This window comes from Nomascus leucogenys, chromosome 19, assembly GCF_006542625.1.
Source record: "Nomascus leucogenys isolate Asia chromosome 19, Asia_NLE_v1, whole genome shotgun sequence".
Lineage (NCBI taxonomy): Eukaryota > Metazoa > Chordata > Mammalia > Primates > Hylobatidae > Nomascus > Nomascus leucogenys.
In genome coordinates, this window is record NC_044399.1 from 47,008,517 (window position 1) to 47,074,403 (window position 65,887).

At 39.1% G+C, this 65,887-nt stretch overlaps 1 protein-coding gene across 4 annotated transcripts; it reads left to right on the top strand.

The window, feature by feature from the left end:
- The first annotated feature begins 4,283 nt into the window (after nucleotides 1-4,283).
- Nucleotides 4,284-47,824, top strand: THUMPD2 (THUMP domain containing 2). 4 transcript variants are annotated; one of them, XM_030799986.1, is made up of 11 exons: nucleotides 4,284-4,446; nucleotides 11,838-11,973; nucleotides 13,357-13,766; nucleotides 14,384-14,576; nucleotides 14,971-15,048; nucleotides 16,887-16,939; nucleotides 21,604-21,691; nucleotides 27,048-27,119; nucleotides 27,606-27,720; nucleotides 39,702-39,810; nucleotides 47,068-47,824. In XM_030799986.1, the coding sequence occupies exons 5-11, from the start codon at nucleotides 15,001-15,003 to the stop codon at nucleotides 47,390-47,392; spliced, it is 810 nt and encodes a 269-aa protein (XP_030655846.1). In that variant the 5' UTR covers nucleotides 4,284-4,446; nucleotides 11,838-11,973; nucleotides 13,357-13,766; nucleotides 14,384-14,576; nucleotides 14,971-15,000; the 3' UTR covers nucleotides 47,393-47,824. The 4 variants fall into 4 exon arrangements, with proteins under 4 accessions (XP_030655846.1, XP_030655847.1, XP_030655845.1 ...); XM_030799987.1 differs by having other exon boundaries at nucleotides 11,838-11,963; XM_030799985.1 differs by lacking the exon at nucleotides 14,384-14,576 and having other exon boundaries at nucleotides 11,838-11,963.
- Nucleotides 47,825-65,887: the final 18,063 nt, after the last annotated feature.

Below are 65,887 nucleotides of genomic sequence, written 5' to 3' on the forward strand. Positions count from 1 at the left end.
CTCCTGTCCCCATGAATGTAAGTTTCCTGAGGCCTCCCTAGCCATGCTTCCTGTTGAGCCTGCGGAACAGTGGGCCAATTAAACCTCTTTTCTTTATAAATTACCCAGTCTCAGGCATTTCTTTATAGCAGTACAAGAATGGGCTAATATGGTGCTCAAAGGGAGATAAGAAACCAAAAACATGACAAAGGCTTACTCAGCTTCAGAATAAGCTCATTTATTCAACTTCATTAAGTGGCTACCATTGCTGGGCCCAGTTGCTTTAATTTTATTCCCATGTATGACACTGTATTGTCATCCTTTATATGCCCTGTCAGCAATTCAGCCCTGTCACCATTACCTCCCATTGATTCGAAAGTTTCTCAAAGGCTGGAACATTTAACTGGCACATTTGCCACAAACTCAACAAATATTTATGAATGAATAAATGAATGATAAAGGTATAAAATATTGCATAAGTAAAAGGGTACAAGAAAGGCAGGAAAGTGCACCATAGAAGATGTGGCATTCTAGCTTATCCTCAAAGAAAAAGAAAGAAAGGAAGAGAAGAGTGCTCTAGCCAAAGGGAACCATATAAGCAAAGGCCGGGGAGAAGGGAAGTAGTGGGCATTTTGAAGAAGTCAGCACTTGAATTACTTGGCATCTAGCAACGATTCTTCATCTCATGGAGAGAAGAGGCCAAGGCTTGTCACCAACCCTACTCAACTGTACTGGAATACAGGAGAGTGGGGTGGCAAGCTTGACACTGGTGACTTCTCAGGTAATTCTGAGGAGTATTCCTGGGTAAGAAACATTATTTATAAAGTGTATAGGGAGGAAGAGGAGATAGTGAGGAAGAGAGGAAGTAGCAAGCAAAGTTGTGAAGAAGTTTATTTTGGGGGTCCTCCTATCCCCTTCATGCCCTCACTTCTCTACTTCATTGGCCTCACTACTTTGCCCTTATTCCTGTATCCTGCTTGCAAAGGCCCCTACTGATAGGGCAGTTACAGCAGTTCTCCTGAGAGGGGCCTCCTTAGTCGCCCTTCCATTTGGTTACTTTTTTTTTTTTTTTTTCTTGAGACGGAGTCTCGCTCTGTCGCCCAGGCTGGAGTGCAGTGGCGCAATCTCAGCTCACTGCAAGGTCCGCCTCCCGGGTTCACGCCATTCTCCTGCCTCAGCCTCTCCGAGTAGCTGGGACTACAGGCGCCCGCCACCACGCCCGGCTAATTTTTTGTATTTTTAGTAGAGACGGGGTTTCACCATGGTCTCGATCTCCTGACCTCGTGATTCGCCCGCCTCGGCCTCCCAAAGTGCTGGGATTACAAGCGTGAGCCACCGCGCCCGGCCCCATTTGGTTACTTTTTATTGGCATACATTTGAAAGGCCACCACAGGCAAGCCAGTGTTCTCGCTACAGATGCCCAGATGAATGAAGTCATCCCACCCTCAAGGATTTCACAATCTATAGCACTTGCATTTTAATATATAAGTATATACATCATACACCTTTAAGAACTAAAAGAATTGCCAGTGGCACCAAAATAGGGAGCTATCTCGAAGCAAATAGTCTTGTCCTAAATTCTTAAAACACCTCCACTTAAAAGTCTGTCCATTCTAAAATTGTTCCTGCCGACTTCCAATTTCCTACATGTTGAAGTATGTAATATTCAAACAGTAAATTGCAGCTGGATATGCTAAATTTGTCTATAGGGATCCATAGTTTTCAGAAGAGACTTTTTTAAATAAGAAGAGATGATGGAGAAAAGAGTATCTGAGTAATGGGGGAGAGAATTCCAGGCAACTCTCTTACCAGAAAATGAATTAATTTCTCCCTAAAGAGGCAGAACTCCCCCTATTCCATCGCATTGCAAGCATTTTGTGAAGGGCATAGATACAGTTGATGAGCTGCAGCACAGTTCAAAAGGAACAAATGCACATGACCCACACATCTGAAACAAGAGTAGCCCCGACCTTGCTGACCAAAGGCTCCTGGAGGGGAAAAGACAGCAGAAGAAAGAGGGGAATGTAAGGGGAAGATTGATTGGCTCTGCAAGACTGCAGCCTCAGCTCAGCTGTGGCTTCACCCAGGCCAGCACACCGCTGGTTGGTGCTGGACTGAATAGGTCATTTTATTTTTTCAGCTGCCTTTGGTTGAACTGACATAACTGGGCCCCTACCCACAGCTCTAGCGCATCTCTATCTACTCCACTCATATACTTTATGCTCTAATAACACCTAATCGCTGTCGTGGCCTTCCTGTTCCTCACCCCCCCACACGCCGTCTCAGACATTTTCATCTGCCGCTTCTCCCTCTTACACATCCTTCATGCTGGACTCAAGAGCGATTTTGTCCAGGAAGCCCTCCCTGCCTCCTCTTTGTTGGTGCTGTCATAGCTTCCCGGGTATGTCCTCAGTAAGTCATTCAACTTCACCATCCTCTAAGCCCTTGAAGTCCAAACCCTTGCTTACCCATCTTTGAATCCTCAAGACAGGGTGGTGACTGGCAGAGAGTAGGTGTTCAGTATTTGTCGAACTGAATGGAATGCATCCTATCTGCATACTTAACATCTTGGGCACAGAATGTAGAGAGAACTAAAGAGGGTTCCTGTCCTCCCCAGACAGACTTGACAGTCAGAACCCCAAAGTATAGAGAAGTTGGAATGAACTATGGCAGTAGCCCAGAAAAGGAAAACGTGTGTCTGAGGGCAAGAAAAGAATTCATCAGAACGGTAGTGTGTGAGGGCTGGGTGCCTGTAATCCCAGCACTTTGGGAGGCCGAGGCAGGCGGATCACTTGAGCTAAGGAGTTCGAGACCAGCCTGGCCAACATGGTGAAACCCCATCTTTAAAAAAAATACAAAAATTAGCCTGGTGTGGTGGGGCTGCCTGTGGTCCCAGCTGCTGGAGAGGCTGAGGTGGGAGGATCACTTGAACTCAGGAGGTGGAGGTTGCAGTGAGCCAAGATCATGTCACTGCACTCCAGCCTGGGCAACAGAGGGAGACCCTGTCTCAAAAAATAAAAAATAAAAAGAAGCATCTGAAGAGTCTTAGGACTGAACCTTGGAAAAGCTCATGTTATGTGACTCCATGAAGAATTTTTACTGTACGGCGCAGTAGAGCATGAGCTGGGTGGGGGCGGGGTGTGTGTGGGAGTGTCGGGGAGGTGAGGGAGTATCAGTTCTTCACCTTAACATCCCATTCTGAAGCACAGGACAGCCCCTTGTCAGAGACAGACATGCATTTATCATTTCTGTATAACTGACTCAATATACAGCTACAGAGCTAATTTCACGCTGTTTATCTTGTAACATGGATTCTATGCTTCCCAAGTAATATTTTCATTTCCATTTTAAAATTCAGAGTTTATTAGGCCGGGCGAGGTGGCTCAAGTCTGTAATCCCAGCACTTTGGGAGGCCGAGGCGGGCGGATCACGAGGTCAGGAGATCGAGACCATCCTGGCTAACACGGTGAAACCCCATCTCTACTAAAAATACAAAAAATTAGCCTGGCATGTTGGCGGGCGCCTGTAGTCCCAGCTACTCGGGAGGCTGAGGCAGGAGAATGGCGTGAACCCGGGAGGCGGAGCTTGCAGTGAGCCGAGATCGCGCCACTGCACTCCAGCCTAGGGGACAGAGCAAGACTCCGTCTCAAAAAAAAAAAAAAAAAAAAAAAAATCAGAGTTTAGAAAAATGCCTTCAAGTACTGTTAGGAGAGCCATTCAAATCAGGTACCCAAAACTAGATGGCACATTCATTCATCTGTGGTTGCATGGTTAACTAAGTAGTGCAAGAAATATGACCTGTTTCAGAACGCAGACATTTGTTAGAGAACAGGAACTTCTGCTCTCCGTCCTGGAGATTCACACGTTTGGCCCGATTCTTTGTGAAAACAGACCAGGGCTCCTTCCATGAGAAGAGTAGAGGAGAGGAATGAAGGACAGGAAGAGGACAGAGTTGAGAGGAATGGAGGAAAAGGCATTGTTAGATAGGGAGAAATCTAGGCTCCAGCCTCAGCTGTGCTGCTAACTCGCTGTCTCTTGACCTCCCTAGGCATTAATTTCCTCAATCTACAAAATAAAGCAACTGGACTGAATTATCAATTCTAACCCTTCCACCTGTGATTCTAACCCATTCCGGTGCCTAATCACGGAGGGGACAGATGGTCAACCAGGAAGACCCATAGGGGCCACAGAGGGCTGATGCGACCCTCCCGGGCTCTCCCTCCCCCTCTCCCTCCCCCACTCCCCTTTGGCACCACCCGCCCCTGCGCGCCGCCTCCGGGAGCGAGCCGCGCGCGCCCGAGGCCACGTGACCCGAAGCCGCGGGGGCGCGCCCGAGCCGCCATGTCGGAGGCGCGTGGAGAGCCAGGGTCCAGGCCTGAGGCTGGCGTCCGATTCTTCTGCACTGCCGGTCGCGGCCTGGAGCCGTTCCTGATGCGGGAGGTGCGGGCGCGGCTGGCGGCCACGCAGGTGAGTTGGCCTCGCTGCGCGCCTGGGGAGGTGGGCGGCCCTGTCCCTGCCCTGTTGCCCACCCAAGGCCAGTCGTGGACGCGGGAAAGCGACGCTGGCGCCCCTCTCTGTTCCACGCGACGGTCGCCGCCCCCCGAGGTTGACTGGCAGGCGCTTCCGCTCCGGCCGAGAGAAGCCACCATTCCTTTCTTTCCTTGCATAGCAAATCCAGTTCCTTACTTCTCAGGGCTCAAGTTTTTAAGAGAGGTGTTGAGTAAAGTTATTTCCTGGATTCTTTAAAGTACTAAGTAGTGCCTGTAATTAGAATCTGGCCTGTCAGTTAGAACCCTTCGCTCTTTAAATGCAAGCATAATCTCCAAGTTCAGTTACCTGACTTTTTGTTAGTTTCTTGACAGTGATTGTATTTTACTTCTTAGGATTGTTGTGAGGATTAAATGGTATAGCGTATGCAACGTACACTTTAAACACGCAGTAAATAGCAGCCAGAAAAATATTCTTGCGGGCCTCGTAGTTATCTGTTGTTGATTTCTGTGAAATGAACAAAGTTTTAAGCATCGGTTTAGGTTTTAGAACGTTGGAAACTGGTTTCTGGAAAGTAGGGGATGAAGGTGTAATAGAAAAGGTATCTTGATGGGGTGTATGGGACGGTGTGAGTGATGTATTCTTGGAAAAGGAGAGCTTGCTAAATGAAATTAACCCCTCCACCCTGGCAGCTCCTACAGTGTGGGAAGCCCACAAAAGGATTTTCTGCAGTGAAAGGTTGGAGTCATGAAGAATTATGTCAGTTTTATTAGACTACCTGCCACTTGTGTTTTGGGTCACAGAATTTAATAGAGTATTGAATGTAGCTAATCTTAAAAAGCAACCATATATAATAACTACTGACATTTATTGAACATTTAATATGTGTCAGGCACATGTTCTTAGATCTTTACCCTATATTTATTTGCGTACTTTTCACAACAGCCCTGTAAGGTAGGTGTTCTACATTTAACAGATGAGAAAAATGAAGCACAGGTAAGTCCAAGAATTTATTCAAGTCATGCAACTAGAAAATCGCAAAGATGGGATTCAGACCCGAGCTGGGAAATCAAGAATGAGTATATAATCATGTTCAAACCAGGCCCACTGTATGACCATGACATAGGGCTGCGCTGGCTTGTTTTTTTAAATGCTAACTTAGAGTGCTTGGTATGAAAGAGAGAGATAGCTTGACTCAATTGAATATGTAGGATTATTAGAAAAAGGAAAGACTCTCTGCTTGTTCTCCATCTTCTCTAAAGAAAAATGAAATGGGGAAAACTTTATTACCAGGAAGAAAATTCAATTAAGTATAGGGAAAACTTTTTGACAGTGAGAGTAATTAAATGCCAGTAGATTTGGGAATTTCCATATTCTGCTCTTGTATGTTTGAAAGATAGATGGGTCTGGAAATGGGATCTGAACAAATAATCTCTGAAATTCCATCCCAGTTGCTCTGTTACAAAGTGAACTCTCAAAGTTAAGGCAATCCTGAAATAACAGTGATGACAACTAACATTTATTAAACACTTAAAATGTTAGACAAGTTATGTGCATGTTATGATTTAATCCTCAAAAGACTCCTATGTGATAGACTTTTACCTCCATATTTTACAAAAAAAGAGAAAATTGGGGCTTGTCTCTGAGTCTCTCTAGCTTTAAAGCCCATGTGCTTTACCACTAGGCTAAATTACCGTGGGAATCTTCCCTGGAACATTGGATGTAGTTTATTTCTGTAACACCATGGTAGAGTATGTATGGTCTTTAGAATCAAAAGACCTGTGTGCAGATCTTATATATTCCTTTAGTGGATTTGTAACTTTGGGCAAATTACTCAAATTTCTGAGCCTCAATTTTCTTGCATGTAAAATAGAGATGATAGCTACTTTAAAGGATTACTGCAGTCCCTGAAATAAAGATAGCACAGGTAGCATGGTGCCTAACAAATAGTTGGTGCTCAATTTTAGTTCTCATACAATGAGTTGTACAGAAATACTTAAAACATTCTTTCAATGTTAAGAGAGTGTTGGAAACTTTGGATCACATCAAGGAAATTAATATTCTAAAATGTAAATTTACAAAACAGATCAAGAATGATTAAGAAAGTAATCACTTCATCTTAATCAGTGTTTTTCCAATTTTTGTGAACATAATCACTGGGGAAGCTTGTTGAAAATGAGTATTTCTGGGTGCCAGCCCCAAAAGGTTTTCTTTTAGTAGGGTGGCTGATAAGCCCAGGTGCTACCATTTTAACATGAAAACATGCTCCCCTCTCAGATAACTCCAACACACAGCTTGCAGTGGAAAATTTCCTGGGTATTCTTTTTAGCTTTTTATCATGGAGAATTTCAAAAATATACAAAAGTAAACAAAATAGTATGCCGAATCCAGCCTGGTATAGTGGCTCACGCCTGTAATCCCAGCACTTTGGGAGGCCGAGGCAGGTGGAATACCTGAGGTCAGGAGTTAGAGACCAGCCTGAACAACATGGTGAAACCCTGTCTCTACTAAAAATACAAAAATCCAGGTGTGGTGGCATACACCTGTAGTCCCGGCTGTGGGGGAGGCTGAGGCATGAGAATTGCTTGAACCCTGGAGGCGGAGGTTGCGGTGAGCCAAGATTGCACCACTGCACTCCAGCCTAGGCGACAGAGCGAGACTCCATCTCAAAAAAAAAAAAAAAAAAAAGTATGCTGAGTCTCCATGGTGTACTTTAACATGTTCCTCTATCCTCTGTATTTCCTGTAAGTTGGAATTCTGTAAGTTGTATCTAGAACTTGGTCAGATTCAGGTTTGATGTTTTTTCTCCCCTGTGGTTGTATGGCAAATTTCTTCATAAGTCCCTGGATGATGTTAAATATTTAATTTACATATCTACAAATACATATCACTTAGACTACTTTGAAGAAATTAATACATTGAGAAAAATTAAGCTTTATAATGATGTTTCATGTATTATTAAGTACTGCTATTTTTTGTAAGACTAGTAGTAGGAACAGTTATTTTAAGATAAAACTGAATGTTGTAGAGATATCTCTAATGTCAGTTCACCAGAAGAGTCCTGTCAGTTGATTCATTGGTCTTTGTAAACTCACATATCAAACACTATTAACACAGGTCCTGAATAGGCCATATAAATTTTTGTTTTTTAATGGTGTCATCACAGTCGAGGGTAGTGGGGTAGAATTAAGCAGGAAGTCAAGTTATTTCATAGTTATTTTCATTTAATGGAATAATTGCATAAGGTTGCCTTAAAGATTTTCTGCATTCCCTTTAGATTGAATGCCTCTTTTTTTTTTTTTTTTTTTGACATAGTCTTACTCTGTCGCCCAGGCTGGAGTGCAGTGGCACAATCTTGGCTCACTGCAACCTCCGCCTCCCGGGTTCAAGCGATTCTCCTGCCTCAGCCTCCCAAGTAGCTGGGATTACAGGTGTCCAGCTAATTTTTGTGTCTTTAGCAGAGACAGGGTTTCTGCTAAACATATTGGCCAGGCTGGTCTTGAACTTCTGACTTCAAGTGATCCACCCACCTTGGCCTCTCAAAGTGCTGGGATTACAGGTATGAGCCACCGCGCCCAGCTGAATGCCCTTTTTACAAATTAAGTGAAACATATTTTTGAATTCCTTCTTCTAAAATAAACCAAAACAAACTCAAACAACACCTTAACCCATCACTTAGCACTTTCAAATTAATTTTGAAACTAAATGGCATCTGTAGAATTAGGAGACCTTTGGCACCTCCCTATATCGTGATATGTTTTTGCATAGATTTAAACTTTTTAAAAAAAAATTGTGACAGGATCAGGCTCTGTCACTCAGGCTAGAGAACAGTGGCGTGATCACAGATCACTGCAACCTTGATTTCCCCAGCTCAAGCAGTCCTCCCACCTTACCCTTCTGAGTAGCCTCTTGGACTACAGGCACATGCCACTGCGCCCAGCTCATTTATTTGTTGTACCAACAGGGTCTGTGTTGTCCAGGCTAGTCTCAAACTCCTGGGCTCAAGCAGTCCTCCCACTTTGGCCTCCCAAAGCACTGGAATTATAGGCATGAGCTACCACATTCAGCCTAGACTTAAACTTTTAATCTTTGTGTTAAATTTGAATCCATGAATTTTAAAAGAAAGGAAAAATGCTGTTTAGATATGCTAGCAGATAATAGAGCTGTTATTAATAAAGGCTGTTACTTCATCTTCGGGAGTGTTATACATAAAACCAGCTGTTTTTAGATACTTGGTTATGATTTAATTCTAGATAGAAAAAACAGATTGTATATATAAATAAATTTTCAGGTAAGAAACATGAGAATAAAATATTCCAAATGCCTTATTTCTCCCTGAGTGTTGTAAATATGAACAGTTATAAGCAATAAACTAAAGAAAAAGAGAATTAGTAGCTTCAGCAGTTTTTGAAGTCATAAGCACCAGAATTCATTCTTCCTACTGTTTTAAGATATAATACCTATCTTCACAAAGAGTGAACTGTTTAAGTGCATTCATAGATAGGATTATTTGATTCTCACAGTGACAACTATTTTACAATCTATTAAACTACAGTAAGTCCTCACTTAATGTCATCAGTAGGTTCCTGGAAACTGTGACTTTAAGCAAAAGGATGTATAATTAAATCAGTTTTACCATAGGCTAATTGAAATAAACAAGAGTTCCTATAGCATATTTCTGGTCACAAAAATTTCACAAACTTCTAAATAGGTTATTTAGAACACTTCTAATAGTAAACGCTGAAATAACACTTCTAATGTTAAACATTGAAATAAATGTAAGCTATAAATACATTTAAGAAAGATTGATAAAAACAAGATAATTATTTATCCAACTATTCCAGTTCAGTTATTCCAGGGTTTTCACTGGCCAGAGCCTGTCCTGGCAGCTCAGGGCACAAGGCGGGAACCAGCCCTGCATAGGATGCCATCCCATTGCCCGGCACACTCACACACACCCACGTTTACTTGCACTGGGACCACGTAAACATACCAGTTACCTAACAGGCACACTCTGGGATGTCAGAGAAAACTGGGGTGCTCAGAGAAAACCCATGCAGACATGGTTCACCCGGACAGTAGCCCTGGCTGGGAATTGGTATTTTTTCTTACCAATATCATAATGAAACGATGTTGAACAAAACAGGTTACTCAAGGACCTGCTGTACTTCTGATAACATGCTTATTCTAAAAGAAATGTAGGCCTTATGATAATTCGTAGAATAATGTTGCTGCTTTTGGTTTTGAGAATGTATAATTCTTAGAATAATGTTGCAGTTTTGGGTTTCGAGAATGTATTTGGCATTTTACTGCACCAACATATACTATTATGATTTGATGCTCTAAATAAACTTTTTGGGTCCTCTTAATTAACTTAATAGTCATGTTCTTTTTGGAAACCACTTGCCCCAGGGGGGAAATATATATTTTTTTAAATGTAAATATATATATTTTTAAGTATATATATATTATATATATATATGTGTGTGTTAGAGAAAGCTCATCGGATAGAATGCTTCCCTTGATGTTTGAATAAGAAAAGTAGATCTTTGTACAAATAAGTAACTATAAATACCTAGCTCACTGGCTACTTAGGTTAAAGTCACTGGTCTAGATGTCTGCATCATTTTACTTGTTTACAGAATTTGAAACTTAAAACCATACATTTTCAGTAAAATATTTAGTTTGGTTCCCCCAGAATCTTAGCCAAGTATTTCATCTGTTAAATTGTTCTATGATGGCTTTAGTATCAACTATATTCTTATGTCGGGTAACAAAATCTGAATTTTTGATAATTTACTTTTTGAAACTTTGTTTTCAAGTTTCTAAGCATTTTGAAGTATATACTTTAGTTTTGGGAAAATGTCACCTATGTAATAAGAAAGAAGTAAATTCTAGAAACCAGAAGTTCTGGTTTTGGTTACTTCACTATCCCCTTATATATTGATTCCTAAACATTCTTTTCATTCCCTGCTTCCTCCCATAATGTCATTGTTCCTCCATCTGTTTTGGTCAGCTGCATTGCCGTAAGCTGTTCGAGTTTTAATTGGTACCAATCTAGCACTTCCTCAGGAGAGAGTCTCTTTCATCAGCCTGGAGTAGCAACCCCAGAAATTACCATTCCAAGAGCTTAATTAGATCTTGGCAGATCCAAAACAAGCAAAAACCCTTGGAGTTCAAGTACCCATGGATGGTAGCTGCCTTAACACACAGGAAACCCCACGTTCCCTGGTGTCTGCGTTTTAGGAGATTATTTAGAACCATGTTATTCAACTGTTGGCCACTGCTAAAAAGAGAACTCCAAGAAAGCCCACATCCATCCTGGACTTAAGAAGGTTGGGTTGACCCTAAAAGAGTTAAGATTCCACTGGTATTGAGCACCATTTGTCACAGCATGTTAGGCTTCCTGTGAGTCAGTGCTCTTTTCATTTTCCTTCTCTTGCCACATATCCATCCTGTCTCCAAAACCTGTTTCTGTTTGATGCATATGTCTTGCTTCTATTCATTATCTAGTTTCTGCAGCCAAGTATCTCATCATTTCTACCTTAGTAACCTACTTCTCCCTCTAGCATCACATTCTACACTCAGTCCTTTATGCCTCTTCTAAAGTAATTTTTTCTGCCAGCTAATTCAGTGCTGTCACAGTTTTCATCAAAAGTCTATAATGGTTGACCATTACCATTCATGGTACTCAAAATTTCATAACCATTTGTCAAGCTGGCCTAAACTACATTATCCATCCACCTGACACTATCAATCAGCATAATAAAGCAAATGTTGCTTACAGTTTACTTCAGCCAGGTTTTCACTCCTACTTCTGCATCTGCCCCTTGTTCTTTTGTTAGAATCCTTCTTCTCAAATCTTACAGGATTCTTTCCCAAGACTCTTTGTAATGTCGGCTTTCATATTCATTGCTACTTAGTGTACTTACAGCTTATCAATGCATTATAATGTTAAAACTTTTTAGTTTTCTTCTGGATTTAATTCAAGTTATTGTCTTATAAATCTTATGTTTTAATGTGTATGTCAGTGTGTGTCTATTATTATTCAGGATATATGTTTTATGCTTCCTGGTAGCCTACAGGTAGGTCTTCAATAAATATCCACCTTGGGCTAGACACCTAATTTGTCCAGTACATTATACCTTTCTTTTGTCTACTTTTAGTGGTGATAGAATCTACGTTAGAGGGTTGTTATAAGGATAAGGAGGAAAATACCTATTCAGTGTTCCTAGTACAGAGCCTGACAAATAGTAGATACTTCAGAAATGGTTTTTATTTTTAATTTAGATGCTGTATCTTAAGAGGGAAAAAAATATGGTTTTTACACTGACACTGGACTACATTAAAAGCTGTTTTTCTATTTCTAGGTTGAATATATTTCAGGAAAGGTTTTTTTCACCACCTGTTCTGATTTGAATATGTTGAAGAAATTAAAATCTGCAGAAAGATTATTTTTGCTGATTAAAAAGCAGTTTCCACTTATTATTTCTTCTGTAAGTAAAGGTATGGCTTATCCATATGCGTGTTGCTTTTACTCACATGATACATTGTACTCCAACATTTTCTGCTTGATAATGTGTAGCCATTTTACGCTTTAATATTCATTGACATGTGTGGGATCATTAATTATGTATTTTTCTGTATTTCCTGAATATTATCACCTGATTGTAGTAGAATATTTCTTCTCTTTGCAACCTGCGTGCTGCCTTTTTTATGAGATTTTAATGTCCTAAGCCACATTTCTTCTTTGAGAATTATGATCAGGTACCTTTTCTAGAGATATATGGTCAGTTGCATTTATTTGGATTTAGAAACATGAAATAATCCAAAATGCGTTATTTTAATAGTAAATCAGTGAACATCATCGCCTTGTAAATTTTAACTGTGTGATATAATTGGAAAAATACTGCATAGTAAAAATTTCTATTTCTAGGACCTTAAATGTTTTCGATAAACTTATACCCACTTATCAAGCATTAGAGATAAAGGGGGCATAAGAGATTTCTTGTCCACTCTCTAAATTTTATAAATATGCTGCTAAAACAACATATGGATCTTGATAAAAGCAGCAAAACATGGTCAGACACTGCAGGATTAAACGCTGCCGTAAACTTCAACTTGAATTACATAAGAGATCACATATTTATAGCCTATAATAAACTATTTTAAGAAAGACGCAAATGGCAAGAAATCAACACCAAGCAGAGAAAATTGTTTTAAAGCAAATCCCAAAGTATTATACTGTGGGGTCAATATAATTCCTCCTAGTACTCTACACACATTCATCTTTAAGGAAATACAGTAATTTTAATCATCTTGATGACCGTGGTTCATCAAGAAGAGATTAAACTTTGCTGAGCATACTGGCAGTGTGCTAAGCTATGAATGGGTTGTGAGTTACTTTATGGAAACGCATTATAATATACTTATTAATATAGTGTGGGCTAAAATGTAACAGGCCCAAGATTCAGCTCCTCTGTTTCTGAGCTGAGTTTTTCAGTTTATTCTTTTCTTATAAAAAGTTAATTTTTATAGGGAAGATCACCATTATTTCAAAGATTGATAAACACTCTAGGTCTATGTATATATTGAAGAGATACATATATTACCATAGCACAAATAATCTTTCTAGGGTATTATATGGTAATTCTATAGGAATTTTAACACAATATGGATGCTATATATACAATATAAGAATGAACTTTATTCTGCACAATATTCTTATGGTAAATGGAATATGAACTCCAAATGAAAGTGAAGTTATTCATGTAGCAATTTAATAGAACTTAATTCAAAGAAATAAAGGTAATGGAGTTTGGGGGTGATGACTGTAATAGATGGTCTTTGAAGCTTCAATATAGGATCAACACGATTTTTCTTATTTAGGAAAAATATTTAATGAAATGCAAAGACTTATAAATGAAGATCCAGGAAGTTGGTTGAATGCCATTTCAATTTGGAAAAATCTTCTTGAACTTGATGCAAAAAAGGAAAAACTTTCTCAGAGAGATGATAACCAACTAAAAAGAAAAGTGGGAGAAAATGAAATCATTGCAAAGAAATTAAAAATAGAACAAATGCAAAAGATAGAAGAGAATAGGGACTGCCAGCTGGAAAAACAAATAAAAGAAGAAACTCTGGAGCAAAGAGGTTTTACCACTAAAAGTGAAAACTTTCAAGAAGAAGAATTTCAGAATGACATAGAGAAAGCAATTGATACTCATAATCAGAATGACTTGACTTTCAGAGTATCTTGTCGCTGCAGTGGAACTATTGGAAAGGCCTTCACTGCACAGGTATGCTTGCGTCCTAAAGTGGAGCCTGTCGCCCAGGCTGGAATGCAGTGGCACAATCTGGCTCACTGCAACCTCCACCTCCCAGGTTCAGGTGATTCTCTTGCCTCAGCCTCCTGAGTAGCTGGGATCACAGGTGTGTGCCACCACACCCAGCTAATTTTTGTATTTTTAGTAGAGACAGAGTTTCACCATATTGGTCAGGCTGTCTGGAACTCCTGACCTCAAGTGATCCACCCACCTCAGCTTCCCAAAGTGCTGGGATTACAGGCGGGAGCCACTGCGCCTGGCCTGGGGGGGTCCCATTTTTTTAAAGAATTAATTATTCTTTAGATTTAAAATGAGATGCAAACCTCTCACAGAACAAATAACCAGGCCCAGACAATTAGTTCTTATGGAATTAAATATCTTTAAAACTACATTTTCCTTTTAATTTTCCCTAGATGTTTAAGAGGAATGGTATGCCATTCTAAGTAATGACTTTCTTATACGTTCTGCCTAAAAATTTCCTTAAATCTACAGATGTGCTTTGTATTTGGAAATCCTGATACCATAGTCCTCAGCTTTTGGGGTTTCTCTTCAGTTCAGCTTTGTGCTTATTCAGTGGCTACTCTGCACAGGTCCTGTACATGGGATTGTCACCAGGACCTAGACTGCAAATGCACGTGAGGTCTCAGCAATGTAGAGAAGAGCGAACACCACAAACTGTTGCCATCACCAGACCTCATCAGTTGGCCCTTACAAAGTTCAGTGATGTTAAAGGCCATTGGTCTGAATACTTTATCAACCTTAAAATCAGTCAGACCCTAAAGGGTGAGTCTAATGATACTAATCTGATAATTTTTAAACACATAGGCTTATAGTAGCTGACACAGTTAATCTTTCAGCTTGCATCTATTTCCTGAAACCCAGAATGATCATATTTATCAGGTCATAATCTAGTTATTTCATATGCCTAAAATTATAAGAATATAGATTATGCATGAGTAGACATTAATGCCGTGGGGTGTATTGGGGGCTAGGGCAGGTAAAATACAGCCTTACTGCCTTGAATAGAAAATGCTTTCATGTAAAATTTTAATATCAGAACTCTAAATTGCCATCAGATAGCCTGACTTGATTTTCTTATAGGCTGTTAGTTTTGCTTACATTTAACCTTAAAATTTTCATTTTTAGTATTCTTTTCTTTAACTTGCTGCTTTTCCAGGAGGTAGGAAAAGTAATTGGAATTGCTATTATGAAACACTTTGGATGGAAAGCAGACTTGAGGAATCCAAAATTAGAGGTAATGAGTATTTGTTTTATTTTATATACTTGTAACCTAATTCTTTAAAGAGAGTGTCCTGTATTCTTATCATACTTTTCCGTTTTATTTTACAGTTGTAAAAAGTGTATCTACAGGGATCCAGCAGTCCATTTTATCTTTAGCAGTGGAATAGTACAGATAGTTTTGCTAGCAGTTTTCACTGAGAAAATGTCTTATCCAAACTCCAAAAAAAGATTTTTTGGAATGGAGTTGCTGGTCACAGTTGAAGAAAAAAACATTTATTATGCGGTTACAGCGATGTTCTCTATAGTCTCTATAATACACACAAGCTATGATTTTAAAAATTTTAGCTGATGTTAAAACAACAAAAGTCCTACACAAAATTCAATAGTATGTTAATAGTGGCTTTGTTATGGGTATGGGATTATGTTTTTATTTTCCAAAATGAATTTAATAAGGTTACAGTATTTTTAATTGGAACAAACAAGTATTTGTATGGGGAAACAAAAAATATTCTTTGCTATTTTTTGAAAGCCATCTTATAAAGTTGACATATAACCAGTCATTTTCATGATTCATTAATTCATAAATTTATTTATTGTTATGTAGGTTTAAATGGAGTAATAACTGGTCAAATAAATCAGAACATTGTGTGTTTTATTTTTAGATTTGCTCTTGTCTGACATTTGTCATTTTAAAAAAATAATACCTGGTATATATTTTTTTGTTGTTTGTCATACTAAATATTTTGATCCCAAGAATGTTTTGACATACGAGCATCTTTCTCTTATCTGCCCCTTTCCAATTCTTAATCATCTCCTCTCTGGCTTTCTCGTCCCAATCTCCCTGAATCCATCTCATTGTCTCAGAATTGTTTTTCTCATAGATTATCTCATAAATAAATATAGCAAATTCAATTCCTATCAGCCATTTAATGCAATTAATAATAGCTATTATGGATAGAAATAATTAACACAAAATTGGCAACACAAAAATCACATGTAGTAAAATTTGTCACTAAAAAATTGACAGAAGAATCAAATCTCAAATTTCCTTCTGCAAAATTGATAGGAAAACATTTGTAGTGGGAGAGGCTATTCTTAATAACATTTAATATGTAAATGTCATATCTTTAGAATAAATTGTCAATAGAAAATAATTCTAATAAATAGTTTTGCTAAAATGCATAATATATAAAATTGGGAAGTTTAGCTGTGATGTATCAGTTAATCAGGTAATTAGATTGACCAAATGGAATCACTCCAGGTAAGTCTTTTCTTGATGAAATTGATCAATATTGGAATAATTCTGATTAAGCTGCTAATATTTAAAGTTATCTTGGGATGAGAATATCAGGGACCATATATTCTTGAGGTTCAAAACAGCATTTAAAATCTTCTGTAAACCTTATCAGGCTACAGAAGTAAGACTCTAGCTTTTAAAATTTTTTTTTTTTGAGACGGAGTCTTGCTCTGTCCCCCAGGCTGGAGTGCAGTGGCGCGATCTCGGCTCACTGCAAGCTCCGCCTCCCGGGTTCACGCCTTTCTCCTGCCTCAGCCTCCCGAGTAGCTGGGACTACAGGTGCCCGCCAACACGCCCGGCTAATTTTTTTTTGTACTTTTAGTAGAGACGGGGTTTCACCATGTTAACCAGGATGGTCTCGATCTCCTGACCTCGTGATCCGCCCGCCTCGGCCTCCCAAAGTGCTGGGATTACAAGCGTGAGCCACCGTGCCCGGCCTAGGAGTTTCTTTTTAAAACATAGATCATGTAAGTTTAAAATGGAAATTTCAAATTGTCAGTACTTTGGTAATGAAGTTTCTTGTTCCATTCTAACTTCTGTGTTTGTTCTTTCAGGTCTTTATACATCTAAATGACATTTACTCTGTGGTGGGGATTCCTGTGTTCAGGTAGATATTCTAAGCTTCAGGTTTGTCCCATAAGACAGATTGATAAATTAAGAACTTATGTTTTTTATTTACAGCATGAATGAAGCATTGATATAACAGAGAAGGCTAAAGGCAAAGCATTTGAATTCTTTGCTTAAGACAATAAAGTATTGTCATGGAACTCAGTGGATATGATTTGAACTGACCAGTTAGAGCTGGGAAATATTTGGTCATGGTAATCTACTGATTACATGATTAATACTGAAAATTTTATCTAGTTCTATTATTAAATGGTTTTCACAGCCCTATACCTATACCTGAAAGGCTTCTAGGCTGCCCTACTCCAGTGCCTTTAATTTGAACAATTTTGCCTATATGGTTTTTTTAAATTCTGTGACAATTTTAAAGACAGAAAGGGTGGAGAAAGCTAAAAGATGGACATATTTCAGCAATTATATTAAGTATAATTATTGATGATCATCAACACGAAAGTAGGAAACACTAGCAAAACAAGCAAAATATAAAATGTATATTTTTTTAAATTTATAAAGTAGTTAATTTTTTTTTAATACTTTGACCCCCAAAAAGTGAGCCTAAGCATCTAAAAAATTTACTTAGGGACCGGGCGCGGTGGCTCACGCCTGTAATCCCAGCACTTTGGGAGACTGAGGCGGGCAGATCACGAGGTCAGAAGTTCAAGACCAGCCTGACCAACATGGTGAAGTCCCGTTTCTACTAAAAATACAAAAATTAGCTGGGTGTGGTGGCAGGCGCCTGTAATCCCAGCTACTCAGGAGGCTGAGGCAGGAGAATCACTTGAACCCAGGAGGCGGAGGTGGCCGTGAGCCAAAATCATGCCACTGCACTCCAGTGTGGGTGACAGAGTGAGACCCCGTCTCAAAAAAACAAAAAAATTTAGGAAGAGTATCTCACCCCTAGCAGTGCTGATTGTGGTATTAATTAGATTCTTACCACCAAATAAAATAACTCATTTTTAAATTATTATATATAAAAATGCTAAATTTTGTGCTCTGTATTTAACTAATATAACTTTATATTAATGTTTTTTAAAAGGTATTTGATTATTTAAAATTATTTTAATGCTTGCTAGAAACATTCAAGACGTCATGCCATGGCATTTCAAATAATAATTGATAATGTACCTTGAAGTTTACAAATAAAAGATATGTATTTGAAAATTATGACTCAGACCCTGAATGAGCACTGGTTGAAAATGAAGTTACGATAGATGCTCTGTGTTTAGTCAGTTTGACTACTTCAGTGTAGGAAGGAAGCAGTCTCAGTGATGAGTGTTGGCTAAAAAGAACAATTTACTGGGACATGAAAAGGGAGACATGAAGACTTGCACAACAGATAGCACTGGACAAGAGAAGTGACAGTGGATAACAGAAACTGCAACCTGGTGACCCTAACAACAGAAGAAAGTCTGAAATGATGAAACAAAGTAGAGAGCAGCCATGAAGTTAGAGGATCACATAAAAATTTGTCCTAAGTTCTTAAAGACATTGTTCATATTTGAGTTTTACTTTCTTTAAAGAAAAAAAAATTTGGATATCAATAGCCCCATGAAGCATTAACTGTATATAGCTGTTGCCACTCTACACGTCACCTACTACAGTATAGCATAGCAGATAAGAACTGTGGACTTGAATTCTATCTTCTCCACAGATTATTATAACTCTGCAAGTTTGGGCAAGTTATCATATTTCTCTGCTATAAAATCAGGAAAATAATAGTACCTACTTTATAGCTTCGTCCTTGGGATTAAATGAGATAACCCACGTGAAAATCTTTCCTACTCTTTCTAGGATACAGTAAGCATTGAATAAATTTCAACTTTTTTATTTTTGAAACAGTTCATCAACTAGGAGGGGAGGGGAGAGGCATTTACTGGAGTAAGATTAGTTCAATTAATTTTAATTGAGCATCAGTTGTATACTTACTGTATGCAAAGCATTGTGCTAGACGCCCAAAGTTCAAAGACGAAAAAGATGAGTATTAATTTCAAGGAATTCAATCCAGTGGTAGCACAGATCTGTGATAAATGCTTGACTAGAGTTAGGAAAGAGAACCTAACTCTAATTGAGGACCTGTGAGCAAAAAGATAAAGGATTGTCCCTAAGAGGAGACTTGAAAGCAATAAGAAAGGGTATGCCACGTGGACAAGAGAAGGAAACGGTATTACAGGCAAAGAATCTCTGTGCAAAGGCACAAGGTATAAGGAAGCTTGATTTACATGGGGGATGGCAGGTAGTTTCAGTGTAAATGGGACATAGAGAAAGTGGTAGAAAATTAGAAACAAGCCATGAAGTGCCTTGTAAGTATGTTCAACAGCTTGGATGTTATCCTTAAAACAATAAGAATTTGAAGCAGAAGAGTGATGTGATCAGATTTATGATTTCAAAAAAATTACCAAGAAAATTATATTTTTAAATGAAAGAGAGAAGGAGAGGATTTAAACTCTTGGAGGTAACAAAAAGGCCATGAAATCAAAAAATAGTTAAGGAGTCTAGAATAATTTTAGATTTCTGATTTGAACAATTAGTAAATACTGGTATTAGTCACTGAGATACAAAATGTAGGGAAAGAAAACAGTGTATTCAGTGAAAAATGTCCAAGTAGATATTTGAAGTTACAGATCTAGAGTTCAGGTGACAAGTGTAGACTGAAGAGGTAGAGTATGGTACCCAATATATGGATAGTAAGTGGCACAAGAAAATGAAGAAACATATCAATATATGAAATCCAAGATAGTGTATTCAGTTTATACCTGTTGACTTTGCACTACTTATCTTCCACATAAAAATGTTCAAGCGCATATTTGAAGATAAAGATCTGGGGTTCAGGTAACAAGTCTAGGCTAGAGATATAGATTAGGACGTCTTTGTCTTGGTGGTACAAGGTGTACAAAAGAAAAAAAAATGCACACATGCGGAGAAGAGAATCAAAAACCACATTTATTTTTGAACCGTGTACATTAGCTAGATTCTGTGAAAGTAAAGCATTATTTTTATTTTCAAGGAGTTTATTTCTGAACATGCCTTCTTTTGAATAATTTTGTTATGCTGATATAATGGGGCCCTTTTGTTGAAGTAATGAGATAATTTTGCCCGGGTTTAAGCAAAATGTGAACATTCACTTTTGTCAAATATTAGTAGAATTATGTTCCATAAAAACTTCTATTAGCAGAAATATATACATAGTTGTTGAAACTTTGAAAGATTCCATATAAATTCCTGCTGCTTAGAAGAGCATTTTTTCATATATATGGACAAAGCTGGTTTTCCATACTGCATTTCCCTTTTTGGTATCTAGAATGCAAACTCTGTTTTATAGTTTTGGCATCTAGAATGCAAACTGTGTTTTATAGCTTTGGTATCTAGAGTGCAAACTGTTTTATAGCAAGATAATTGCTAAGCTTACCCTGTAGAAGCAAAATTCACTGGCCAAAATATTTTATAGTGTTTCTACCTGTTATAGTTTACAACCCTGATTCCAAATGTATGTACACAGTACTGTTTACAGTGTGAATTGTTATTTCTTGAAAAAACCTTATTAAAAAGCCAAACTCCCATGGGTTTGCCATGTAGAACTTCCTCATTATAATAGCAAGTATACAGTTACACTATTTTATTTTAAAGGGGTATATCATTTAGTTCTAAGATTTTAAGAGGCTTGCAATAAATACAAAAACAGGATAAGTTACAAAGAAAGATGAGAAACAAAATGGTGAAAGAAATAAATTTTTAATATTCACATACCTAGAATTCTGTTGAACAACTTTAAGGAGGGTTTGAAGAAAATCATGGCTTTCCGTAACGTTCGTAGAAGACTTCTCTTGGTGGTTTTGGAACAAGCCAACCCCAGAACAAACCAGCACAAATTCTTGACATACTTTACCAACAAATTGTAGAAGTGAACTAGAAAAGCTTGGAAAGTTGAAATTTCCAAGGAGATTCTGCTTGTTCATTGCATTGGAAAGATAGAAATAATAGATGACATTTTGAAAATTTCTATCAAATCTGGAAACATTGATGTGATAGCGGCATTGATGAGGTGGAGAATAAAGTGTGAAGTGATGCTTTTTGGAGACCAGTGAACTCATTTAGGAGATGTCTGCTTTGGCCCATCATCCAGTAAATTATTTTAGACAATGCAATGTCATGCTTCATTTCATCTTTTGGGAAAGATGCAAATAACCAAAAAACAAACCTACAAAAGGGACTTTTTATAGAAAACAGATTTTAAGGGTTAGCATCCCTTCAGTTCTACTTCCCATACTACATTTATATCACAAAATAGTACATTCCCCTTCATGACTTCAAATAGCAAAAAAAAAGGTCTACTCTGTGTGGGAAGACAGGTAAGTATAAGAAAGATTTTCCTCATGTGTAATTACATTTTTATACATTAAATACATGAGAGTGTAAATTTCAGTTGTCTAAAAATTTACCTTTCTGAAATTCCACACTGGCTGGGTAGACAAGGTGCCCATTAGAGAAGGAATTTTTGTAATAAGACTGAAACATTGTCTAACTTAGGGAATACTTTAGTGTATGTTGGATGAATATGTTTAAATGATTCTCAGATTTGGACAGGTAAGTCATTTTTATATCTTGTTGTTCAATGTGTAATAATATATAATCAGATTCTTTTCTTTGTAGGGTTTCCCTAGCCAGCAGAGCTTACATCAAGACAGCTGGACTGCGATCTACCATAGCGTGGGCAATGGCATCTCTGGCTGACATTAAGGTAAGAAAAATGTTTTCCTTCCTGTTAATAGCAAGGTTCTTTTCATAATTAACTATACAGTCTCTTATTGATGGATATTTATGATACTTGCTTTTTCTTTTCTTGACGCTTTTTCTTTAGCTTCTTTTCTTTTTGTCATCGTACTTACAAACTGCTGCAGTCATGCTTTTATATATTGTTGAACTTCTGAGAGTATTTTGGCTCTGAAAAAGCTGAGTCAACAGTTAGCTACATTTCATTATTTCTAATGTTTTGTGTCACAGTTAGAAAATGTGGCCTGTAAAACCTGATTCTTAAATTTTAAGTTTGTCTCTGTGACCAAGATCTTGGTCAATTTTTGTAAATGTTCTATGGACATAAGATGATTTTATCTTCTAGTGAAGAAATGTTCTCCATTATTTTTACTTACTGTATGTTTCACTGCTCCATTTTGAAAGAAGTTTTTGAAATCTCATTATATTGTATTTTTTTAAGTTTTTGCATTTTTATGAGTTGTTGAATTATTCAGCTGCCATGTGGCTTGGTATATACATGTTCATGACTGTCAATACATCATTGTGAAGTGTTCCTTTTTGTTACTTAAGTCCTCTTTATCTTGGTTAAGTTTAAATTTAAGTCTCACTGTCTTACTAATATTTTCACTCCTTTTTGTTTGCGTCAGCCTAATATTTCTTTGCCACTGCTTTTTTTTCAACTTTACATATTTTTTACAAACACACAGTTATTTTTACTCCACTCTGATGGTCTCCTTTTCAGTGAGAGAATTCAGTAAATGTTGTGACGGATAGACTTGATTATATTCTTCCTTTTTTTGTTCTGTTCATAACTTCTCACACTTTGTTTCCTTCTCTTATTTTCGCTAGTTTGACCAAGTTACTTGCTAATCATTTCATTGTTCTCCTTGTGGTTAGAGATTTTACTTCGTTGTTCTATTCCATTAGAGTCCTTTTCCCTGCTCTCTTAACTAAATATATATGACTCTACTCTTAATTTAAAACAGAACATCAACTATTCCCTCTGCCAAGACACACTTTTTACCAAGGCACTCCAATTTTCCCCAACTTCCACCTCTTCCCTGTCATAAGATGAGACCTTTAGAGTACTTTTTTCCCTTCTCCTCTCTACAGTGAGACCTTTGAACATTTTTACCCCTTTCTCTCCCAAGCCCCAACTACTAGAGAAGCTAAATTATTTATTATGTACCAGAACTTTGCTTGAGTATGCTCTTGGGTTTCAAAAGTTCTTAGCACTTACACAGCCTATTCTTAATCATTAGATAGAATTGCACATAATACACACACATTTTTGAATACACACACACAAAGATACATTGCAAGGTGTGTTGCTTTTTGCCATTTCTCTTCTTCTCTTTGTCTTGCCCTGTTTGAGGCCTCTGCTCTGGTTTACTTGTTGCTTGGGTAAAGTCTTGTCTTAGGTATTTTCCTCAAATGTGTTATTTAAATGATATACTGTCTGAATTCCTTTGTATCTTCAAATTTCTTCCTGTTATCCTGGGTATATCTATCTTGGCTGGGTATAGGATTCCTGAATTGCAGTTCTTTTCTCTCAGAGGTCTATAGATGCTGTTCCATTGTCATTTAGCTTCCGGTGGCACAGATGAGCAGACCATGCCAGTGGGATTTTTCTTTTCCTTTATAACTACTTGGTTCCTTCTTTTTGGAAACTTGTAAGATGTTTCTCTTTAATCTTAAAGCCCAGGAATGTCACCAGAACATGCTTATGTATATGTCTTTTCTATTTAGCCCAGACCTTGGTGAGTCTTAGATTCTGGCCATCACTTACTGGCTGGGAAGCTTTGGGCAGGATACTCAAGATCTTTGTGCCTCAGTTTCTCATTTGCAAGATGAAAAGAGTAGTAATATCTCATGGGATCATGACAAGATTAAATGAATTAGCATTAATAAAATGATTAGAACAGTACCTAACATACAGAAAGTGTCTAAGTATTAGCTGCCATTTTGGTAATAATAAATAATTATACCAAAATTATAGTTAATAACTAGAACTATAATTACTATTTCGAATATATAATTATAAAAATTATTATTTATTTTTAATTCTCCGGCCTAAGCACTTTTTCTTCCATTATTTAATTATTGCCTCAACTCTTTGGTGAATTTAACTTTAAACTACTCTCTTTTTCCTACTTCTGAAATTCCTATTATGAACATGTTAAGCTTCCTGGCTCTATCCTCCAAGTCTCCTATCCTTTTGACATGATTTCCGTCTCTTTATATTTTGACCCTGCATTTTGAGTTATTCTTGAACATTATCTTCCAAATTACAACAAGAGTCACAGAGACATGCTCTATTTTATTTATATTTCTAGCTTAAAAAAAGACTTTTTAGCTTCAGAAAGGTATGTGTGTCACATTTGAATATCTCTGAAAGCTCTTCTTTTATTCAAATATTGATTTGTGTTTTCTAGTAATTAGTAATTCTATTTTACTAGGTGTGTGTTCTGATTATTCTGCCTATTTACTCTAAAACTACCGAGGGACCTCCTCCTTTTTTTTTTTTTTACATGTGCCTTGGTTTTTGTTTGTGTGTTTTGTTTTAGCTCACTGGGGCTAAAATGTGACTGTTAAGTATTTTAAATGGCCAGAATCCTATAAATGGTAAAAGGCAAATGGATCTCTGGCACCCCAGGCTCAGCAGTGTAAAGAGAATCTGTCAGTCCTGCTGAGATACCTGGAGGAAACTTCTCTATTCACTGACCTCTCTTTGAGTCCATAGATCTCTGAAGACCAAGCTCTTCCCTAGTTCCACTGATTCTCCCCTCTGGGTTCCACTGCTGTTCTCTAATCACTACCCAACCCACAGCAGGGAGGCCCCACACATGTTCCTTTTTCTGGGACTGTGACAGAGCCTAGGGCTTCTCTTAGCGCCAGTTGCCTCTAGGTCTGAGCATCACTTGGCTCAGCAGAAGCAAAAAGCTTAGAGTTGAGAGTGGAGGAGGGAGCCTCTTTCAGCTTACCAGGTACCCAGAACCCATGATTTTCTTTTTTTGTTTGATTTAAATCTTTAGTTCAGATTTTCTTAGTATAGAGAAAGAGGTATGGTTAATTTTTTCCCAAACTGCCAGTGGTTTCACCAGAGTTTGTATTTAAATATAAATTTATATAATCACCTACACATTTGAAATGTTACCTTTGTTTTAATATAAACATGTTTTTCAGAAAAGTCAAAAGGAAATGATCAAAAATATCCAAAGATAATGCTTGATAAAACTTTTCCTTACTGTGAATTTGCCCTGGGACTACAAAAAGTAAGAAATGTCTCTCTAAATGTGACCACTGGCAAAGGAGGTCTGTTAAAGAACCCAGGAAATGGCATAGTAGAGTTCTTTTGGAGGGAATGTGGTAGTGACCCACAGTCTAAGTGACCCCAGTATCCAACCTGATCCATTTCCTTCCTTGGAGCTTGGTACCCAGAGCAGTACACAGACAGCTCAGCCTTGGGTAGGCCAGTGCCACTAAAAATGAAATTTAAAAATGGGATGTTTGTTATTTATCATGTTTACTATAAACTGTTCTCCTTCCTACATATCATAACAAGGAAAATCAAGTTCTATAAATCCTAATTGTTGTTGTAACTATACAGAAATACTTCTCTACCTCAGCCTGTGGCTACAAGTGTCATGGCAAGAAAAGGTCCTAAGGTAAAATAAAGCCATTTAAAGATACTTCAGGTCAGATTATGTCACTGAACACAGACCATGGGAGAGAAGGAGCACAGTGTGTGGCACATTTGAGATCCTAATAAAAATGGGTTCTCATAATATTAACAATTTTCTACAAAATTTACATTTAAATTTTTCCTTCTGCTCCTTACTGCCCCTTCATGAGGGATTTGTACGATATTCTCTTTAAAATTTAGTACCAGGGGAAGGCTTCTGTCTCTTGAAGAACATTTTCTTTCTTTCCATTAGGTACCATATGGCTCTGACTGAAACCTGGCAGTCCACTGAGGACCCTGCTTCCTCTATAGACATATCAAGTGGTGGATGTCTTTTCTCCCCTATCTCGAGCACCACTGGGCCTGACAGTGGGGTACGTTCCTGCTTGCTCCTCCTTGCCCCTTCTAGACAATTGTTTTCTTCCGTCTGCCCAGAACCTCACAGTGCCTTTGAAGCACATGCCATCAGATCACCCCAGTCAGAGTTCTCTCCCTCTCATTCCTGTAAGAGTACAGGCCATTATCCCGTCATGATTCTTTGGTCTCTGTAACCACTCAGTAACCTGCCTCTTCATATCTTGGCTTCCCTATTCATCTGCTGTAGTCACATCCTAGACCTTGTCATACCCAGAAGGGTATCTCTTCCAAAAATCTCAGTTTTTTTTTCTCCAATACAATATATTATTATTATTATTATTATTACATTTTAGCTTGCATTTACTAAGTGTCATGGAAATATTATACTCAAAGTAACAGAGCTCCAGAGAAAGACCATTAACTAAGAAAGAACAGTTTTACTTTCTTAGCATTCTAATTAGCCTGCTTGCCTCTGCACCACAGATGCTTGTCTTCTTGTAGTTGTTACTGTATAATTGTCAAGCCAAAGCTTGAATTTACATTTGGCATCGGCCTGGTATTGATAATTTATATTCAGGAATCTTGTTCTTAACCACCTCCTCTTTCCTGTTCACTTCCTCTGCTACCCGAACACAAATCCTTAACCCCACAGGGCCCTCCAGTCATTTGACCAGACCCCTGTTTCTTACCACCTGTGCTCATCCCTCCTTCACAGCTTGGATTTTTAAAAGTTGGATCATTATAGTCATTTCCTTGCCCATACTTTTAACTCTCTTCTCTTTTTTTGAGACGGAGTCTCGCTCTGTCACACAGGCTGGAGTGCAGGGGCACGATCTCTGCTCACTGCAAGCTCTGCCTCCCAGGTTCACGCCATTCTCAAGCTCTCTTCCTTCTTATTTGACTTAAATAATAGAATCAGAAGAGAACTTCTGCATGTTCTCCTCACCAAGTCTACCAGCATACCAGAATCTATGCCCACATACTCTGCCTTATTGTTGTTACAATAAGGGAGCTGTTCTTGTTCCACGCTAATACTCTTGTGTGCCAGATTCCATTCCCTGTTGTAGACTTAGGGATTTTTCCTTCTACTGGGTCATCCCCATCAGCATGTATACCTGCTGAAATATCTTTCAACTTAAAAAAATAAAAACCCTCCCCTGAACCCATCTGTCCCTTCAGCCACCACCCCTTTCAAAAGTAATCTTTCCTCTTGAAATATCGATTCCTCAAGTTTTAGGTTTCTTTTATAATACGTACTATGGTAGTCTTAATAATACCAAATTAATATTTCTGTCTGCAGGCTGGTGCATTTGTTTTAGATCCAATGTGTGGACTTGGAACAATACTTTTGGAAGCTGCTAAAGAATGGCCAGTAAGTTCTAAAGTTTGGTAAAGCAAGCAGTTTATCTACTTCAATCAGTATATGTAGTATAATCACCAATTATTTACAAGTAGAGTGTCTGGGGATTATTTTTAATTACATGAGTTATTATTCACTATACTCAAAATAGATTATGAAGGACTAATGAAATTGCTATGTTATTTCTTTAAATACTATGATAAATTTAGGAAAATATGGGAGAATTCTAATCATTAGTCATGACCTAGATTATACTAATACTCAAATTCTTTAGACATTTGTCATTGTAAAATGTTAACAGATCTTTAAAATTTTAACAAAAACTTTACATTTTTTGCTATTATCATTTTAAAAGAATACCCTAAATGTGTTTTGACCTGAATTTAAAATCTACTAATTTCACTTCTGTCATTTGAGAAAATATAAGTAGATTTTCTTAACTCTATAAAATATGTAATAATTTTATTTATGCTTAAAATATTATTTATTTCCCCATAGGATGTGTATTATGTAGGTGCTGATGTCAGCGACTCACAGTTACTAGGTACTTGGGACAATCTGAAAGCTGCAGGCCTTGAGGATAAAATTGAATTACTTAAAGTCTCTGTTATAGGTAAGATACTAAAAATGCAAAACAATTGAGAAAATGAACAATGTAAATATATTTAGAATCATAATATAAAACAAGACTCACTATGTAAAGGTTGGTTTTACCCTTTAATATATCTGTGGGACTAATACTCAGTTTACTTCTAATAGTGAAACCTTTTTATTTTCAAAGGGTTCATAATTGGGAAGCAGCAATTCTATAGTTTTCGTAAGCATGTAAAGCTGACTTCTTAAAATGTGTTTGTTAAAAAAAGAAAAAGTGTTGCATCTGAACCATTTCTTGTATCAGAACCAGTGATCATTTAATATAGCCATAAAGAAAGCAGTGTAATAATAATTCTTTGAATTTCTTTTGAATAAATAATATGAAATGTTCTGAATTATCTTACCATCTTGCCTCACATTAGACAGTATCCATGAGATACACAGGAGTAAGCTAACCACCCATCCCAATTTGCTAAACCAGGACTTTCAGTGCTAAAATCAGCAAAGTCTAGAGTAAACCAGGACAGCTGGTGACCCTGTGAGGTAGAGGGAAAACAGTACCCTGTTTATTGAAGGGGAATCAGCAGTGACACACATGACTAGGAATCAAGTCTACTGAGGCCAATCAAAATAATATTTTCCTGAGAGCCATGGCGTTTACACAATTTTTAAAAACTATTCCTTGTTTTTTTCCTATTCTCCAAGTATACGTCTCTCCCTTAAATAATGAGTGAATTTAATTCCTGGGTAAGAACATTGTATTCTGTTGACAGTGATAGGTAGTAGATAGGTCCCAATATCAAACCTATAATCAGGAGGAACAAAATATTGTTTAAAAAATTTTATTGTAGGGGAAAAGTAGTAAACATGAGTATCAACAGAAGAAAATACTAGGATAACTTGCATAAAAGCATAATAAAGCATCCCCAAAGAAGAAATTGTCTTGTTGATTGAGATCTCATAGTTGTTTGCTGCCAGTGACTTTTATTTTTAAGCCTTTCTGCCAAGGTTTTTAATAGGACTCTGTGCAGGAGACACAAGTTTGGAGAGCAAACTAAGGGGTGACTAGACTGCAAGCTTTCATGATCCCTAATTTCTTTAAGAATGCTATTTCTTTGAAACCTTTAAGAAAACTGAAATTGCTTTGTAAGTTGTTCCAGAGCAGTGAGTTTTCAATCCCTTTACATTCTCCACATCACCTTGTAGGCATGAGGGAGGGAGTACTGAGTTGGCCATTGGACCTCTGTTGCACTCCCAGCTTCACTTTTATGTATTTTCACTTTAGGGGGCATTTTCTAAAAGGTTTCATTTAAAAAACAGTCAGAAGTGCTCCACTGTTTGTGTGTGTGTGCTTTTTAAAGGTTCTCTGTGGCACCAGGTAACTGCATAAATATTAGTTTTTGAAAGGATTCCTCTTAGACTTTAGTGAGGGAAGGACAGAAACAAAGAGACTAGTTAGGAGACTGTTGCAACTCCAGTTATAATCCAGGTAAGAAATGACAGTGGCCTGGCCCAAGGTGGTATTCAAGGAGGTGTCGAGAGAAGGTCAGATATACATCTGGCAGACAGAGCCAACAGAATTTGTTTTCAGATTGGATGTGGACTGTGAGAGAGAGAACATTCTAAGCTTTCTGGCTTGAGCAGCTAGAGGATGGAGTTGTCATTACTGAGATGGGGAAGACGGATGGTGGATCAAGTTAGAGTTTAGGACCTGTTAAATTTCACACCGTTATTAGACTCTTAAGTGAAGGTGTCAAGTTAGTACCTCAGTATACAAATCTGGAGTTTAGGGGATCACCAGGATAGAGAATCACCAGTATAGAGAACATTTAGTTTCATGAGATCTCCAAGAGAATGAGTGTAAGTAGAGAAGGGAAAGGGGACTGAACCTTGGAGTACTCAGATGCTTGGACTTCTGGAAGGTGAGCATCTGGTAAAGGAACAGCTGGTGATGTAAGAGAGTAAGAATCCGGGGAAGAAAGATAGATCAGCTATGTCAGCTGCTGCTCACTGGTGGAGTACAATGAGGCCTGGTGACTGCAGAAGTCAAGGGCAGCTTCCCTGGAAGGGCTCTTGAGAGAATGGGAGGAGATAACTTGAAGACAACTAGTTTAGAGCATTCTCTGGAGCAGTTTGGCTAATGAGGAGAGCATAGAAATGGGACAGTAACTGAAAGAAAGGATATTGGGGATCAAGCAGGGGTTTTTTTGAACATAGAAGTTAGAATTTTTTTGTATATAGAATGTTTGAACTCGCTAAAGAGAAAGATCAAATGAAAAGGAGGAATTTGACATGATGGAGAAGAGAGGGGAATCACTTGTCTACTATATCCAGGACCCTGAGAAAGGACAGGATCAGTGCATGAATGGTTGGGCATGCATTTCTAGGAGTAGGGGAAGGCAGAGGGAGGAGAATGAACCTTAAAACAGGTCACACCAAACCAGCAGTGGACATCAGTGCACTCTTCTCTGCTGTTGATACTGGAGATTATAATTCTTATTACAATTTTTTAAACTCTACACATTTGATAGGTTTGCTTAAATTTACCTTTCTTTACTACTGAGATAAACTTTTTCATATTATATCATTTGTAGATGATTCTTCTGTGAATTGTTTTTAGGATAACTTTCTGGAGGAAAGAATAAATCATCTGTTTTAGGTTATTTCATCATCACAACCTCTTAATATTTAAGTTTCAGTCTAGGAGGAACTATTCGTCTTGCTAATACAGGGGCCAATTTTAACTAATAATTAGCCCTTTATTGCACCTACTTCAGAGGTAAACATTCAGGCTAGATAAAACCATTTATTTTCTTCATTAATTTGGTTTTTTTTTTATTATTATTATACTTTAGGTTTTAGGGTACATGTGCACAATGTGCAGGTTTGTTACATATGTATCCGTGTGCCATATTGTTTTGCTGCACCCATTAACTCGTCATTTAGCATTAGGTATATCTCCCAATGCTGTCCCTCCCCCTCCCCCCACCCCACAACAGTCCCCGGAGTGTGATGTTCCCCCTCCTGTGTCCATGTGTTCTCATTGTTCAATTCCCACCTATGAGTGAGAACATGCGGTGTTTGGTTTTTTGTCCTTGCAATAGTTTACTAAGAATGATGTTTTCCAGTTTCATCCATGTCCCTACAAAGGATGTGAACTCATCATTTTTTATGGCTGCATAGATTAAAGACTTAAATGTTAGACCCAAAACCATTAAAATCCTACAAGAAAACCTAGGCAATACCATTCAGGACATAGGCGTGGGCAAGGACTTCATGTCTAAAACACCAAAAGCAATGGCAACAAAAGCCAAAATTGACAAATGGGATCTCATTAAACTAAAGAGCTTCTGCACAGCAAAAGAAACTACCATCAGAGTGAACAGGCAACCTACAGAATGGGAGAAAATTTTTGCAACCTACTCATCTGACAAAGGGCTAATATCCAGAATCTACAATGAACTCAAACAAATTTACAAGAAAAAAACAAACAACCCCATCAAAAAGTGGGCAAAGGACATGAACAGACACTTCTCAAAAGAAGACATTTATGCAGCCAAAAAACACATGAAAAAATGCTCATCATCACTGGCCATCAGAGAAATGCAAATCAAAACCACAATGAGATACCATCTCACACCAGTTAGAATGGCCATCATTAAAAAGTCAGGAAACAACAGGTGCTGGAGAGGATGTGGAGAAATAGGAACACTTCTACACTGTTGGTGGGACTGTAAACTAGTTCAACTATTGTGGAAGTCAGTGTGGCGATTCCTCAGGGATCTAGATCTAGAACTAGAAATACCATTTGACCCAGCCATCCCATTACTGGGTATATACCCAAAGGACTATAAATCATGCTGCTATAAAGACACATGCACACGTATGTTTATTGCGGCACTATTCACAATAGCAAAGACTTGGAACCAACCCAAATGTCCAACAACGATAGACTGGATTAAGAAAATGTGGCACATATACACCATTAATTTGGTTTTTAAGAGCTCTAATTATAAATACGATTTAGAGTGTTGAGATCTATGAATCCCTTGTTTAAGGGATCTCATGCCTTTTTACTATAGGAATTAAGAACACTTACCGACTTTAAGAGTCACACCAAGTATAAATCCTAGCTCCACCATCGTTTTTTCACCGTATGGCCTGCAGCAGAAAAACTGGACCTCTCTTTATTTTCTCATCTGTAATATGAAGATTATAATACCACTCCATAAGGCTGTGATGAGGATTTATTACATAAACACACAGAGTTTAGTGTCTAAAACAGCATGAATTAGTAAGACATCTGTAAGCACTGTTATGTTGGTATACCTAGGAAGTTAGTAATAATCATTCCTATTATGACTTACATTTCTGTAAAATCACAGTCTTCAGCCTCTGTGTGCTTTAATGACTTTATTTTTTCTACCTTTTTAATAAGCATTCATTTTGTTTTATGACCCTCAACTAATATAAAAAGAAGTTGTCTTAGCTGGGCGCAGTGGCTTTATGCCTATAATCCCAGCATTTTGGAAGGCTGAGGCAGGCAGATTAGTTGAGCTCAAGAATTCGAGACCAGCCTGGCCAACATGGTGAAACCCCGTCTCTATTAAAAATACAAAAAAAAAAAAAATTAGCCAGGCATAGTGGCTGTAGTCCCACCTATTTGGGAAGGGGAGGCAGAAGAATCGCTTGAACCTAAGAGGTGAAGGTTGCAGTGACCCTAGATTGTGCCACTGCACTTCAGCCTAGGTGACATGGTGAGACTCCATCTCAAAAAAAAAAAAATCTTTTAACATGAATAAATCATATGTATTTATTCCTAAGTTTTAATCATTAAGAAAATTTGGAATCAAATGAATATTATGTTACAAGTTTTCTTAGGAAATAGCAATTAGTCATTAGTTAGGCTTTTTTAAATCTGCAGATATATGTACATTCTAAGATAGAAACTATAACATAAACAGATTTGAGCAAAAGAAACACATTTATGATTTAATTAAAATGGCAAAATTATAGCTAAAAGGAAATATTTTCTTTCCTTCCAGTTAGGCATTCTGTAGCCTGTCACACATCACTTAAGTGTAGGTTTATAACAAGATTATTAGCAACAGTTGTGCTTTGTTCTCAAGAGTTTCCACTCTTGCGGTAAGATGGCATGCTTTTTTCAGGACACTCATAAGCACCACATAATATGGTGTTTGCATTTTCTTTCATACTGGTTTGTTTTCTCCTCTGCTGGCTTGGCCTTGGTGTTCTAGCCAGGTGTCTTATGGCTCACGCCATATTCTGCAAGATTCATGAAGCTGCCAGGGTGCCCATTTGGGAAATCAGAGGGAAATGTGGAAAGTGATGGGGTAGGTGTATATGAAATATGTGTAGAAAATAGGGTATAAGTTCAACATAGAGAGTAGTTCATATGTTCTTGCTGCTAAAACTTTATCATTTATTATATGGTATAAGTCCTTTTTTATTGTTCGGTAACACTTCTATTTTGTAACAAACTCTTTCAGAAGAAATAAGGTTTTAAAAATGCATTTTTAGTGAAAAAGTAAGTATTGAGCTTCTATTTCTTAAGACAGCTGATGAACATATAACTCGAGTCAATATTTGTTGGTATTTACAATCCTACTGTGAAGGCCATGGCGATATCACTGACCAAATGAAACAAGTCTGTTTATAGAGGGATCTGGCATTTATCTTAAAACTCAGTAGTTCTTAAACAAATTTTTTTGTTGTTTTTTGAGACAGTCTTGCCCTGTTGCCCAGGCTGGAGTGCAGTGGTGCAATCTCAGCTCACTGCAACCTCCACATCCCAGGTTCAAGCAATTCTCCTGCTTCAGCCTCCCAAGTAGCTGGGATTACAGGCACACACCATCACCCCCAGCTAATTTTTATATTTTTAGTAAAGACAGGGTTTCGCCATGTTGCCCAGGCTGGTCGCAAACTCCTGAGCTCAGGCAATCCACCCGCCTTGGCCTAACAAATTTACAAGAAAAAAACAACCCCATTAAAAAGTGAGCAAAAGACATGAGCAGATACTTCTCAAAAGAAGACATCCATGTGGCCAACTAACATACAAAGAAAAGCTCAACATCACTGATCATTAGAGAAATGCGAATCAAAACCACAATGGGATACCATCTCATGCCAGTCAGAATGGCGATTATTAAAAGGTGCAGAAACAACAGATGATGGTGAGGTTGTGGATAAAAGGGAATGCCTTTACACTGTTGGTAGGAGTGTAAATGAGTTCAACTGTTGGGAAAACAGTGTGGTGATTCCTCAAAGATCCAGAGGCAGAAATACCATTTGACCCAGCAATTCCATTACAGTGCATATATCCAAAGGAATATAAATCATTCTATTATAAAGATACATGCACACATATGTTCACTTGAGCACTATTCACGATAGCAAAGACATGGAATCAACCCAAATGCCCATCAATGATAGACTGGATAAAGAAAATGTAGTACATATATACCATAAAATACTATGTAAACATAAAAAGGAACAAGATAATGTCCTTTGCAGGGACATGGATGGTGCTTGAAGCTGTTATCCTCAGCAAACTAACGCAGGAACAGAAAACCAAACACTGCATGTTTTCTCTTATAAGTGGGAGCTAAACGATGAGAACACATGGACACATGGTTGGGGGACAGCACACACAGGGGTCTGTCGGGGAGGCGGGAGGGGAGGGAGAGCATTAGGAAGAATAGCTAATGGATGCTGGGCTTATTACCAAGGTGGTAGGTTGATCTGTAGCAAACCACCACAGCACATTATGTAGCAAACCCATACATCCTGCACATATACCCTGGAACTTAAAAGTTGAAGGAAAAAAATAAAAACTTAGTAATTCTAAGAATGCTAGGCCCAAAGCCAACAATTTATCACATGCAACTGAAGAAAATGCGTTTAAAATATCACTCTGTGAAGTATGACTTTCCTTTTAGATCAAATGGCTATTCTTCTAAATTTATTTTGCTCATATTCAATTGTGAGTTTTGTTATGCACCTAGCAAAATGAAGCTGGTACTGTTAATGTGCTGGCTTCCTTAGCAGAAGACCTTTGCAGACAGTTAAATGTTGCTAGTTTTGTATCAATATCATCACATGATTTAGAAAGATAATCAGTTAAGTCAATTCCAGTAGTAGCTTTGTTTTCTTTTTTTACCCTAATTCTTGGAAATTTCATAGGGTTTTTTTCTGTCAAAGATGCAACTTCTTTGTGAATGCTACTGTGAATTCAGTTCGGCATTGCCCACCTGTGTGCTTATGCGTTACTTCGTGGGCCACATCATGATGCTAAAAATTAATATTCTTACTAAAACCTATGGAGCAGAAATGCACTTGAAATTTAATGTTATACCCATATAATTCATAATTACCTCCAAACAGGCTGCAGTGTCTGTTGAAACAGACACTTGTCAAAATAATTGAATTTTGTTTTTTGTTTTTTTAAGACAGAGACTTGCTCTGTCACCCAGGCTAGAGTGCAGTGGTCTGATTATAGCTTACTGCAGCCTTGAACGAACTCCTGGGCTCAAGCAGTCCTCCCATCTCAGCTTCCCAAGTAGCTAGGACTGTAGGAGGTACTCATCACCATGCCTGGCTAATTTTCTTTTTTAAAAAAATAGAGATGGGATCTCACTGTATTGCCCAGGTTGGTCTTAAGTGATCCTCCCAGCTCAGCCTCCCAAAGTGCTGGGATTACAGGTGTGAGCCACCCCATACCTGGCCACTGTTTTTTTTTTTTTTTTTTTTTTTTTTTTTTGAGACAAACTCTCACTCTGTCACCAGGCTGGAGTACAGTGGTGCGATTTTGGCTCACTGCAACCTCCACCTCCTAGATTCAAGCAATTCTCCCGCTTCAGCCTCCTGAATAGCTGGGACTACAGGTGCATGCTACCATGCCCAGCTAATTTTTGCATGGGGTTTCACCCTGTTGGCCAGGATGGTCTCGATCTCTTGACCTCATGATCCACCTGCCTTGGCCTCCCAAAGTGCTGGGATTACAGGCGTGAGCCACCGTACCCAGCCTTCTTTTTAAAATATACACAGAATAGATGAACTGCAAACTATTTGTGATGAAGATGACCGAATGCAAAAAAATACTTCTGCATAGCAATACTTACTTTCTTTGCTTGTCCATCAGTTGGATTTTAAAGTGTAAGTCTTCAAAGAATTACTCTGTAAATCAACCAAAGTGTCCTAGGATGGTGCTATAAACTTTACCAAAAAAAAAAAGTTGCCTAATTTTGGTGGCATTTTATGCAGAATATACTGGAAATCTATAATCAAAGGAGTCAACAAATGAAGTGCCAAAATACATTAGCTTTTGAATTTTTTGGTGAATTACAGTTGTTAAAAACAAAGCTGGCAGCAGGAAGACATTGATCATCTTTCCCTAAAAACGTGAAGAAATGAACAAATTATTGAAAGCTCAACAATGCACAAGACTTAATTATGAAATTCTGTAAATATTCTTTGGATATGGTATGGAAAGAATCTCCTGATGACTTTCCTTATTGTAATTGGATAAATTTGTAGTCTAGAATGGAATGGAATGAAATGGTGAAGGCCTTAATTTTGTATCATCTAAATTTGGTAAAACAATTAAAAGAATACTAGAGATTATTTGAGTTTTGTATTGTGAACATATTTGTCAAAGGCACTGTCATTGGAGGGACTGTGAACTGGAGGGCTGAAATATTTACCCTTTCCATATGAAAAAATAGAACTGAAAGTAGACTTCATTTACCAGAACTCGTTCAGATATTAGCACTGTCGGCAAATTATTTTTTCTCAAAAAAAATAGTCTTTTATTAAACTTAAAAATTTCATTTTGCACAGATATGTTTTTAGGGCCACCATAATAAACCAATTTTTTGGATAATAAATACTTCAAATATTTCAAAGCATATAATTTTCATATAAAATAACTAGCATAGTTATTTCTAGCATTCTCATCTCAGAAATGTTCATTTAGACTATAAATTGTATGGTGACCCAATCCAGATGCCAGACTACATTTTGCATGTTTAAGACTAATGTTTATGGACTTCTTGATTAAGATGGCAGATCAAAATTTCATTGAAAGCTTTACGCCCTCTTGTACTTACTGAAAATAGAAAAAGAAGAGTACTCATCAAAGAAAACAAATTCAGCAACCAAACAAGAGAAGGTCATAATCTAATGCAATAAACCTCAAAATATATTTTGGCCACAATAAAAAGAAAATGTTATAGAGCATTTGACAATAGAATAGTGGTTATTTACAAGGTTCTGAGATGCTGTTTACAAAGTTACCAAAGCAAAGTGTAACCCAAAAATATTATGCCTAACCAAAACATCATCTTAAGGACAAACATTTTGAAATACGAAAAAGTTCAGACATTTCACAACTAAGCCCTTTTGGGGAAAACTATTTAATCCAGGCATTAAGAGGTTAATTGGCTGAGAAATGGAGACAATAAAGGCAAAATGATTAGTGATAAGGATGAAATTAATTTAACTGTAGAACTAAGTTTAAACAATTATGGGAATTACTGTTAGGAGACAGAATATGAATAACATAAACCTGGACAATAGAATAAACAGCAGAAAGAACAAGGAACAAAAATAGGAAGAAGGATATGTTCAATTTTATAAAAGTGCTCAATGAACCTGGTCTTTAGTTTAAATATATGCATGAAAAGACATCTTGAAGGCCCATAAATCCCTTTGGAAGAAAGCATCTTGGGGCCATAGTCCTGAGTTTTTGGAAATTTTTACCCATTTTTCTCCTGGAAGTAGGAAAAATAGGGCAGTTTTTTTCTTCAAAACAACTGGTATTTTAAAACTAAATTTTTTTTCATGTTCTTGAATCATCCTGCAGAGATGTAAAAAAGAGATGATTTTTACTTGTTTTGAGCTATGTTTCTATTTCAGAATCTTAGCTCATTAGTTACAAGCAAATTTTTTGTTCACAAGCAGTATTCAAAGCATCTAATAATTTAAAAGATTTTACTGTATGTTGAATCGTATTGGTCAGGTGCTCATGGTTCTAGGAGTATCTGCATCTAAACCTATGGAGATGGGGACCACAATCTGTTTTACAAAGACCTTTCAGTTGATTCTAATATGCACTAAGTTGTAGTTTCCAGATGGTAGTGGTGCTACTGCTATGGGGACCACACTTGGAGAACCACTGCTAGAGGAAAGGAGAGTAGGAGAGAGGCCCACCTAGAAGTAGTTGCCCTACCTCAACCTTAGATGCCCAAGAGTGAGGGAGAAGGGGATACTGTGTTCTGCAAAGCTTTTTTGAAGGATGGCACACTGGTTTCCACCTGGCTGTCATCTCCCATTTACATCAGAGAGGGACATTATAAATAATGACCACAAAGCAGCTAACAGTTACTGAATGCTCACTTTGTGCCAGGCCCTGTTCTAAATGTCTTCTATATATTACCTCTTTTATTGACTTCTGAGGTACCTAATCTTATTCTATTTTACAGATGAAGAAACTGAAGCAGTAATTTCCCAAAGTCCCACAGTTAGTGAGCAGCAGAGCCAAATGCAAGCTGACACCAGAGCTTATGCTTTCAACTACATCAAGAAAAGCTTTGATTATTTTATGCTCTATTGGAAGATGACACTGCTTAGTTCTGGAGATTTTTTTAAAAAATTATTCTCTTCCATCTATATGAAGTTTATGTATTCAACTTCTAAAATTATTTAAAGCAGTTTAGCATATTATGTAATATAGAGCAGCAAAGTTCCCAATAAAAATGGAGACCCAGAAGAAAAAAATCAGTGTTACTAAACCTGGACATAATAGGCAGCCAACTTATATGTAGGTACTGTGTTTGTGTGTAGCGTAAGGTGAAAGAAAGACTTGGGATTAAATTCAAAAGTAAATTACTACATGCTTCCTCATAAATAAAACATGTGAGAACTATGGTTGCCTTCATTGTCTATTTATTGTCTTTAGTCATTTTGTAAATGGATGTGTACTATATCAACACCCTAAAACCATGAGGTTAAAACATAACTTGGGAAAAAGGAATTCCTGTCTCAGCTTAAAAGAATATTATCCTCTTTTTTTCGAACAGTCTACTCTTCTTCTATTAACCTCACATAAGGGTTAGAACTAGGAGAGATCTAGCAAGTAGTCATTAGACTTTCCCAGATTATAAAGCACTTTTTGCTATTAAATTTTCTACCAACAGAAACTTTTGATATTTAGTGAAGATTATTTCTGCAGTTAGGTACTATTCAAAATGAAAATTGGGACATTTGTCTTATGAGTATTTAACTGAATTTAGGAGATGGATGAGAAGTAAAATAAGTAAAAAGTGGAAAGTACATCTAGAAGATGTGGATGTTAGGGTAGAGTGTACTGTGTTACCTTTTGATAATGTAACTTCTGAGAAGAAAACATGAAGATAATAAAGCAATTTAGAATTAATCAGACAATAATTTTTAGTGATAATCATTGTGTTGATTATTGATTATGTAGCCTTTTCTCTAGTCTTAGAACTTAATAGATATTCTTAACCTTCCAAGTTCTCTTTTAAAAATACAATGATAGCTGTGGATCCTCTCCCTCAAAAACAAGTAGATCTAAACATACGGTTTTAAAATGGGAAATGAAAATTGTAGAATATAATTTTGTGGAAGATTTTTCTAGGCAACTTAGTGGAGCTAGCAGCTTTCTATACAAGCTATATATTTAGAGAATTGAGTTTTCTGGCTAATGTTAAGTTCTGCTTAACTTACATTTTATTGTATCTGAAAAACCAATTTTCAACTAACAGAATACACTAACTGTATCATTTATCATTAGTGATTGTGAAAGCATTTTGGGATCTTGTAATTACCTTAAAACAATATTAGCAACCCTAACTTTTATCTGTTATGCAAAAATAATCCTGTGTACTTCAATTTTCTCATTATTTGAGTTGTAAATATTTGACCCTACTGTAATAGGATTCTCTGATTTCTATATTTCAGAATTGCCATTGCCTTCAGAAAGTGTTGATATTATTATTTCTGACATTCCATTTGGGAAAAAGTTTAAGTTAGGAAAAGACATCAAAAGCATTCTACAAGAAATGGAAAGGTAAGTTGTTGAATTTATTTTCATAATTTTTTTTAGCTACTGGGCATTTAACCGAAATACATCATAGCTCTTCAGTTAAGGTCTGATTGCTTTTTAGCAATTTCCCAGAGTTTTTGTAGCTTAATTTTCTAAGGTTTTAAGTCAGAAGTTTATAACAAATAAATGTTATCCATATCATCTTACACTATAAATTTTATTCAGAAAAATATTAATTTTCTATTATGTACTGAGATTTGAATGTATGAAATAGTGACCTATATTTCAGTCAGTGGTCTGAAGCAAAATTTTACATACTTGCTTCCATCCCTCACAAAAAAAAAAAAAAAAACCTGCCTTCTCTGTGTTAATCCCCCAAACTTAACAGATGAGAATCTGGGGCACAGAAAGATTAACTTTCTTATGATCACTCCGCTACTAAACAACAGAACAGAATTCTGTTACACAAGGAACCTTCCATAACATAGAATGGGCAACACCTTTATTATTTATTGTTGTCTTTGTCCATTTTCTGTTGCTATGAAGGAATACTGGAGGCTGGACAATTTGTAAAGAAAAGAGGTTTACTTGGCTCATGATTCTGCAGTCTGTAAAAGAAGCGCAGTGCCAGCATCTGCTCAGTATGTGATGAGGGCCCCAGGCTGCTTCCAGTCATGGCAGAAGGCAAGCCCGGTGTGCAGAGATCACATGGCAGGAGAGGAAGCAAGAGGGAGAAGGGGGAGGTGCCAGGCTCTTTTTAACAACCAGCTTTCCCTGGAACTAATAGAGTGAGAACTCAATTATCACCCCTCACAGGGAGGGCATTAATCTATTCATGAGATATCTACCCACATAATCCAAACACTTCCCGTTAGGCCCCATCTCCAACACTGGGGATCAAATTTCAACATGAGGTATAGGGGGACAAACATCCAAACTATAGCAGCTGTGAAATGAAAATGTGAAAGTATTCATCTTATGGTTTCTAATGACCTAAGGGAATATAATTCAATGGAAGCATTTCTTTGAGAGATTGAAACAGTGAGGCATGGATATGCATTTTTCTGATGGTTTAAATTGGTAAAGAAGAGAACCTAGAATGCATACAGTTATGAATGGACATGAATATAAGAGGTCAGTTGATATTGTCTAGTTGGGCATTTGATAACATACATTTCAAGAGCCTGCTATGTAAATAATGGGTCACCAATTTAAAATATGAGCCATGTGTCTTAGATGGAGAAAAATCAGTGTCCAGACTAACATTCTGTAAGGAAAATTAAATCTTGACACTTAGTCTAAGCTGAACTAAAAGTCATCTCACTGCATTTTGGGAGCTGAGTGTTCCATGCTTCTTTTGGGATTATCTTATTTCTAAGCAACTTTCCCTGCTACCCAATTGCCTAACTCTTGAAATATTACCTGAGACCTCTCCTTCTGGGCAGTACCTATAATTCAGACATTTCCTGAGCACCTGAACTCCCTGCTGCCCAATATCACATTCCCCTTGAGCAGATTCGGCAACCCTGACTTCATATACAAATCATTTCAGGAGCTTTTAAAAAATACTGATCTCTGCTGTCCACCCCTCCCCACCAAGGCTCTAACTTAATTGATCTAGTGGAGGACTCAGGCATCAGTAGTTCTTAAACACTCCCAAGGTGATGCTGTTGTGCAGCCAGAGTTAATGACTACAGCCTTTGAACCTAACTAGATAATGTACATCTATACCTTTAACCAATTCATGGTGAGATACTAATATGTGAGCAACAATTTACATTTAACCTGGAAGCTTCCAGAGAGTTAGTGGCTTACTCTAACTGAAAATCTAATGCTGCATATTATAGCACCTCTACAAGTCAGTGGAGGGCAGTATTATGAGTAGACAGTTCTTTCAGCCTAGTAAATTATACCAGCCTGACTTTCTCTAGGATGGGTTTGGTTTTTATTCCAGGTGATTGATTGAAAATGAGACAGTAATAGATAATGACAGCCCTCACATTGTGACAGTACATTTAAATACTTAAGAATCAGGAAAATTAGTAGTCATGACTTCCTGCAAAACTAAAGTGCCTCAGTGGGACCAGTTTAAAGTGTATGTATTTGGATATAAGGGACTTTTCCTTCTGTGACCAAGCTTCCTTGCCACCTGCCCCCAACCTTTATGTCTGACTTTTGTACTTTTTTATGGTTTGAAGTTTTATACAGGCAGTGTGGCATAATATAATGGTGAAGTATAGGCTTTGGAGCCAGACTACCTGTGTTCCAGTCTTGGCTCTATTACTTAATAGTTCTTCAGTCATAGGCATATTGCTTAACCATTTGCCTGTCTTTAATACCCACTTAATGGCATTGTTCTGAGTCAGTGGATTTAAAGCTCTTACAACAGTACTGGCCACCTAGAACTTGCTCAGTATTTGTTATCACTTACCTGATTTTTTAGTATAAACCACTTCAAATCCTTTTGGGAAGTATATGAGGATATATGTAAATATATCTGAGTACACATAATTTTTATCCCAATGGTTTACTGATAGTTTAAGACCCTAGATAGAAAATGGAAGGGATAGGAAATTGTGTTCATGAAAACACAATAAACCTGTTCATAACAGGCAGTGGAAATAGTACTGTATGTACCACAGAGCTGGACTCTTCGAGAAAGGACATGCAATCAGAATTAAAGATTGTCAGATAAATGATTACTCTGGTAGCATGAGCTACGCATGCTCAGCTCAATTATTTCCTCCTTTAATGTATTAAAGGATTATGGGTACAGAGCATTGTCAGGAATTCAGAGAAGTACATTTGAGTTTTCTCCTCAAATGTAACCATGCAAATACATGAGCAAAATTAAAAATTCACCTTGCACTGCTCGAAGGAAGAAGACACCGTGTGCCAAAGAGGCTTGAGATGGTTTCAGGAAGAAGCAAGATTTCAGTGAAATTTGGAAGTGAAGACAGAATTGAAAAGGAGACCACATCATGTTTATACATACAGTTGTTTATTAAGTATTTCTTGAGTGAGTAGTACAGCAGGAGGCGTGTTCATGGAACAATGAGTACACCAGACTGCCTGGAGCAAAGGATTTATAGTAGGTGGTTAAGACTTAATGTGTTCCATGGACAAATAATTTAGGATTATTTGTACCATATACTCCTAGTTTTTCAGGTTCACATATGAAAGAGAAATTTCTTATGCTGTTTGATACAGACTTTCCCCAACTTATTGACCGCAGAGTTTTTTCTTAAGAAATAGTAATATTGTATTCTTATTGTCATCACTGATACACTAGTGTTCAAAGGAGTACAGTTTGGTAAATATTGCTTTATAATTCTGAATAGCTTTCATAGTAAGAAATTTAAGTGTTTCATAGTAAGTGTTTCTGGGCACAGTAGTTCATACCTGTAGTCTCAGCAACTCAAGATGCTGGGGTGGGAGGATCACTTGAGGCCAGGAGTTCAAGACTAGCCTGGACAACATAGCAAGAACTCATCTCTAAATAAATAAAAAATTAAAAAATTAGGCAGGTGTGGTGGCATGCACCTTCAGTCCCACTACTTGGAAGGCTAAAGTGGGAGGATCGCTTGAGCCCAGGAGTTGGAGGCTGCAGTGGGCTGCGATCAAGCTGCCTGGGTGACAGAATAAGAACCCATCTCTAAAAATAAAAGAAAAGAAATTATGTGTATATGAACTAGGTAACACCAGTAGCTTGAGGTATGATCAAGCTGCCTGGGTGACGGAGTGACCCCATCTCTAAAAAAAAAAAAAAAAAAAAAAAAAAAAGAAAAGAAAAGAAAAGAAATTACGTGTGTATGATCATGGAAAGATGCCTAGAAGGACATTTATGGAAAATATTAATCAGAGTAGCAGGATTTCAGGTGATTTTCACTTTTTCTCCATTATTTGAACAAAATTACAATAAACGGTGACTGTCCTGCTAGGCATCTTGCCATGTACATATGCACAAAAAGACACGTTTTCTACCCTATATAAATAGGATTATCCTTAACTTAATATACTGTAACATTGCTTTTTTTCCACTCAACAATGTCATGAATCTCCTTTCTGATCAGTTGTTATGATATACATTATAATTTTCAGTGGTTGCCACATTATATGTATGTACCATTATGCAACCAGTGCTTATGGATGAATATTTATATAATCCTCAATTTTTTATTTTAATAAAGAACTATTCTTTGAACATCCTTGCATGGTTTTTCAAACTTAACTGTATGACCAAGCACCACAGTCACAGTATCACAGTTTCTTCATCTGCAAAATGACAATGCTATAGAGCATACTTAGAAAGATAATTCTGAAGGTTAAATGATATGTAATACAGAGCATTTCCAACTGCCTGGCACATATTAAGTACTCAATAAATATTAGCTATATCACCATTATTATCACTGTTATTCTACTACTACTTCTGCTATTACATCTTCTTAGGATAATTTCCTAGAAGTGAGCTTGCTAGGTCAAAGGTTATGTACATTTCATATTTTTGATACATTATTGCTAAACTATTGCCCCAAAAAGTTACTTCAGTTTCTGTCTTCAGGAGTACTCATTTTCCCATCCACTTCTTCCTTGCTCAGTAGAAGAGGTTTCCCTCTTCCTGCGAGGGTTTATCCTCTCAGTTCCTTCCTCCTCAAGGATCACACTCTGCCCACTTCTCATTTTTATCTTCTGCCTACTCATCTGCTGGTTCTTTCCAGGAGATTCATTTATCCCTTCCCCAGACACGTTTGGAAGTCTTTGCATCTCCCATGCACTTGCATGTACTTGGCCCTGGGGATTACAGCAGTGAATATGACAGGCAAGGTCTCTGACCATTCATTGTGAGAAGACAGATGGTTAATCAGTAAACAAACTGGATAATGTCAGATCATGACTGGTACGGTGATGGACATAAAACATAATGTTTTGCTTTAGAGTGAGAGAAAAGTAGTGGTTATCCTAGCTAGGTAGTCAGGAAAGGCCTCTCTGGGAAAGTGATATTTGACTGTGGGGCGTGAGTGATGAGAATGAGTGATAAATGCAGAGTGAACAGCAATTCCAAATGTCCTAAGGTATGAAGCAGCTTGGTGAGTTTGAGCAGCTGAAGGAAGGTCAGTAAGCAAAGAAAGCAGGCAGTGACATCAAAAAGGTAGGTAAGGGTCAGATTGTGTAGGAGCCTTGGGTGCCAGAGTAAGGGGGTTAGAATGTATTTGAAGTACAGCGCAAGCAACTGAGGAGTTAGCAAAGAATTTACATTTCTCTTCTGTGTGGAAACGGAAAACAGAGTGGGAGGGGCGACAAGAATGGAAACAAGACCTGTCTACCAGATTGTTGCTGTGGTCCAGTCAAACTGAATGAAGTAGACAAATATGTGATACAATTTAGAGACAGAATTGTCTAGCTTTGCTGATGGATTAGACTAGGGAAAGCTACCTAAGCTTCTTAGATTTTTGCTGGGCATGAGGCAGATTCCCCTTAACTCTTGGTCCTTTAGCTTCCACTCTGTTTCTTTTCCTGTACAGCTGAACTTCTTGAAATAATAGTCTACACTTGACACCTCTGCTTCCTCACTTTCCAGCCCCACTCTACCCTGGCAGACGAGCATCTGCTTCTGCCTTCGGCTAGGATTGCTGTCCCTGGGTTCACTGATGACTTTTCATAATCCTGATCACCTATTAGTCCTATAGCATTTGTTATTTTATTTTACCTATATATAATTTATATATAATATATATTATATATTTTTTACATATATATGTAAAAAATAATTTTATTTTAAAGACAGGGTCTATCTCTGTTGCCCAGACTAGAGTGCAGTGGTGTAATCTCAGCTCACTGCAACCTCTGCCCCCTGGGCTCAAGCAGTCCTCCCATCCCAGCCTCCCAAGTACCTGGGACTACCGGCACACGCCACCACACCTGGCTGATTTTTGTATTTTTTTGGTAGAGACATGTTTTGCCATGTTGCCCAGGCTGGTCTCAAACTCCTGGGCTCAAGTGATCCTCCTGCCTCAGCCTCCCAAAATGTTGGGATTACAGTTGTGAGCCACCGTGCTGGCCCTATAGCATTTGACACTGTTGAAACTGTTTCCTTCTTGAAACTGTACTTCTTTGGCTTCCTTGACATCACTGTTGTCCAGATTTTCTCTGAGGATGTCTATTTCATGGGTCTTCTCCTCTGTCACTTTTTAAATGTGAAATCTCTGCTCCTTGTCCCATTTTCTCTTCTCAACCTGAACTGCCACCCCACGTGATCCCATCCACCATTACGGCTTTAACTACCGTTTACTGTATCTTTACCTCAGGCCTGGTCTTTTCCATTACTCCAGGCTGTGTATCCAGCTGTCTGGTGGAATCCGCACTTACGTGTTCCTTAGGTACATCAGCACCTTCCAAGCTGAACTCCTTACTCCCCTCCTCTCTCCACCTCCCACCCGCTGTGACTCACCCACACCCACTGAGCTGCTTTCAGAGCTGCCTCCTCTCCACTTCCTCCCGTCTTTGCTGCTTTTTCTGCTTCCAGCACCCTCCCCTTGCTGCAGCCGCTTGCCGTCGCTTTGCCTGGCTCATTCCTGCTTGTCTTTTAACTCATAACACAGGTATCTTCCTCTGGGAAATTCTCCCCTCTCTCCCATGCCCAGGTTTGGGACCCACCTCATGTTCCCAAGCCCCTCATGCTTGCCTTGATTATAGCATTTTCACACCCTTTACTCGACTCTTTCTCCCAAAGAGATGTTCAGTGATCTCTTAGCAACTTACAGGGCTATGTCACGGGACACAGGCATGTATTTTCATCGCCTTTTCCACATAAGTGCTACATAGACTTTGATAATTGAGTACATGCATTCTCCTCAAAAAGCTGACATTTCAAGATCTGCCCTTCTTTTTCTGATTTTTCCTTCACCATTTCTTTGTTCGTGTCCTTCCTGTTAACTTTCTTCTGTCAGGCTACTGCTTTTAATACATGCAATATTTAGGATTCTGTCATTCGCCTTTTCCTTTATACAATCATTTATTAGACTGTGACTACAAATTACTTTGAGGCTTGCCTTTTAAGTGGAGTAAAAATAGATAATTAAAGCAGATTTGTACTAGGGATTTCATAATTACTATAATGAATATACATTATAGAAGATACTACCTAATTATCAAAAATCCTTGTATTTAAATGGATAAAATTAAATTTCAAATTAAAAACTGAACTATTTTAAATGAAGTGGGATTGTCTGTTGTCTAGAAAGGAGAAAGATAGCAATTACCATTTTTTTTTTGTCACAGAGTACTTCATGTTGGCGGAACCATTGTATTGTTGCTTAGTGAAGATCACCACAGGCGCCTTACAGATTGTAAAGAGAGCAGCATCCCTTTCAATTCCAAGGACAGTTACACAGATGAACCAGGAATTAAAAAGTGCTTGAATCCTGAAGAAAAAACTGGTGCGTTCAAGACAGTGTCAACTTCATTCGAAGCCAGTAACCACAAGTTCTTAGACAGAATGTCACCATTTGGCTCCTTGGTACCAGTGGAATGCTACAAAGTTAGCCTTGGAAAGACAGATGCGTTCATATGTCAATATAAGAAGTCGCACTCTTCTGGACTGTAGCAGGCTTGCTGCCATCTGCCGGGTTCAGGCCCCTGTAAGTTAGCTGTACAGCAGAAGTTTGCTGTCTCTAGGATTCATATAGCACCCACAGAGCTCCAAGTAACCAAATTCCCCCAAAGACAGGAGGTGTGGCTGATGGGTACACGTGCTTGGTAAGAGTTTCTGCTTTATATTCTAAAGTGCTTAATGTTTTTGACAAAAAAATTACCGAATATTTTTTAGACTTAAGTTTTATCTTCTGTCAGAATGTGAAAAGTTCTGCCCAGTTTCTGAGCAAAAACTTCAATTTCAAAATAAAAGTTTTCAGGGATTCACCTAAGTGTATCACAATCAACACCAGACTGGGGATATTTTAACTATCAGATTTTCAGAAATGTAAAAACCTTTATAGGTAACTTCTTTTGATATTAAACTTGATTTTTCAGCCTGTAATTTTCTTCTCCATTGGAATGAAAATAATTTGTATTTACAGTACATTTTTTATGTTTATTATGTAAACCAACAGTGAGAATAATAACTGAATTAAGCCAATATCCTTCAAAACATGATGGAAAATGAAATTTGCTTTTTTTCTAAAAGCATTCTTACATTGTCACCTCGCCCTTATTTATAGAAAGTCAGTTTGTTTCTTATGTTCACTACCTGAGAAAAAGAAACAGTAAGTTGAGAATATATGCTGTGGTTTAATTTTTTTCAGTAGTCTGATACAATTGTTCAACTTATTGGCAGCTTTAGTGGTATTTGAACAACTTTCCTATGTTTGGGAAATTTTCCACCCTGTGAATCACCTCTCCAAAGCAGAAGTCATAAAATCTGTTTTCCAGCCAGGGTGTGGAAACCTGGACCCCTGGTATCAGGTGCACCCATGTGCAAGCTATGGTATTTGTGCCCCGTGGCAACACAAAGCGGTCTTCACCAGAACATTCCTCTCCTGCGGTTTCAGTGCTGCTCTTGGCTATGTAGCCACCGCTAAGCTTCTCTCTCTGGCCTTCCTAGGAAATTCTAAGAGCCACCTGCTAATCTTGAATACATTTCATTTTTACTAAAACTAAGTAAATGTGGTTGTGTCGTTAACAGCTGGGACTCTGATAATGGAGATTGATACTCTGAGGGATTTCAAGCAAGAGGCCCCCAATAATGTGAATTCATTATTCGTTATCTGGCCTGCTTGGGTTAAAGGCAGTGAGAATACAGCTAGTGTTATAGAAAGTGTATGGCATGTGATGGTGAAACAGTTCATAATGCCTGTGCTTACCTGATGCTCTGGGAAACACCAAAAACCTGAGGAATACGAGCACTATGAGGCGGGCTATCTGCTTTTGGTAGAACTTGACAACTCAAAGAAAAAGCAAGATTCCTGTAGTCCTTATTGCTTGGGTTAAAGCAGGGGTCTCAGCCAGGGGCAGTTTTTGGTCCTCAGAAGACATATGGCAACGTCTGCAGACATTTTTGATTACCACAACTTGAAGGAGAAGAGAGATACTCCTGGCATCCAGTGGATACAGCAGATAGAGGATGAGAGATTAGGTTAACAAGGTAATGGGTGGCAGGTAGAGGTGGTATATTAGATGAGATGGGGTCTTGAAGACTATTTTAAGGGCTTTAGCTTTTACTCAAAACTACTGAAAGAGTTTTGAATAGGTGATGTCACCTAACATGTTTACAGGATACTGTAGCTGCTATATTGCAAATTGATTGTAGGAAGAGAAGGGTGAAAGTAAAGAGATCAGTTGGGAGTTTTTTGCAATGATTCAGGCAAAAGAAAATGGTAGCTTGCCCCAGGATGGTAACAGTCGTGTTGGTAGGAGGCACATGGATTCTGGATGTATTTTGAAAGTAGAGCCAGAAGGATCTGCTGATGTGTTAGATGTGAGGTATGATAAATGGAGAGGAGACAAGAATGACTGAAGACTTTTAGCCAAGAACTTGGAACAGTAGAGTTTTATCAACTAAGAGAGGAAAGGCTGCAGAGGGTGCAAGTTTGGTGAGAAATATCAGAAGTTCTGTTTTAGACTTGCTAGTCTAGACAGTCTAATTTAGACTAGTCTAGACAGTCTAAACTAGCAGATCTTGTTTAGACTTGCTTGCTAGACAGTTTTAGACTTGCTAATTTTGAAATATGCATTAAACAAAGGGGAGATGTTGATTAGGCAATTGAATACGTGAGTCTGCAGTTTAAGAAAAAGGTCTGCTCTGCAGATACATTATGGGAATTTTTAGTATTTAGGTGGCATGAAACTGGATGGGATCACCAAAGGATTGGGAATAGGAGAAAAAGACCAGGGCTGAGCCCTGAATTCCTCCCATACTGAGAGGTTGGCAGGAGAAGAGGAATCTCCAAAGAAAACTGAGATGGAACAACCAGTGAAATAGAAAGAAAACCTAGTGTGGTTGCCTGGAAGACATGAATAAAGGGTATAGAGGAGGAGTATTTAATCTTATAAATGCTGCTAACTGCCAAGTAAGATAACTGAAAATTGGCCATTGGCTTTAGCAGCGAGGGAGTCATTCATGACCTTGACCATGGGGCTTTTGGTGGAATGGAAGGGGGGCAAAACCAGACTGCAGTGAGCTTAAGAGAAAACAGGAAAAGAGCTGGAGATAGTGAGCATAGACAGTTCTTACAACTAGTTTTGCTGAACAGGTGAGCAAAGAAATAGGAGTAGTAGATTGGTAAGGAATGTGGAAGCAAGAGAAAGATTTGTTGGGAGAAGTAGCAGCTTTTTTTTATGTTAAAGAGAATTCCAGGAAATATGAAAAGATGATGAAATAGGAAAAAAGAGGTAAGTGCTAGAGTGATGGCCTTGAATAAGGGGATAAAATGCAGTCCACAATTGGAGGAATTAGCTTTAGACAGGAACATGATAATTTGTTCACGATTACAGGTAGGAAGACAGCATACAGACATTTCAGCTATAGCATGATAAATATGCTCCTAAAAATTTTTTCATTCTCAAATTTATGCACTAAAAATAACAATTTATGAAAAAAAACGTAAATTCTGGTTGGGGCAAACCATTGCAAACATCCAATTTTGCAACCTGAACACTAACAGAAACACCAATCTTAATATTGGCACAGTCAAGACATTATATTCCTAACAAATATGTAAGTAAATAAGGACTTCACCTTTCCAAGAAAAGGGCAATGTCACCTTGATAGACTAGGCATAAAGAAGGGTAAGGAGATGCTGAGTTACACAACAGGCACTGTCTGCCTGGCCAAGGCAGAACCTGCGGCCAAGATGAAACAGAAAAAGCCTGTGATGTTGGACGTCATATAAAGAGCCTTATTCCGCACCTTGTTCGTTCAACTCATTCCATTGGCATCCTTCGCATTCAGCTGCTCCTATCTGGCGACACAAAGCATTAATATGCTAAAGAGAAAAAAATCACGTTATGAACCAACCCGGTTTCCACAGGAGAGTGACGTCATCTCCTTACTTAGCAATATTCGATTTAATGCCCATTACAGAAACACGTGTTGTAAGAGAACAGATTATACGTGGGAGCAGCTGCTGGAAGGTGGGCGGATGTGGTGGTGGTAGACTGTGGAAGTTCTCTTTCAACTACTTCAACTTTCTCAGTGAAAAACCATCCGGTAACTTACCCAGTGTCTGTCTGAGTCTATAGCTGGAATAGCTACCCTCAGCAATTGCAGAATACCCATAATGGCTTTCTGATCCATGGAATAAGGGTATAGATTTTTGGAAGGGCTGATGTCACACTCCTTAGGTTCCCCTTCTTACCAAAATAGACAAAGGCAATACCATATATTTGTAGGAGCTGCAGATGTTAGTGCCAACACTAAGAAAGGCACAGATGTTGATGGAACTCTCTGGCATCTGAAGGCAGCCTACATGAGCTTTGGATTTTCTGCTCTGACTCATTTACTATTAATTGAGGCCTGGGCAAGAGATGGCTCTCCAGTTGGACCAGCCCTACTGTAAGCAGCTCCCTAATGCCCTTAGAGACCCAGGAGACCTGATGGTGCCCAGAGCAACTGGGGCAGACATGGAGGCTGTGTGGAGCCTGTAGCAAATCCCAGTAGAGGAAGCACAGCTGCAGCCTCTTAGCTTTTGGAGCAAAGCCAAGTTCTCTTATGCAAGTAATTATTCTCCTTTTGGAAATAACTCTTGACTTGCTATTGGGGCTTACTTCTGAGGGCTTGACCATGGGACACTACGTGACCATGTGACCTAAGCTGCCCATCTTGAAGTAATGACACACCAAGCCAAAAGTCGCATGGACCCAACCCAGCAGCACATCCTCATCAGATGGGAGTGGTATATATCAGCATTGAGTTCCACATGGCTGACAGCACTCATGAGCTGCAGGGGCAGTCAGTGCTCTTTCCTCTCAATGTGCTTCCTGCCACACTCACCCCTCCCTCATAGCCATGGTCTCATGAGGAATCTCCAGTGAGCAGTTCACCAAGGAGAAAAAAAGTCAAATATGGCTTACAGATGACTGCAAGTTTTGCTGGCACCTGTGGGAATTTAATTGCAGCCCCACTCAGGGTGAAAGACAGTGGGGAAAGGAGATCCTCCCAGGGAGCAGAACTTGGAGTGGTCCACATTATACACTTTTCCTGGAAGGAGAGATGGCCTGAGAGGCAGATCCTCACCATGTCATCCTCATGAGTGTCAGTTTAGATGGATGGTCAGGAACATGAAATAAGGTCTTGGGAAGAGGAATGTGGATGGACATCTTATACTAGAGCCCAATATAGGTGGGGCTATTGGAATGGTCTCAAGAGGCCATACTGTGTAGGAGGTTCTAAATATGTGTAGTTGGAAGATTGCCTGCCTAGTGCCCTACCCTTTCCCCAGCCATCCTGGTGCTTACTCAGTGGCCCGGAGACAATGGTTGCAGAGACAGACAGAAACAATGCACTGGCCCAACAAGGACTTCTTGCCAAGATGTGGCTACTGCCACTCCTGGTTAATTTCCAGCAGCAGTGACCAATCCTGAGACTTAATATAAGACTACTGCTGTGGTTCGAGTTTGTCCTCCTCGAAGCTCACATTGAAATTTGATCCCCAACATGATGGTTTGGGGAGGTTGGACCTAGTAGAGGTATTTGGATCATGTCGTAGATTCCCTCCTGAATGGATCAATGCCCTCTTGAGGGAGCTAGTTCGTTCTCACTCTCCCAGGACTAGATTAGTTACCAGAAACTGGCTGTTGTAAAAGCAAGTTTTGCTTCCTAGACATTCTCTTGCTCTCTTTGTACCTACCCACTCACTTTTCTGCTTCTCTGCCATATTTTGAGCCAGCACATGGCCCTCACCAGAAACTGACCAGATGTGGCACTATGCTGTTGAACTTCTCAGCCTGCAGAATCATGGGCTCAATAAAAAACTTTTCTTTATCAACTACCCAGTCTCAAGTATTCTATTATATAGCAACACTAAATGGACTAAAACAACTACAAACGGGAGGAAATTATACTGAAGACCCTCCCCTTGTCAAGAGGGCAATAATTGTTCTCACTGGAATAACTATTTACTCTGTATTTGGATTCTTTATGCCAACAACACCTTCCATGAACCTAACAAATTGCCTTGTTCACCATCATTCATTTCCATGTAACAGTGCTTCTCACTAAAGAGCTTATTTTACAGGGATGACAGTGAGACAAGAGACTGAGGCTCATGGGATTTCTTGTCTCACCATGTATTCCATAACCTGAAGCACAAGGCCTTATGGCATGACGGAATGGCTTACTGAACACGCAGTTATTGTGCCAGCAGGAAGATAACTCCTTGAGAAGATGAGATGCCTCCATACAGGATACTCTGTGTGCTATGAACCAACAGCCAATAGATGGTGCTATTTCTCCCGTAGTCAGAATAAAGAGCCCAAGAGCTGGAAGTGAGAGTGGTACCTGTTACTATATCACTCCTAATTACCCTATTAAAATGTTTGCATCTTATCACTAGAGTGTCTGGGCTCCCTGGCTTAAAGGTCTCAATGCCTCTTGTTCCAGGTGGGAACCTTCAGTGCTGTCTCCTATTGCATAAAAAGTCAAGACATATTCCATACCATCCACTAGTCTCTCCATCTCATGGAAAGATCAGTTACATTAGAACAAACGACCACACCACCACCACCACTACTGCCACCAGCCTGTGGGTCTCCTTTCTTACAGGGCAACCATGAAAAAGGAGCTTTCACTAGGGGAATGCATAAGCTTCTTGGTGCCAGGCAGTCTGGATTTGGTCTGTCAGCTCTTTACAGGAATTGTCTAGAAAGCCAGCTGCCCTGCACATGGGAAACTTGAAGGACCTAGTGATCTTGGGGACACATGATATGTTACATTCTCCCTGCCAAGGAGAGGCAAGGGGAAAACCACCAGTTGTATGGGAATCTGAGCTTGAATGTAGTCAGCCCCTTTTTCTGAGAAAAGAGGTGCCCCCAAATTCCCAGCTGCTCATTGTCCATTTAATCCACTCTGAACACTCAGGGTCATTCGTGGAAACCCTCCTCCTTTCAAGAGGATTTCTTCTGTCAGCAAACACAACAAGAAGCCATTGAATTAAGAGGTAAGACTGCCACCCAATTATTTTGGGTTCTTGATTCCACTGGACAGAAACACACAAACAGGTTGAACTATGTGGGCTGGAGTGTTTGTTCCTAGTAATCAGAGAGAAGTATGTCTAGAACCCAGTGTTAACCTAGGTTCTTACCAAGACCCGAGATGAGACGAAGGCTTTTTTGGAGATAATTTATTTTGGGAGCTGGGGACTTGAAGGAGTAAAAGAGAAATAGGGAAAAAGGTAATCCAAGGATGCACTGTTGAGCTGATCACCACTGTGAGAAGCTGGAATCTGATCCTGTAGGGCCCCTCTGAAGAGCTGTGTAGGATGCAACCCAGAATTGTCTGCTTAAGGAGCAAAAGAGGAGAATATCCACCAGCTCCTGTCTCCCATTGGTCAAGAGTAGGATGACTTTCAACTCCCTCCCAATTTAAGACTTCTATCGCACAGTTTAAACCCTAACTTACAGAATGTCAGATGGAACTAGAGGAGGAATGGAAGCCACCCAGAAATCATGTTCTTGACGTGGATGTGTTACCCTTGTCAGAAGGCGAGAGGATGAGCAGGTTTTTGTGTCAAGTATAATTGTGTATTTTACATGCGAATATTGGTTGTTTGGAGGAAGTTTAAGTATCAAATTAAGAACAGATACTGATGCTGGGCATCCAAAGGGTGCATCAACGTGGTAAATTATCGTATTTTCCAATGTTTGAGTCCCACCTCTCCAAGGCAGAAACCAGAACACCAGCTTTTCCAACCTATATTATAGGTAGAATGGGGGCCAGACACTGACATATGATAATTGGATTCAGATGTGAGCTATACGGAGGAACCAGGCACCGTGGAATCCACTTTCTAGGGGAGAGGCAGCATAAGCATCTGGCCTCGGGGCTAGCTGGGGTAGAGGACAGCATTCAGGGTTCAATATCCATGGTGCAAGCTATGGTGTGGATCCCCGGCAGGGGTGGCAGTGGATCTTTGAAACTACCATCTTGTTGTATGGTTTGGATGGTGTTCCTGGTTGTGTAGGCCCCTAGATTAATTTTCTGGCCCTGTTGAGCTTTCTAGTTTTTTTTAATGAATTCCTTTTCTGCTGAACAACCTAGAGTTATTTTGTTGATTGCAGCTGGGGGCGCTGTGCCACACACCAAGGTTACTGAAGCTCTCTCCTGCCCTGCAGGCTCTGCACATCTCATTCTCAGTGGAGTCCCTCCACATGTTTTGCATTTTTTCTTTTACCATATTTTCTAGTTGTCTATTTTATCAGTATTTGGCACCCCTCTCCAAAATCATTTTTAATGTTTTGGCCTCCCAAAGATTTTGAATAATACGGTCTTTGTCATCATCTGCCTAAGCCTTACATACATCTTTAGGAGAAAAGAAAAAACGTGTAGGGGTGGACTCTGTGACCAAAATGCAACAAACGATGGGTTAAAAAAAATTCATTTCTTGACTTGAAGTGAGTGACAGTGATGTAGATCATAAGAGGTAGCAGTACTAATGATCTCGGTGTACTTTGCAGAATTAAATCATGATTTTAGTTTCTGCTAAAATATCTTTAATATTAAATGCATACAACTATAAAGCTTTTTGAAAATTTATGAAAATTTGAGGATGTCAGATAAATGGAGTACTATTTTATAGCCTTTTTTCCTCCTCCAGAATAGGGTACAGGGTGTGGCCCAGATAAGAACAATTAATATTATTTGAACTAAATTGAACTAGCTCCTGGTAGGAGAGAATAAATGCCTGTAGATTTGAGAACAGTGAATCAAAGGGACACTCGGAAACCATTCAAGAGGCAGACAGCTGTCCAGGGAGACACCAACTTCCTATGTAACCTAGAAAGCTAAGTCTCAGAGAAATGCAAATCAAAATCACAATGAGATACCATCTCACGCCAGTTAGAATGGCAATCATTAAAAAGTCAGGAAACAACAGATTCTGGAGAGGATGTGGAGAAACAGGAATGATTTTACACTGTTGGTGGGAGTGTAAATTGGTTCAACCATTGTGGAAGACAGTGTGGCGATTCCTTGAGGATCTAGAACTAGAATTACCATTTGACCCAGCAATCCCATTACTGAGTATATACCCAAAGGATTATAAATCATGCTACTATAAAGACACGTGCACACATATGTTTATTGTGGCACTATTCACAATAGCAAAGACTTGGAACCAACCCAAATGTCCATCAATGATAGACTGGATTAAGAAAATGTGGCACATACACACCATGGAATACTATGCAGCCATAAAAAAGGATGAGCTCATGTCCTTTGCAGGGACATGGATGAAGCTGGAAACCATCATTCTCAGCAAACTGTCACAAGGACAGAAAACCAAACACCTCATGTTCTCACTCAGAGGTGGGAAATGAACAGTTAGATCACTTGGACACAGGGCAGGGAACATCACACACCAGGGCCTGTCGAGGAGTGGGGGGCTGGGGGAGGCATAGCATTAAGAGAATTACCTAATGTAAATGATGAGTTGATGGGTGCAGCAAACCAACATGGCACATGTATACCTATGTAACAAACCTGCACATTGTGCACATGTACCCTAGAACTTAAAGTATAATTTAAAAATAAAAAAGCTAAGTCTCAGGGATTCAAAATAAACTGAGGTTTGAGAAGAAATGCTCACTTAGATATTAAGTAAATGTGTCTGTTCAGAGAGCTATGCAAGAAAGCCCTTGGACTAAAATTAGGTGAGATGCAAAGTCTTAGAGAAATCTTGCTAATTAAGAAATCCAGGTGAGTTTTTTTAGTGCATGCTCATATTTTGCCATAGTGTTGGTAGCCTTTTCAAATCTTTTATTTATTCATTTATTCATTTGCTTCTTTATTTACTTAGCTACCAGGCAGTTAGTGAGTACTTGCTACATGTCAGGTTCTGGGAATGCTCCTTGGTAAACTGGCCCTGCCTGAATGGCTGCTATGTCAGCTCTCTGAAAGGGATGTGAGCAGGGGCGAGAGGATACCAGCCAGAAGTCCGGGCTTATGAGATAGAGGAATATCCTTGACCTTTGGAAATGGAGGGATGAAACCACTCTCTGGAAAACCTCGGCAGAGAGAAAAATGAGCTGAGTCCAGGAAAACATTTGAGAGAAAAGTTACGGATTGTTGGAAATTTAAAGAAACAACTCAAAATGTGCATGAAGAGCTCAGCTTTTTATCTTAGTTAAATTTCATGAATTTATTATGTTCAAGAGAGTCAGGAGATTTGAAGTGTAATTTTGCCATCTGAATGCCACAATCGTTTAATATTGTCAGTTTTCATTAAGTTTCTTCAGTGAGTAACTGCCTGCTCAAGATGAAACAAATGATTACTCCAGGGCCCTTCCTTACCCACCCCCAACCCTTACACATTATTTCTAACATTTTTTGGTCACCCTGCTAGCTGCCTTTTTGTGACTCTTGCCCTTGGTGTCCTACACTATGTGAGATTGACTTCACCTTGGAAGAGTGGGCACATTAACAATATATTTTTCCAGAGAGACCTAAACGCCCAGTACTGGCCTCTGGGTATTAACATGGAAACCAAGGACAATTCGTTCACTGGGCCAAAGGTTTTTTGCCTGTTTTTCTGTAAGTCAGATTATATCACTCTTATGTTTGAAATCCTCCAATGACTTTCCATTTTACTCAGAATGAAACCCGAAGTCTTGGGTTTTATTGGAAAGGTGTTCAAAGGGTGCTGGATAGCCTGGTTTCCCTCTTACTTCATCTCAACACTCTCGCTTTCATTCTACCTTTTGCTGACCCTGCCACATGCAAAGCTTATTCCCATCCCAGGCCTCTGTACCTGCTATCTACTCTTCCTGGACATTCCTCAAGACACCTGCATTGCTCAGGCTCTCTGTGCAAATGTTTTCTTATCAGAGAGGCCAACGCTGGCTTCCCTAAACTGGCCCTTCCCTCACCTTTAGCACTGTGTTCTCCTAGCCACCTCATTTTTCGTTCATAGCACATATCACCACCACCTACTGCACAAGCAGTGTTTTATTACTGTCTGTCTCTCTGAGACAGACACAAAGGAAAAAACAAATTATCTTTCCCTGAAGGGAAGATTTTTTTCTTTTTTCCTTTGTCACCGTACAATGGCAGCTTCTTGAGGGCAGCAGCTTTGATTTATTCACTATGTATTCCCTGCATTTAAATCAGTCTCTGGCACATACTAGGTGCTCTATAGAGATGTGACAAATGAAAGAACACGTGAATGAGCAAGTGAACACAACTGGTCATTCATCTGACCACATGTGTCTTTGTTCCACAGTATTGAGATGTACCTATTTTTGCTGAGGCCCCAGAACCATTTTGCCACTGTGGACCTGCTCCTAAAGAGACACAAAGAGTTTGAGTCTATAATCGTAAGTTAAGCCTGAGAACAACAAAAGAAAAGTAACCTTGAGAAATAGAGGCTGTGAGGCAGCAAGTCGGCTTCATAGACCAGGGATCACCGTCTTGGTGATGCGTCATTCATTTATTCCCTCATTCCTTCAGCACACATTTACTGGCATTTCCTCCACACCCACTGACATCCCAGACAAGTTACTTTTCATGGTCATCTGCCAACCAAGTGAACAGAGCCAGAAAGGTTGAGAATGCTGAACCAAGTTTCCCCCGCATTGACCAAATCCATGCATTCCAGCGTCACAAAGGAAACAAGAACAAATTGTCTTTCCCTGAAGGAAGATTTTTTCTTCCTTTATGTTATTGGAATGTATGGAATCGTGCAACACAGAACCACCTCCTCAATTGTTACTAGGTAAAAGCTTGACATTTTCTGACACCTTTCTTGATTATGTAGGCGTATCACAGACCCACAGGCTAATTGCTTTAAAGAATAATGAAATTGTACTGGATTTCCTCTTAATTCATGTATTCTTACTCATCTGGCTCCTCAAAGGAACTGGTTTTGTGGGAGTGTTTGGGATAGGGCTCTGAGAAGAGGGCCACTCACCTGTCCCACCCCGCATGGCTCTACACGGCTGTCCCTGTAGCTCACCCTCGGTCTTTCCTCATCTTCATTTCACTTCTCTTGAAAACCATTCCCCTACTCCTGTGAACACTCTTTAAACTGTTACTTTATTTGGAGAATTCTTTGTTTAAGAACTGGTTCATCCCTTGAGTCAATACTGCATTAATCACATGCGTCATCTGCCCCAGATTACCTTTCACAGTTGGTTTAGTTTCAATTCCCAAGTCCAGTTTATTTGAGAAACACGTTGGCATGATAGCGATTTACCATCATCACCACAGAGGCCTGTAAAGTAGAGGCTGCTCGACGTGTTTGCAGGAATATAGATATTTGGACATGCTGACCTCAAAAATCTACCTCGCTTTTTTGCTGGGGAGGTGAACCTTCTGCCAGAGACTGGCTGAGAGATCTTGGGTTAATGCTCCGAGTCTCTGTTCCTCTGCTGTCAAAGAGAGAGAACCATCATAGTTTCCATATGCCTCCAAGGCTGTCTTGAGGTTTGTTTTGGTTTGATTATGGGGTGTTTTCTAAGTCACTGCACAGCGACCAATCTCTCAAAGGGAAAATACGAAAGGAAGTACTGTACTTTCCTTGAGATATAATAAAAAACTTGGAAGGTTTCCTTGTTTTGACTCAACATCAGATGGTTTTATTTTATTGTTAGTGTAACTTAATATGTTTTTTAAATTAGTTCACATTCAACTTGGATAAAGGAAATGAAAGTTTGTAGAGGTGTTCAAAGTGATTTTCAGGCTTCTTAAATGTGTGGTTATTACCAGCATTCTTGGAAATCACATTAGTTCATGGATGTCTCCAGAGAGATTCAGAGAGATGATTGACTTGCAGGGCCACACATCAAGACAGTCGGGGAGAAAGGACGGAAATTCATGAGTCTGAGTTGCTATCCTACCTCTAACTGTAAGGCTAGATAGCCTCTTTTTTTTTTTTTGAAATAATTTCTTTCATCTAATAATTTTAAAAATGCCGTCAGGGATGCTGTCACAGGACAAAGTAAGGAGGACATATCCACTTAAATAGAAATCTTTGAGCAGACCTAGTAACACGGGAATTTCTCATAATGTTCTGTGGGGGAAGTGCCAAGAAGGTAATTAAAATTGCTGTCATACCTTTAGGCTACTGCAAACTACAGGGTCTCTTGAAGGTCAGTCATGTAAGGAGAGGTTCTGTGCTTACAAAAATAGGTCTGGCATTCTTTACAGAATTACAAAGTGCAGTGTGTGCTCTGGCTTAGAAATACAGGAGCTTGATTAAAAACTATAGAGCAGTAACTTCCAAAGGGACCCTTGGAAAATGCAGGGGAATGTGAACCTATCTAGATGTATAACATGTTGACAGCAGGCTCCGATAGGGTTAGAAATGCACTATGGAAATGCTGCTGGGTCTTGGGTAGTTGACATGGATGCTGTGCAGGAAGGTGGAAGGACTTTGGAGTGAGGAAGCTGGAAACCAAATCTTGGCTAGTATCTTAGGGAAGGGAAGGTTACTTAACCTCTGTGAGCCTTGGCTTCTCTACCCATAAAGTAGGGGCAAATAGTAACAAGATAAGATATATAAAGGACACAGCCTGACACAGTCACTGAGGAGATACTGAGGCAGTCCCTCACTCAGGGACTCAGTCTCATCAATGCCAAGAAACAGCACTGGAGAAGCTTTTGAGAATCTGAGCTTTCTCTGCCACTTCTTATTTATGTTTAAATATTTACAAGAATGAAGGAGACCTAAAAGTTGACAATAATATGGCTCCACTGCCATCCTCTTAGAATTAATTGCTTTATTTACTTAGGTATCTATTTATTTTTTGAGCAACCAACAGAGTCCAGAACTAACAAATGGCAAATCAGGGCTTAGAGGAGAAATGAGAAAACTTCACAATGTATTCGGGTCTTTAGGTTCCTTTTAAACTCTTGTGATTAACAGATTTAACCAATATGATAAGTGCAATGTGTTTTACCTGTGGGGAATGAATTTGAAGCCCACTGAAGCCACGGCTGAGTGAAGTTCAGTTCAGGTGTGGCCAAGTTTCTAAAGCAAGTATTTACGTGTTCATCACAATCAACCTAACAGGCAAAGCTATGAGGATGGAAATACAAGGTGTTTTATGATTAAAGAATGAAATGCCCTGAGCTGTGATTGCATTCTGGGAGCAAGTCAAGGGAGCCTAGGCCCTCTGTGTAGGATCCAGCGGAGCTTCCGTGCACCCTTGCTATAGCAAGGTTTCCATGCCCTTTCCAGAACCCCCAGAGGATGCCACTTCATAGTTAGCCAGATATTGAGGGAATTTACCTCTAAGGTCCTGATTTAGAACACTTCCTGATGAACTTGAGGGTACAGTTCTTCATCCATCCTCACACCCACACTCAAGGCAGCGGCCTGGTCAGACTCTGGACCAACCAGGATAAGCACTTCACTGGGACAGTGGTCCGTTCATTAGGAACATCAGCCCTAAGATGTGGGAGTTTATTCTCAGAATTTCTTAGTGAGCTCCAAAAAAGGGAAATGCTTACCTGAAGAAGACCAATAGTCTACCCGGTGTGATTTAAACTGGGGTTGGCCATGGCCAGTATGTGACATCTGCCTTTCCCATTCATTCACAAACACTACATCTTTCCCCCTTGTGCCTGGACTGAAATCTTCCCAGCCACCACTAATTGATCAAGTTCACACTTAAACTGAATACTATTTTCAGGTCTTAGATGCACAACTTCTGGAAAACAACTGGAAATCAAAGAGGAATTGGCTGGCAGCTGGGTCAATTAGCAAGAAGGAGCATTTGGGCCATTGATATTTTCTCAACTACAATTTTCAATTCCAGTCTCCATTAAATAAACGCTATCCTATATGACACTGAGTTAACCATAAAACAGCAATTTTTTCTTTCTCCCTTTTCCCAAATTATTTTATCTCCTTTTTGATACAAGCAGTTTCCTTAGTAATTAACCTAACTCTACAAATTCTTTAAGTGTCATCCTTAACTTCCCTTCTTTCCCCACCTCCATGTAACTTACCAGCAAATCAATTCCATCTCTAAAGTATGTCCACCTACTCCTCTGCATTTTCATCACCACCCTCTCCATCCAGGCACAATTTTGTCTCCTGGGTTCCTGTGCAACATCCTCCTTCCTAACTGGGTTCTTCTCCTCTAGTGGTGCCTCTTTAAATCCATTCTCCATCCAGCAGCAGTGGCAACACTGATTTTTTTTTTTTGAGACTGGTCTCACTCTGTCACCCAGGCTGGAGTGCAGTGCAGTGGTGTAATAATAGCTCAATAGCTTCTAAACTCAAGCAATCCTCCTGCCCCAGCCTGCCGAGCAGCTAAGCCTAGAGGCATGTACCACCACACTCGGCTAATTTTAAAAATGTTTTTATAGGCCAGGCGCGGTGGCTCACGCCTGTAATCCCAGCACTTTGGGAGGCCGAGGCGGGCGGATCACGAGGTCAGGAGATCGAGACCACGGTGAAACCCCGTCTCTACTAAAAATACAAAAAATTAGCCGGGCGAGGTGGCGGACGCCTGTAGTCCCAGCTACACGGGAGGCTGAGGCAGGAGAATGGCGTGAACCCTGGGGGACGGAGCCTGCAGTGAGCCGAGATTGCGCCCCTGCACTCCAGCCTGGGTGAAAGAGCGAGACTCCTTTCTCAAAAAAAAAAAAAAAAAAAAAAAAAAAAGTTTTTATAGAGACAGGATCTATTTGCCCAGCCTAGTCTCAAACACCTGGACTCAAGAGATCCTCCAGCCTCAGACTTCCAAAACACTGGAATTACAGGTGTGATCCACCACACCTGGCCAACTGATCGTCCTAAAGTGGAAATCAGATCACATCATTATCCTTTTTTAGGCCGTTTGTTTTCAATTACCAGAGTAAAACCCAGACTCTTTACTGTGACCAGCAAGCCTCTGCCTATCTTGGCAACCTCACCTGCACCACTGTTCCCTTGTTCTTTCTGCTCTAGACCCATGGTCCTGTCTCCTTCCTCTCTGCAAAACATTCACTTAGAGACCTGAGAGAAACCAAGCATAGCCAAACCTTATAGCAGCAGGCAGTATTTTACAGTGAATGCTGAAGGGGAGAAAAAAATTGGAAATAAAAACAGAAAAAATGCTATCTTATTTTATAGCCAACCAATCTGTTTTCCTCTTACAGGGGCTCCAGGCAGACATATTCTAATGTTTTAGGACAATTAGAAATGTTGCTTTGATGCCTGGCAAAATACAGGTTGCATATTAAGAGGAACATGTATTGCATAGCCAAGTTCCCAGTACGCAATTGGGTGCCCTGAGCATCTTCAAGCATTTGTGGTTGTCGTGCATGCAGCACAGAAAACTTCCTCTTCTTCCAGTCAAAGGGCAAGGCCCCAGAGAAATTCATATGCAATTTAAATGTGTTCTTCGTCAGGATAGCTATTTGCATTCAAAAGAAGTCATTTCTGAAGCATTCCTTTCAGAATTCCAATTAGAGATTTAAAACACACACGCACATAAATGAGAACGCTTTAAATTGAGGTGTAGAACCATATTGAGGTTACTAACAATGTTTGAGCCATCAAATAAATGTTCCATAGTAGTTCATAACACATTATAAGTTATGTCTAGGTTGGTTTGGGTTAATAGTCCCTTTAATTATTCTAATGAGGCTTCCTTGCTTGCCAAGCTATATTCTCTTTCCATTTAGCCTCATCACACTACTGTATATATTTTTATGGGCTCCCTAAAATTGGTGCTAAGGGAGTCAGCTCTGTCCAGGGAAGAAAAGAGTTTATCTGTGACTCTGAATCCATTTATTGATTCCACAAAGATTTAAGAGCACCTGTGGTGTACCAGGCACTGGGTGGGCTGAGCACCGGGACAAGGCACAGATTCCTCCTTGAAAGAGTCTACGATCTGGTTACGGGTTGCCAGGCAATTCGCGTGCAGAGCGTAACTGGTCAGGAAAGGGGTTGAAGCCGTGCAGCCTGTTTGAGAAAGGTGTCCGGGAGTGTTATGTAGAAGCTGAGACACAAGGAAAAGTCAGAATAAGCCAGGCAGAGGAGGGGGTGTCATGCAGAGGAAAGAGCATGAGCAAAGACCTGGAGTGGGTGGGTGCCTAGGCAGCGTGAGTATCCCACCTGCGCCAGCCTCCACCAGGTGGTATATTTTGAGCTCGTGGGCCCCCATTCACCTGAGTCCTGGGTTCCCAGGTTTTTATTCCCTGTAGCTCAACTGTGGGGCACACTTTTGTCATTCTCAGACTTCCATTTCGAATAAGAAATCTTTAAGAGGCACCCCCCCACCCCCGCAAAAAGAGTTAGTATCTTTTTAACTTGCCAGGGCTAGATTCAAATAAGGAGAATGTTGTGAAGTATGAAATGCACAGCCAATGGGAATGTAATTTAAAAGAAACTTATTTTAGTAACTGAGTAACTTTAACCCTGGACTTATAAAACAATTTAGGGCCAAAAAGAGTAACCTTAATTTTTTTTTCTTGTCCTTCACTGCATTTTTCTAGAACATAAGCTTTACCAGGGCAAAAACCTTTGTCTGTTTTGCTTCATTAATGTTTCCCAAGTGCTAGAATGTGAGCACATAATAGCCATTCAGTAAATATTTGTTGACTATATAAGAAATGTTATGGGGGCTATTATGTTCTATGGAGGTTTCCCATATCCTGGGAAATCTTGATTATCGAGGGTCCATGGTGGTCCCTTGAAAGACGAGGGAGGCTTTCCCGAGAATGGACAACACTGGTTCTAGTACGGCAAATAAACCAAGGACAAGGCTGTTAAAAAGGGGGGTGCGTGGGACAGAGAGAACATAGAACAAAGGATTTCAATAAATTATTCTGTCCTGCACAGTACTGTGCAATCATTTCAATCGTTCTTCATTCACAAGCCAGTTAAGAAAAAACTCCTAAGAAAAGCCCAAGGACTCAGGGCCAAATGCTCAGCACTGGCAACATTTGCCCACACTTGCGTGACAGTAAGTAGAAAGCGAGGAACCTTGGCCTGGCACGTTGGTTGCTTCGAGCTCACGTTGGCTGGAAGGCAGGGAGCCTCAGTCCTTGCCAGCACTCGTTTGAACCCCAAGTGAACTCCCCTGGCTTCGGGGCAAATCTTTCTAGTGTGTGAACCCTTCAACCTCCTGCCGCCGTGAGGCTTTCTTCCACTCTCACCTCAAACCCCTAGGAAACTTCAAAAGTTACTCACTCAGACACTGCTTTGCTGGTTGGAATATAAATGTCCAAGAGTCTTGACATCTTCTGTGGGGATCTTTAAAGAAGACTTCAAAGAAAGAGCTCTCCTGCTTTGAAAATAATTGCCCCTTTCTATATATCTCTGATCTCATCCAGAGGGACCAGTATATTAAAAGGCCTGAGAGAATGCCCGTGAATATACTCATGAGCCTGTGCTGTGCCTGGAGCCACGGAGCCAGAGCTGGTGTGGTCACCGGCATCCTCCGACCCCTTTCGGCCCTTACATGACAATATGTGGACACTGTCACTTGGAAATCAGACTCTATTCTTTGGGAGTAGATGTTCATTTTCCTTTTATGAGGACTAAATCAGTTTTTATAAAGAAGAAAGAAAAGAATCTTTTATAAAATTAAAATCTGAAACACCATCTTAATTCTGGAATGGCATCTTCTATTTTACAAGCCATCTTTATCCTACATTGTGTGTAGAATCGGGAATAAGGGTTGGAGTTAAAAGGAAAAGCTTAGACGTCGGCAAGTGCCCTACCCTCTGCTGAAAGATAAGAGAACACAACGGAAGAACTTTAACTGTTGTCCCAAACCCACACAGACGAAAAGGATTGAGAAAAAAAAAATGAAGCGAATGTTTCGAGTCTGATCCTCAGCTTATGAGTAACATAAAATAACAGCACTTACCTCATAGAGCGTTGGAGAGGATTACGTGAAATAACGCCACAGCCCAGTTACTGGCACGTAGTAAGTGCTAAATAAGTGAGTT

Coding starts and splice junctions, on each gene's coding strand:
- THUMPD2 (XM_003262771.4), top strand. CDS start 4,321: ATGTCGGAGGCGCGTGGAGAGCCAGGGTCCAGGCCTGAGGCTGGCGTC. Junction 27,120..27,605: donor AAGCTGCTAAAGAATGGCCA/GTAAGTTCTAAA, acceptor ATTTCCCCATAG/GATGTGTATTATGTAGGTGC. Junction 39,811..47,067: donor ATTCTACAAGAAATGGAAAG/GTAAGTTGTTGA, acceptor TTTTTGTCACAG/AGTACTTCATGTTGGCGGAA.